This window comes from Nicotiana sylvestris, chromosome 10 (assembly GCF_000393655.2).
Source record: "Nicotiana sylvestris chromosome 10, ASM39365v2, whole genome shotgun sequence".
In the NCBI taxonomy this organism is placed as follows: domain Eukaryota; kingdom Viridiplantae; phylum Streptophyta; class Magnoliopsida; order Solanales; family Solanaceae; genus Nicotiana; species Nicotiana sylvestris.
The window spans coordinates 95844542-95916630 of NC_091066.1; the positions used below are offsets into that span (position 1 = coordinate 95844542).

Genomic DNA, 72089 nt, shown 5'->3' on the forward strand with positions numbered 1-72089 from the left:
TTGGGGATTGATTTCAGACTACCATTATGTGAGCTTGTTTGATTCTTTCTTTGTCTAATTTGGACCTTTTTCTGACTTGGTTCATTATTGATTTCGAATCCTTGATTCCTTGATTTACTATGTACTAGTTGATTTACTTCTTACCTTATTTACCTAACCGTGTATTTTTAAACTTCCCTTATGTATTTACCCTTCATTGCCCAATATGTTACTTGATTTTCTTTCCTTAAATAAAACTCTGCCCTTTTACTGTTCAAATTTGGACTCCTTTATTAAAGGAATCCCCTTCTCTTGATTGATTCTAATTGATACTGAATTATTCTTTGCCTTGCTTACTTGCCTGGTTTTTAAACTATAAATACCCTGCTCTTTTTTCTTTAAACACACGAACAATAGAGTTCAAAAACACACACACACTAAAAGCTCTCTTCTCTTTACCACTATCAGTACTACTGCTGTGTCTAGTCGGCTGAAAGCCAAGGCTAGACTATAGAATCTTGCTTGCTTTTCTCAAGTGTTTGCTGAGGCTTGAGTGGACTCTGTGGCTGTTTTCTTGCTTTGCTTGTTCTGCTGTTTGAAAGTTGCAAATGGTATGTCTCCATAAGTTAAATAACATTCTCTAAAACTATGTGTTTACTTCTCCCTTTCACATGTCCCTCACTATATATTTATATTGTGCTTTCCTGCATTTTGTAGCTATACTTTAGTCTGTTATGTTCTTTCTTCATGTTTCTGCACCTTTAAGTTCTGTTATGCTTCCTTGTCCTTCCTTGATGTTTTTCAATACATGCTTTCCATGTGAACCCTTTCCCTTTGACCCCTTATGTGTGAGTACTTTTCTAGGTTAGGGTAGCATCCCATTGCTATCCATGACCGGGACCAGGTTCTCTTAAACCTTACTTAAACCAGTCCCATTCCCTTCTTCCCCCTTTATGTGCTGAGCCTTGACTAGAGTCTGGTAGTGTCCTAATCACCATCCAGGCTCAAGTCTAACTTTAAAAAGTCTGCTCTTTATTTGTTTGGATCAAGTAAAAGGTCAGGGATGTGCCGGCCTATACTCATGGCTGGGTATGACCACCCTTTGCTCTGATTCCCTCAACTCCCCTCACTTTACACTTACTCCTAGTTCCTTAAGTTCTGGCCCCCTTTGGTAAGCCATGCTTTGGGACCCTTGAGCTCCCTCTGAACTTGGATGTCTGAGGGCTAGCATTTCTACACTGCACTACTCTGTTGCTACTGTAATTACTCAGAGTTTTAAGCATTGCCTGGAGTTCTTAAGACTCCTTGGAACTTTGAAAACATTCTGAGTAAGGAGAAGGCCTTGGAACTGGAATCTAGATTTGATGAAACACATGTGTTGGACATTAAGGTTGCATTGGGCTTCCTCGGATCTGTCTGTAGTTTTGATGTATTTATTTTTAGTCTTTTCCTTCCAGTTCTGTAATACTTTGTAAAAGAAACTCGGGGAAAATATTAGCAAAGGGTGTGGGAGGGGTTTATGTTGCCTGCATAAATCAAAGGGTAGCGATCATGCCTATAGGTGTTTTGTGCTTTAAATTTTACTAGAAATCCTGCCTATAGGTTTGTTTAATGTTCTTAATTGAGTCACCTAGATACCATGCCTATAGGGTTTAACGTTTAATCATATTGCAAATCACTAGAGATCCTGCATGTATGATTCTAACATTCATGTAATCAATTGCATATAGAAACCATGCCTATACGAAATGCATATGCGTTAGGCAAACTATAGGGTAATTAAACATTCATCTATTTACCAACTCTTTAACAGGCCTTAAAATCAAGTATAGATACCATGCCTATAGGGTTTCGTCTCAAACATGTCTGATTCGTTTAAGCAGTAACAATCCGTTAACTGGTCCTTAATGTCTTGATGTAATGCTTTCAATAAAACTCTTGTAAACCAGTATGCTTTTTAAACTCTTCAAATCTGCATCTTTTCCTAAACAGTTCTTTTAAACATTCTGCCTAAATATTTTACTCAGACCCTGAAATTGTCTTTTAAAACAGTTGCAACTTACCCTTTCCTTAGATATTTATATCTTTGAAACTTTTTCACAACCATTTATGTGCTTTATTTTTACTGCAGTCCATACTTTCTTTTCAAAACTCCTCTGCATTGGACTACTTTTTCCTGAAACCAGTACCTTTTAAATCACTCGCTTGAAATACCTTAATCTCTGACAGTTGTATCCGAGTTGCCTAATGCAGACTTTCTGTCTAAATATATGTGTTGAACCAGTCCGCTCGCCGCTTAATTTTTAACTTAAGACCAAATCAGTATATGCTAAGACATGCTAAACTAAGTGTTGTCTGATTTAAGGGGTTTATTTGAGCCTTGTTTGCTTGTTTACTCATCCCTTTATTTGATATTTGTTTTGAATGTCGAAACTAGAATTTTATCCTTTAAACTCCATAAAGGCCCCATCCCTTTCTTCCCTCTTAGGATTAGAAGTCCTAATACCCCGGGACTGATAGGTCGGGACGGGTATTAGCATGCAATAAGTAAACGAGACCATTTCGCGCCTTAGCACCTTAACGGGGTGGGAAGGGTAGATATGGATATGATGACCGATGCGCTAATATCACGTGCGACCCCTCTTCTGAGGAGTGATCGCTGGGTATTGCATTGAAGTGATCCATATTAATTATAAACTTAGGACTCCTCTCCCTTTACTTGCTTTCATCTCTTCTTGTAAAACTGTTCAAATCTTTTTTTCATGAATTTCTGCCTTCTCTACTTATCTTTGAAAATTTTCAACTTGGTCGCAATCTTATGTGCGAATCCTTATTTGAGCCTTGATTGTTTACTTGTAAAGTCACAATTGCAACATGGCCGGGAACCACACTAGTGGATCTTGAGGGGTGCCTAACACCTTCCCCTCGGGATAATTTCTAGCCCTTACCCTAATCTCTGGTCTCTTCATCTCAAACCCTTCTTAAAGTGTCCTAATGCACTATAATCATTAGGTGGCGACTCTTCAACTTCCAAACCCAATTCTCGAAAGGGAATAGAGTTGTCCTCCCAATGTCGTATACCCGATTTCTGACCCCAAGGTTAGAGGAAAAGGGGGCGTCGACAAGGAGAACTCATCAAGTATTCGAGGCTTCTCTTTGATCAAACTCAAATACTGGGGGGCATCGCCTCGGGAGGTCACCTCTTCAAAGAAATCGAACTATGCGTAGGAGAACCTTGATAGGAGAATGTTGTATTAAGCCAAACAGTCAAATGAACTGTGTCCATGTGGAATAATCGAGCCTCCAAAGGCAAAAAACATGTATGCATATATCAAGTAATTGAGGAATCCTCTTTGCTTATCAAAACACTTTGTGCCTCAAAGAAGTTCACTATCTTCTCATAAGACGGCTCGAGGTCCAAAAAACTCTCGAATACTTGGGGATTGTCATCGACAGTTAGCTCATCGAGCCATCGAAAACTCAAATTTGTAAGACCTCAATCCGGCAACCTCGAGCTCGTAAGGCCTCAGTGAGGCAACACCAAATCTGTTAGACCTCAACAAGGCATGCCCAAACTTATAAGACCTCAATGAGGCAATACCGAGCTTCTAAGACCTCAATGAGGCGTACTCAAATTTATAAGACCTTAAAAAGACATAACCCCGATATTAAGGCCAAGGCTATATATAGAACTTGTAAGACCACTAAAAAGGCATATCCTCGATATAGATGCCAAGTTCACTGCACTCGGGACTAAAGGCTACGGCCAAGCATAAAGACTACGATCGAACTAAAAGGCTACGGCCGAATTAACGCAGCTTGGAGATGTCCGAATGCCACCATAAAACTAAAGGCCTTCGAAAAGAACCGGTTAATTAGGCTACCCTCGGCATAAGCAAAGGAGCTTCGATAATATCAACTTCGAACAACAAAAGGCTTCGAAAACAATCAGCCTTCGATGAAAAAGTTTTGAAAACTCAGCCTTTGAGTGAACCTCCAGAGGTACTCAGCTATCGTCATATATCGACTCATAATCGAGGTTCTCGTTTGAGCCGTAAAAGAGTCGGACGAACATAAAACATGCCAAGGCATAATACTTCAAAAGTCTTTATCCAAAATGAGGGAAAACTATAGCCATATTAGAGGTCGCATCGACCCAATCTAAAAGTGCCTCAGGGCCAATGCGTAAGAGCCTAAGGTCCAACCTAAAGAGCCTAAGGGCCAATACGTAAGAGCCTAAGGGCCAGCCTAAAGAGCCTAAGGTCCAATGTGTAAGAGCCTAAGGGCCAGCCTAAAGAGCCTAAGGGTCAATGCATAAGAGCCTAAGGGCCAGCCTAAAGAGCCTAAGGGCCGATCTAAAGAGCCTAAGGGCCAATGTGTTAAAAACTTAAGGGTCGATAGCCCCGGGTCGAAATTTGATTTGAGGGTCAAACCCCAAACGGTCAACCATTATCAATCATTCATCGAGCATGAAAACCTAAGAGGTTTATATTATAAGTCCAACACATCGGGCTAGTTATCGAGAAGCATCAAAGTTTATTCCAAAAAGGCAACAAGAAATGACGAATAACGAAGATCCTTATATATATATATATATATATATATATATAATAAAGGTTCACAAATACATATTTGCAAGGCTCACGCCTGAAGCCCTTACAAAGGGAATAAATAAAAACCTAATCTACCGCCGGTGTCACTTAACCAGACGGAGCTCCCTCAGAAGTTGTGCCTTCAACGGCTTGGCCTTCGACCCTTGGAGCATCGACGACCTCCTCCTCAGGGACTTCACCTTCATCTTCATCATCCTCCGAGCCACTGGCTGAACCACTGGCTAAACCATCATCGGAAGAAATCAGAGCCGCCGATTCTTCCTTTAGGTCCCCCACCCTATCAATTTCAGCAGACAAATCGATGACGTTTGCATGCATCTCTTCGAGAGCCCGCCTTCGAGATTCCCTCTGAGCATGGTCAAGTGCTCGAGGTAGTTTGAGTTTGGCCTCAGCATATGCTATCTTAGATCGAGTATTTGCTGCGGTAGCATCGCCCCTCTTTAAGAAGCCAAGAGACCGACTGTAGATCGTCCACAATTAATGATTTTGGGAATCGTACAAAAAGCAACCCTTCAGTCACTTCAACCACTTACGTCACGATGTTGACGACATGACCTAGGCATCAAGAGTCAGTTTAATTATTAAGAACAATCTACGAGTCGGGTTTGAGTAGACATTCGCTCGACCACTAGGCCCAAGGGCTACCCGAGTTCGAGTAAGTTCTCACTTGGGGACTATCTACAAAGCCTCAGAGCTGTCTTTATTTCGAGTTCGAGCAAATGCTCACTCAACTATTAAGTCCAAGGGCTACCCGAGTTCGAGTAAGTTTTCACTCGGGGACTATTTACAAATCCTCAGGGCTATCTTTATTTCGAGTTCGAGCAAATGCCCACTTGACTATTAAGCCCAAGGGCTACCCGAGTTCGAGTAAGTTCTCACTCGGGGACTATCTATAAAGCCTCAGTGTTGTCTTTATCTCAAATTCAAGCAGATTTTCACCCAATTAACGGCTACCCGAGTTTGAGCAAACTCTCACTCGGGGACTATTTGTAAAAGCCTAAGGGCTATCTTTATTTTCAGATGATCGAGCAAACGCTCACCTGGTTGCTAAGTCTAAAGGCTACATGAGCTCAAGAAAATTCTCACTCGAGGGCTATCAACGAAGCCTAAAAAAGCTAGCTTTATTTCAAAAATTGAGACCCAGCTCTCACTCAACTCGGACTCAGGAGTCCCGGTGACCTAAATTCGCATCAAATCAATCCAAGCTTAGTCCGAGGGACAACAAGGGACTTTGATAAGCATCATATTAATCAATTAAAAACCAAAGGGTTTTTTATGTTCCAGGTCCAGTATTCGGACTAATTGTTAGAATCAGACACTTGGATTTTTCACAAACGGGGGCAGAATGGAGTTCAACACAAATCAAAGGCAAAATGAAAAAATTCTTATATGTTAATAAAAGATGTTTACAAAGCCCACGAAGGGCCCTTACACATAAACAAAGAAGCAAGAAACAACAGCCAAAAGGCCTAATCTTCTTTCGAGGTTATATCCTCAAGAGCAACATCTTCGAGAAACTTTTCCTCTAGGACTCCATTTCGATCTTTAAAGCGGCGTCTTCGAGAACCTCCTCCGAAACAACAATAGATGAAGAAAAGGCTATAGCCTATCAAAGAGCAAAAGCTTTTAACAAGCGAAGAAAATTGTGGCCTGGTGAAAAACTTGGCGAGTATGGGTCTCGTCAGCACTACTATTATGAAGCCACTTCTTGAGATATTGTACCGGTGTGGGATGCAAAAGTTAGTAGATAGTGCCACCTTAAGGAATGAAGCGTCACACCAGGTTGAAGTTAAGAGAGATGAGCAGCGGTATAAGGGCCACATATCTTCTCATACGGAAAGAACTTGGTGCCCTTCTCTCATTATTTCAGGCCAACAACAACAACTCAGTATAATCCCACTCAGTGGGGAAAAGCTTTGAATAAGAGCCATGGCATAACTGGCAAAGTTGCCGCCATATGACCTTGTAATCATAGGGTTGAACCATAAAAATAGGAGTTTAGAAGAGGATACAGAGAAAGGAAAAGGCTAAAGGCTATTGCAGAAAGAATGTGTGAAGTTTTGGTTCAAGCAATCCCTCATTTATAGAAAGACAATGATGCAACCGACAACATAATCAATGCTTTTGTGGAAACGAATCGATGGCACAATCAACGCTTTTGGGAAAATGGACCAGCGGTATATTCAATGCTTCTGGGGAGACGAACCGATAGGATGTCTCAACCACTTTGAACGCTTACGTCACGAGTATGACGTCATCACGAGAGGCTCGAGAAAATTGAGGTCATAGTCATTTCATATCATTCTATTCTAAGAAATGCGGGGACTATCTATATACGACTAAAATTGGAGAGTTCGACTTTGGGGATACTATGGCACTCCACACCCAACCTCGTGAGGCTCGAAGCAGAACGTGAGGTATGACCCCGAGGTATGTCCCTCGAGGGAGCACATCGAAGGCTCACTATGGTCAATCTCGGAGCAGTACAATCGATGATCGTCATGGAAAGGCGGGAAAATTCCCAAATACACGTGGTTAGAGCTGACCAAGTCTGTAAGAATAGTACAAATCCGTACTAAGCCATTATACAGATGTACCGATAACATTTCCTCGTTATTATTAGACATGTACTATGTTGGGATTCCCCCTCCTATATAAAGATGACCCTTGTCATTTTGTAACACACATGAATATTGAATATAATAGAACATTCTCTGTTTTTTTTGCCTAAACGTGCTCAACAATTACTCTACAGCTTTATTGTTCCTCATTCATTATGTTCATCATTTGTTCATTTATTGTTCATCATTTGCTCATTTATTGTTCATTTATTGTTCATTATCAACCATTAAAGGCTGCTAGGTCCTCTATCGCTGAGCTCGAGGCCCTCAACCTTATGACCATACGGGTTTGCTTATCATTTCTTGCTCATTTACACTTAGAAATTATTCACCTAACAACTAGTATTAAGATAAAAGCGAAATACATAAACGACCCCTTCAAGTTATCCTCAACGGTCAGCCAGACACCTCAACTGACCCCATTTTTAGTTGGACACTTCAAGCCTTCAATAAAGTAGGTCAATTAAACACCCGACCTCATCAGGCCACCTCGCATAAAATACACTCTCGAATTCATGTCAAACGAACAACTGAGAAAATGCGATGTGTAATTTTAATTAAAAAATTTGCCACCTATTATGACACACACAAAAAAAAGCAATAATAATAAATAAACCCTAGAGACCTAGACCCCTCCCAGCTACCCCCTCTTCTTCTTCAACCAAGAGCAGACTCTAATCCCCCTAAGAATTCCAATCGTCCAACCTCCTCTCCAAGGTGCCACTTCTTCTGTCCAAATGACCCTTTCCTCCTCGAAGTGTCTTCAGCTATTTCCAAACAGCCACTGACGACGGTAATAGCCATGGACGCCGGTAATAGCCATGACTGCCGGCAACAATCATGAACCACTTCCTATTTATCGTCCATGTTGCTGCAAAATTTCGAATTTCTGGGGTCTGTTGTTTTTGCTTTTGAGTCTGGTTTTAGAAGTAGCCGATGTAACCATGGTAGTAGCGTGGTTGTTCGTTGACCTTATTTGCTAGCCGGATTTTTGCCGGAAAATCTGTTCCGGCGAGCTCCATTAATTGCAGCTGAAGACACCACAATTTCACCACCAATTTTTGCCTCTTGGGATTGGCTGAAGAGGAATGGATGAAAATAACTTGTGTAGTGAATAACTTCTATTGCTTTCAATGGCTTCTACGCGCCGGGGTTTTCAATGGCTTCTGCTACTTTGCACATTCACTATTATGGTAAAGTTGTGGTGTTGAGAATGGTGGGTTACGGTGCAGTGAATACAGAAGAAAATTTTGGAGAAGAAAGATGAGGAAAAGTGGACTCCACCAATTAAATTAAAAAAAGAAAAGAAATAAACACAATTTTGAAAGCTTCACTTGCTGCAACGCCAGTGTAGTACACACATTTTGCCATGTCACTTTGAAGGGTTTAAGAGATGCACTAAAAAATAATTTGAGGTGTCTACTTGATAAATAGGTTGTGGATAATTTGGAGGGGCCATTTATGTATTTCACCTAAGATAAGTCACATATTTTTAGAACCACAAATCAAATATCAAATATAATTATTAATATCATTTTCAAGGTAAACAATAGTATATATAGATATATGTGTAGAATGGCCTATGTTTTACGTAATTAAGTTGCTTTACTGCCACCCTTTTGATGAAAAAGCTAGTGTTCATGTTTTTTCGAAGTCGGGGATATTTTAGTAAATTTATGCACGATATAGTTAAATTAAATAATAAAAGTATTATTTAATAATAATAAATAATATAATATATTCAAATATTGTATTCATAAAACATAATATATTATAAAAAAATGTGTGACAATGATCCAAAAAGAGTGTTATAATCTGACCCGAACTAATCCGGTCCAAATCGCCATCCCATTCTATTCCCCGAACTATCGCCCCCACTCTCCGTACGGCGGCCCTACACTTCCACCGCACTCAACACATTGTTATGGAAGCTGTAGTGCCATTGAGAACCACCTTTACCGCGACGGCAACTGCAGCGTCGACGGCAAGACCTAGGCTATCATTCCAACCCCTTGCCAAGAATTTCGCATTCTCCAGGTTAATTCCAGCCGGAATTTCCATGACTGATCGAGCTCGCTCTTCGCTGCAATGTCCCCCCGTTCGAGTTCAACAGGTAGCTTCTTGAATCGTGCATTCATTGTGTTATGTGTAAGTATTGCGTTATGATTGCCTCTAGAAGATCGAATAATCTTTTCATTTGTCAACTTCTAACGCTTACCAGTTCGCATCGCATCAGAGTATGAGAGGTAAACCATGTAATCTGTCGGTATGCATTGGATAGCGGTTTTTAGTCACTTAGAACAAAATTTTACAAATGTAGAAACTATATGAAAAACACTATGACTCACAATTTTTCTAAATTTAAAATATTGGGATAAGGAGCAGAGAAAATTGGCATAAACAGAACAGGTAGCGGAAATACTAAATATTCTAATTATTCACTGTTATAATATTCAGTAGAGCGTCTCTTTCTATTGATGATGCACCAGCTTGAATTCACTTCAGGAATCAGTTTCTTTCTCCTCTGAGTCAGTGTTTACTCCACAACATAGACAGTTGAGATACAGTGTAGATCACATCGGGTAGGGCCATTCTCCCGGAGCTTGAAGCAAGTGTCAACAACAACAACATATCCAGTGAAATTCCACGAGTGGGGTCTGGGGAGGGGTAGTGTAGGTAGACCTTACCCCTACCTTGTGAAGGTAAAGAGCTTGTTTCCGATAGATTCTCGGCTGAAAATAAATAGTCGTGGAAAAGAAGCAGCAACAACAGCAAGCAAGGGAAAAAAAGAAAAGGAAGTAACAACAACAGAAAAATAGGATAACTGAAGCAAACAAAATGTAATACTAAAAATCTTAGAATAAGAGAGAGTGAGTTTAATACTATTACTACTGAAATGAAATGGAAACCGTGCGTCTACCTACTAACCCTCTACCCTAATTCTTGACCTCCACCCGTTCCTATCAAGAGTCATGTACTCGGTAAGCTGCAGCTGCGCCATGTCCTTCCTAATCACCTCTCCCCAATACTTCTTCGCCCTGCCTCTACTTCTCCTCAGATTTAGACTCTCCATGGGCAACCTCTCACACCTCCTGACTGGTGCATCAGTGCACTTCCTCTTCACATGCTCGTACCATCTCAGCTCACTTCCTGCATTTTGTCCACTATTGAGATCACTCCAACCTTATCCTGAATATCTTCATTCCTAATCTTATCTTCCTAGTATGCCAACACATCCATCTTAGCATTCTCATCTCTGCTACTTTCATCTTCTGGACATGAGAGTTTTTGACTGACCAATACTCCGCCCCATGCAACATAGTCGATCTAACTACCACTCTGTAGAACTTATCTTTAAGACTAGGTGGTACCTTTTTGGCACACAGGACCCCCGATGTGAGCCTCTATTTCATCCATCCCTCTCCAATATGATGTGTGACATCTTCGTCAATTTCCCCATTACCTTGAATTATAAATCCCAGATACTTGAAACTCCATTTCCTCCATCTCCTGGGGATAACTTGAGTATCAAGGCTCACTTCCATGTCGGCCTCATGGGTTGCATTGCTGAACCCAGCAAGGGTCAGATTTTAAAAACAACATAAAAAGATAAAACTGTTTGACTTCCAAATAGTTATAGTGTCACACAAATGGGACAAAGGGAGCATTGTCTATTTTGTAATCAGAACATCTTTGTATAGATCAGAAAATTATGTACGCACACATTGAGCCCTTAGGATCTTGAAGGTGGGCCCGAGAAGATTGCAGGGTGTTTTTTTATAGCGGTGGTGTTAGGGCTAGCTTGCGCGCACTTCAACTAAATCCACCAGATACTTATTACGTCTCACCAGCATTGGTACCAGGTAACTCTGTTCACCAAGGCTTTCACATATGGAAAGATATGCAGGGTTATTATGTCAAGGTTTTCATATTTTGTGGTCCATATCTCTCCCTTAGAATGATATACTTAAACATTTGATGGTCTGACAAATAAAGGTGCTTACTGAAATCCTATAAACTTACGTACATTGTCTGTTTAAAAGCATATCAACTAAGTTTGGTGATAAAATATGATTTTCTATTCATTATGACTGATTTAGAAAGTCTGACTGGTTAGATATAATTATTTGTGTAATCATGTTCATATCAATTGCGCATCGGGTTGTTTGATTTCTTAGAATTTATAAAAATCATGTCTTCTTTTTTATGGGGTGGTGATATCTATGTTCTACAATTCATATCAAATTGTTGTGATTGCACGTGCCTTATTTATTGACTCCTAACCTGAAACGATAAAAGTTTTCGTCTGATACCTGTTAATATTTCATTTCAATTTGAATATTTCCAATTGCCATTTGGCCTTTAGATTGTTTGGTAGCATCATAAGGATACATGAGAAATGCTGCTCTCCTTACGCGTAGTTCTAAGATGCATTGTAATTGGTCTGATTGAAGGATGGATCTGCGGTGGTTTCTGAAGACACCATTTCTGAAGAAGATGCTCTCAAAATAAAGGAGTGGGAAGTGGAGAGGTTGCAAGACGAAATAGCTGCAAGTCAGGGTATAAGAATTAGGAGGAGGCCACCAACAAGACCTCCTTTGCACTATGTTGGCCCTTTTGAATTTCAAGTGGAGAATGAAGGCAATACTCCATGCAATATTCTAGAAGAAATTATATGGTACAAAGACAAGGAAGTTTTGCAGGTACCTATGAGGCTCAAATCCAAAATTCTGCCTGAGAGTTCCTATGATAGTCATTCTTTGTTTCTGATCTATGAATTAAAACTGGAGGTTTGATTGCCAGATGAAAGAGAGGACACCTCTTTCCGCGTTGAAGAAAGCTATTAGCAGTGCTCCACCTACTAGAGATTTTCTAGGAGCTCTCAGAAGATCATATTCGAGAACTGGATTGCCTGGTCTTATTGCTGAAGTGAAGAAGGCTTCTCCAAGTAGAGGACTTCTTCGAGAAGATTTTAATCCTGTAAGTGTGATGTTTACTTTCATGTAAAATTAAACAAAAAGAAATCTTACTTTGTTAGACATGTATTCTTGGTCTACAGTTATTGAAAGTTCCTTTATAATTTTCACTTTTTTTTATGTTTGAAATTAGGTTTGAAAGCTAATCAGAGATTATTGACACACTTGGCATCTTTTTGACATAATTCTGTGCTATAGGATAGGATATCTAGTGACGAAATAACTATTGAATTTTATCTATATCTTCCATAAAGATAAATTGATGAACAAAATTCTCCCTATATATATATATATATATATATATATATATATATATATATATATATAAAGAAAGGAATTTGCTGACTAATCTCACTTAATTGTAAGTCATCTGAACTGTCTGGTGAAATATATTTAAAATTTTGAAAACAACTTTGCGATCTATTTCTTATGTAAATTAGAATATAAACTGACCATTAGGTTACAATGAAATAGATGAAGAATGATCGCTTTTTATCCTTCACTAGATTAGTTTGAGATCAAAATCTAGTTAGATGCATCAGTGTTATCAAAAGCGAAAAGCGCAAAAAAACTTAAGGTCCATTGGGGCTTTAAGAGAAAAGCACAAATAAAGCGTGGCTTTAATGAAGAAAGGCGCAAATGGAGAAAAAAATCCAAATATGTATGTGTAGTCCAAGACTTTGAATTTTAAGCATAAAAAGAGCAGCCCGGTGCACAAGGCATCTCATGTTCATGTAGAGTTCAGGGAATGGCCGTACCCCAAGGGGTGTGATATAGACACCCTATCATAATGCAAGCATTAGTGGTTGCTTCCAGGACTCGAACTCGTGACTTATAGGTCACACAGAGATAACTTTACCATTGCTCCAAGGCTCCCCTTCAAGCATGAATAACAAATATATGGACAAAGAAATGAAAAGAGAATCGACAAAGTGAAATATCAATTGTTTAGTGTGGACTCTTCAGGATTACGCTTAGAGCCTTGATGACGTCACTAAAGCGCCCGCTAAGCCACGCGAAGCGCTCAACATGTTTTGCACCTTGCTTCAAGCGCACCTTTGACAACACTAGAATGTATTTGTAGAGAGGTTTAACTATTTCTAACTCTACTGCCAGATTGATTCACCCATTTCAAGCACTAAAATATTTGACTGATCTAACAGTTCCCAAAACTTTTTAGTTGCAAGCTTGGATTAGGTCAGATGGGTTTCTTTTCCACCTCATTCCAGAAAAAGGAAAAAGGAAATAAAAGAAGGAAACTGATTATTGGTCGCCATGCAGTTCAATGTCAAGGTAAAAGAGATCTTCAATTAGTATTGGTAGCCGCCTGTCGAATCCCCGTTTCTTAGCTTCAGCTGGTTTATAGTTTTCATTTTACATTGGAAGAGCCACATCTATCAGTCAAATATGCCTTATAAAAAATAAGTCCAATATAACTTTATAAAAAAATGGAAAAATAAATAAATTTAGAGAAGTCAAATGCTAAAAATGGCCATCTTTGCTTTCTTGGAAATTCTTCAGATGAGATGGCGGATCTAATGTTTGTCTGCTTTTCCAAACCACACTTCTTTTCTTTGTCAACCCTGTAAGTTGGAAAAAATGCTACATTTATCTAGTCCTGCATCATTAAGCAAATGAAATCTTGCTCGAGCACAAGTTTTCAGTAGTCACGCTGGATGCTTGCAGCCCACAAAATTGCTCCTCCTTGTAAATGTGGTCTTCATCGGGGAATTATATTTATTGGAAGTAAAAGAGCCAGATGCCAAAAAGGCATAGTTTAAGTCATATGCGAGATTACTATTTGTTTCTCATGAACTTACTTGAAAATAAACAACATCTATTCAGGCTTTTATTACCAATATGAAATAGGATTTGCTCGATGAACTCACATGTGAACTCACATATAGCTCATGGTCGTTGACAAAGAAACCTATCCTTTTAGTCAAACCATCGTCAAAGTGAGTTCAATGTTCCAGATGGACCTTTGCTTCAAACTTTTTATGTTTATTTGACAGGTAAAGATTGCCAAAGCTTATGAAAAAGGTGGGGCAGCGTGCCTTAGTGTTTTGACAGACGAGAAGTATTTTCAGGTAAAATTTCATTTTTCAAAACTCTTGAGAAGGTTTGTACTCTTTGTACTATGAATGACTATGGGAAATAGTGAAATCCTCCTGACAAGCTGATTAGGATATATGAAAATGATGATTTTTACATTCTTATTAGTCGTCACTTTTGGAATGGTATTTCAGAGGAATGTCATATTCCATCATAGATTTGCTTGTAGACCATACTGGTGAATCAGGATGTGCTTAGACATGATTTTCTCTTTCATATTGACACATTACTTCATTTGATCAATTAGGGAAGCTTTGAGAATCTCGAGGCCATAAGAAATGCTGGAGTAGAGGTATGCAGGTTAGCTTAGAGTTTGTTATACAAGCTATAATTTATCAACTTCTCCATTAAACTCCACTGTTTGCAGTGTCCTTTGCTGTGTAAAGAATTTGTTGTAGATGCTTGGCAAATCTACTATGCTCGTATTAAAGGTGCCGATGCAATTCTTTTAATTGCTGCTGTTCTACCAGATCTTGACATCATGTATATGACTAAGATCTGCAAATTACTTGGATTGACGGCGCTAGTTGAGGTAAAATTTTAATTTCTTCACTCTTAGTTTTTTATCCTTTGCGCCAAAAGGGGAAAATTTATCTTCGATTCATTGACATGTTGCCAGGCTTTTGTTTTACATTTCGTTAACCAAGAAGCGGAAAAAAGTGAAATTACATTTTCTAAGTTTGGTAAAATGATTCATGATGTATTATGTTTGCTACAAGTTTCTTTCATGTCGAAAGCTCTTCTGTAGCTGCATATGTTTGCTTTGATTTCCCCTGTATTTTCGATGTAATTGGACATTCTTAGCTGATGGATGAGATTCTCATCTTTCTTTGCCTTGATTCTGTTTCCTTTTCAAGAGAAACAACATCTCTTTCTCAGCCTCTATTTGTTTCCTAAATTCTTAGCATATTCAATTGTTTTTCCTGGTTGTTCATCTTCTAGGTGCATGATGAGAGGGAAATGGATCGCGTCCTCGGAATTGATGGGATTGAGCTTATTGGCATCAATAATCGAGATCTTGGTATTTGGTTTATTAATTCTACACTATTCATTGATTATTACTTGGTTGCGTACATGCCGTCAATTACTATCAGGAGACAAATTGTTTGGCTGCCTTTAGGGCAAGTGAAAACTGTACAAGCATAGGAAACCAAGTATAGGCGCATGCGTGTCAACTTAACGAGATCTTGGTATTTGCTTTATTAATTCTACACAATTCATTGATCATTACTTGTTTTGCATACATCTCAATTATTGCCAGGAGACAAATTGTTTGGCTGCCTGTAGGGCTAGTGAAAACTGTACAAGCATAGTAAACCATGTATAGGCACATGCATGTCAACTTTATGCATAAATTGTTGAAGACTTATTGCCTCATAATTTAACTTCTTATGTTATCAGGAACATTCAAGGTGGACATTAGCAATACCAAAAACCTTCTTGAAGGAGAACGTGGGAAAAGGATCCATGAGGAGGGCATAATTGTAAGAACTTCCATGCGTATATTTTATAATTATTATTCTTTTGTAATTTGTTCTCTCAATAAGTTGTGATGTTTCTTGATACTTTAATTCTCTAGGTGGTTGGGGAGTCTGGACTCTTTACACCTGCTGATGTTGCTTATGTACAAGAAGCTGGTGTTAAAGCAGTAAGTTGTCTTAATAATCTTGAAATCCTTACTGCAGACTGCATGTGGTTACTGCACAGTAGATACTAGGATACATAGTCATTGCTATTCTGAAGTTACTTCACTTAGTTCCTTTTGTCTTCATTTGACAAATCGTGTTATCAGTTAGTTGTTTTCATATGCCATTTTTTCAATATTATATGATGCATATATCATAAAGAAAGAATTACAACTTTTGCTTTCACTCTCTCTTCTTCTTGCATCTTCTACATATGCTTCAAGGGGCTGTGTATTTTCTGCTTCTCTCCCTATTTGCATTGTCAGAAAATTGAAGAGTAGAAGTCTACCATTGAAGGTCATTCAAACCTTTGCTTTCGAAAATAGGATTTTTGAGTATGTTAGTTGTTTGGATTTGGCGTTGTTCCAATTGATTGAAAATATCAAAAGGAGTTTAAATTTTAAATTTGAAGTGATTTGGAGTAGATTTGAGCAAGATTGAGTTAAATTTCAGAGAAAACGCAAGGTAGAAGACGAAGTCAGTTTTTTGTATAATTTTGTATAATCTTGTATAATACTCCCTCCGTTTCAATTTATGTGAACCTATTTCCTTTTTGGTTCGTGCCAAAAAGAATGATCTCTTTCCTTATTTGGAAACAATTTACCTTTATGCAATGATTTATAGCCACACAAAATATATGTGCCTCATTTTACACCACAAGTTCAAAAGTTTCTCTCTTTTCTTAAACTTCGTGGCCAGTCAAATGGGTTCACATAAATTGAAACGGAGGGAGTAGTGTATATGAGTGTATAAACACATCTTATACACTATTATACACTTTTATACACCTTTATACAAGCGTCTGTAGACGAACTTCTTCCACGATTTTCAGTTACAATTCTTGTTCAAAACCAGTCCAAATCTCCACTAAATGACTTCAAATTTTATATACAACCTCCTTATACTATTTCTATCAAGTCTAAATTTAAACTCACATATTTTAGCTTGTTAAAAATCTAATTTTTACCACCCAAATAGATTTGGTTTGTTGAACTAATATTTGAGTCACAGTTACTGATTCAAAAATTAACTTAAAAGCTTGAGCAATCTTTTTTAAAAATTATATAGTAATTTCGAGAATCCGTTGGAGTTGAATGTTAAGTATTAGCCTATTATTTTTGGGCTAGTTGGTTGTAAATTGAAATATGAGCTATAAAGTTGAAAGTAGGGAGCCTAGTTGTTCTTATGTGAAATTTTCCCTATCATAAATGTCATTGGATTTTGTAGGTGCTAGTTGGAGAGTCGCTTGTAAAACAGATGGATCCTGCTAAAGGAATAAGTGAACTCTTTGGTAAAGATATTTCTTGAGAATGTCCATCCATTTAACTTCGTAACTCTTTCTTGAAGAGAGTATTGTTGAGATTCTTCGCCACAATCATTCCCTTACAATATGTATCACAGAGGTCTTCAATGGAAAGATGCATAATGTAGACTGCAGTTTCAATGGGAATACCTTTCTCAAGTGCTAGTTGTAGGCTCCATTAGATGTGTATGAATTGTGTATTTGTGTTCTCAGGACAACTTAGAGTATTTTGCAGACGCTCTTGTAAAAACAGATAAATTGGGGCAAGAGATCATCCTTTGACTCCTAATATGAATTATATCCTTTGTGAATATGCCTTACCATCCAAAACCTTTATTTGGCCTGTATTTCATTTTGCATTAACTGGCTTTCTCTTGGACCCGTGCCTCCTTAGAATTCATTTATTTATTATTATTCAAATTTTGGTTTTTATCATAGATACAAGAAGATTGAATTTAAGATCAGCCAGGCATGTCAAGGATTTAGCCATTGTCGTTGGTTTGGATCTGAAAACTGAGTGGAAAACGAGTCTTATTACAGGAATAAATGAGTCTTCAAGCTTAGTGGACTTGATACATTTAGATATTCAGTGAATTAGTCAAGGTGGCACAAGTTGCTGTACACCACCACTATAAGAAAGAATTGCATTTTTTTCGTTTCCAAACTTTTTCGATGTCGTTCTTTCTTGCTTTGGGAACTTTTAATCCTTTGGTTGAGCAACAAGTTAGGTATGAATTAGCGCAGGTATTAGTTATGCAAAATTTATAATGCAAATATTATTTTTTATTGGACATTTTTTTTAAAACTAAAAATGAGATATAAAGGAGATTGATGTTGATTTTGAGGAAAAGATAAAATTATACCAATTGGGTTGTTAACTTAGCTATACAAGCTCAACATACAAACAAACAACCACCCCGACAATCATAATTTAACATAGAGGAGGTAATAAATAGTGAACAGGGCTAAAATACTCCGAACGACCGGCCGGATCATTACATCAATAATTTATATATATATATATATATATATATATATATATATATATAAAATTTAAATTGGGTTATTAAAAAGATTCAATTGAACTCGCGATCGATTATATTCTTTGCCTTACTAACACCTTTATTATTAATCTCTTGGCTAGGGGTGTCAATGATTCGGTTCCATCGGTTACTTTATAAAATTTATACCGTACTAATTTTTCAATTACTTCATTTTATATAACCAAAATTAGACTTTGAAAAACCGTCCCAATTCTCGATTTTTATTCGGTATCGTTACGATTCGGTTAACTTTCAGTATTTTTCTTAAAATGTCATGTCAGAGTCACTAATCAAAGTTAGAACGCGATAAGATACATACTTACTTATGATTTCAACAATACTCTCTATACATTTTTTTATAGTTTAAAAGACGTTGAATCAAGAAAATATGAAAGATAGCCAAAATAGAAATTTATCTCAGTAGTCTGCTATAGCGTATGAGAAATGAAGTAAAGACAAAAAAATATAGATCATACGAGTTGGAATGTATTAATCAAGATTGGACTCAAAATCGAGTCTATTAGAAGATTAAGTATCCAATAAGAAAAATCTAAATCACAGTGAGAGTAAAGATATTTAATACCTTATGGTTTGATACTCAAGATCGCCAAATTACCTGTGGCTGTTCAAGATGCTAGCTAAAACTAATTTAGTTTCAATAGGAGTAGCATGATAGATTTGAGAGTTAGAAACTTTCTCATTTTATACTTGTTAGATGGTAAACGTTTCATTATCATTAGGGCCAAGAAAAAAAATATTTTATTATTTTAAACATAATATATAAAATATATTTTCTATATAAATTATTTGATATTTTTTGATTTATTTTTGTAAAATAAAAATCTGTCGTAATTATTGGTACTATTATAAATTTATTAAAAAAACCTCGATTGTGGATATGATCTTTTTTAAAGATCCATTAATACTCCTACTCCTAGCTTGTCTGGACACCAAACGGCTCTTACAAAATTTAGAGTCCGTTTGGCCATAATTTTTTTTTTTTTTACTTTTTTCTAAATTCTTTATTTTTTTTTCGAAATCAGTAGTTGACCATCAAATTTTCAATTTTCACTCGAAGATAAATTTTGAAAAACTCAAAAAAATTATTTTTCAAAATTTTTACTCAGATCACTCACAAAAATTCAAAAACAATCCAAAATTTATTCATATTCAAATAAGCTCTAATTTTTCAAATATCATTTTCGTTTGAATTTTTTTTTTCCCTAAATTTTACAATTCTTATGCCCAAACGCCCACATAATATAATTGTTTTTCGACCTCCAAATCCCCTTTCCTAGTCCTAGAGGGCAAAAAATCTAAGAAAAATCCCCAACAAAATCTTGGACCATCCGCCGTTTCAAACCTCTGCCTTTCTCCTCAGTCCTCTTCATCTTATCCTCTCTCCCTTCTACTCGAAACCCTTCCGTAGAGAGGCATAGAGAAATGTCGTGTGCAACAAAGCCAATAATCAAGCCTTCATCCATGGCAACGAACAGTTGCCTCATTTCTCTTCCTCCCCTCTTTGCCACCACCACAAAATCCAAATCTTTTGCTTACCCATATCTCTCAAACACATTAAAACCCATTAAACTCCTCCACCTTTCTTGCACTTATTCTCCTTGTATCTTATCCCCAAAAAAGAAAACATCAGTTTCTGCACTGCAAGAAGAAGAAAACACCCTTATCCTTGACGGCCAAGGACAAGAATCTGGAGACTTGTTTAACTTTGAACCTAGTGGTGAAGAAACAGAAGAAGAAGGGTTTGTAGAGGCAGTTGGAGATGCTGGGGAGAGTGATGAGGTTGAAGCAGACGAGGAGGAGGAGGAGTTTCAAGAACCACCTGAAGATGCTAAGTTGTTTGTTGGGAATTTACCTTATGATGTAGACAGTGAAGGGCTGGCTCGGCTTTTTGAGCAGGCTGGTGTTGTTGAGATTGCTGAGGTAACTATTGACACAATTTCACTGAGAAGTTCGCATCTTTCTTTTAATTTTATTTCAGAGGTTCTTGAAATTGAACGTAGGAGAAAATTATTTATTTATTTATGAGGAGATACATGTAGAGCTTGAGTCTTGTAGACACTGTCCTAAGAAACTATTTCAGCAGTCTAAGAGGATTAAAAATTTAAGCAAACAAACCAGCAAGTCAATATTGAGCTGATATTTTGTTTTTACAGGTTATTTACAATAGGGACACTGATCAAAGTCGTGGATTTGGTTTTGTGACAATGAGTACGGTGGAAGAAGCTGAGAAAGCTGTGGAAATGTACAATCGTTATGTGAGTTTATGTTAGCCCTTTTTTGTACTAAATCTTTGTGTGAGAAGCTTATTCTTGCATGCCGCGTGCTAATGTGTTTATTTGGAAAAAAATATGGAGAAAGAAGAATTATACAGAGATAACAGTTAGATGGGATTTGAATATGATGTTTACTGTTTTGTATGGCTTTGAGCTGTTTCTTGTGAAGAGACCAGTATAACAATTCAGTCATTTTGTGGTTACAATAGATGAAGCATAAAAACATGGGACGCAAGCATGGAACAAAAGAAATGTAAGGGGTGGTGAAGAAGTTTAAAAAATTTGTATAATTTAGGAGCTTATTGCTTGTGTGATTTATTCTTCTGGTGTACGCGATAAAATGTGAAGGATTTATACATGTGTGTGTATCTATATATTGCTTAATTAAAAATTTGAATAGATTCTTGTGAAAATTCGATATATGAAGCACAAATACTTTGATATGTTTCCAGACTACTTCAGTAGTGTTTTGATTTTTCATTTTCTCTATGAGTAGGATGTCAATGGAAGACTCTTGACAGTCAACAAAGCTGCTCGTAGAGGAGAGCGACCTGAGCGTCCGCCTCGGACATTTGAACAGTCTTACAGGATCTACGTAGGCAATATCCCATGGGGCATTGATGATGCACGCCTTGAGCAACTGTTCAGTGAACATGGTAAAGTAGTAAGTGCTCGGGTAGTTTATGACAGAGAAACTGGCCGGTCGCGAGGTTTTGGTTTTGTTACGATGGCAAGTGAAGCTGAAATGAGTGATGCAATTGCAAACCTTGATGGACAGGTAATACACACACAGATTTCTCACACACAATCAAAGTCATGCTCATTTGTTAATTCATATTGTCTTTGAAGAGTTAACCAGAAAAGGAAGCATGTCAATTCTCTCAATCGCCTTTCATATTTTCCATTGTCTAAATTTTCATTTTTCTTTTCCGGCAGATCAGTTTTCTAATTAAGCTATTTTATTTGGGTTTCTTTGATAAAATCCAAACTGAATGCTGGAAACTAAGGGCAAAATTACGATAGTGCGAAATTGTAACAGCTATATTATAGAGTATAATTATTCTTTTCACAACGATAAGCAAGTCGACATTAAAGATTGTTGTTTCTTTTACCTATAGTTTGTTCATCATACTTATTCACTCAAAAAACCCCTTTTTGTCATTACCTGAGTTCTTACTGCACTAATTTAATTATGGCATTAGCAATGCATATGTGATGTTAAATGTTTAAGATTAAAACAAAACTCCGATATGATAGAGTAAGTGCATGAGTTGTTGGAGAGTCAGATAAGCTAATTTTTCAAATAAGGTATTGTTGTTTATTCAACTGTGTTTATACGTTAGAGCCTAGAGGTGCATTACAATGATATTTAATTGGTACATAAACGATGAATTTATTCAGTGGTAAGAAACATGTGAAGCTTAGAATATCCGACAGTATGAAATATTATTGTTGTTCTGAAGGTTATCTTACATCTACAGCCTAAATCAGATTTATCCATTACTACTTTATCTCTTAATAAAGCTGGTGGGTTTTGATATTTTCGTGTGGATTTCATAGTTAGGATATATTTGTTTGACAGTGTTGACTTGAAGCTAACAATTCTCTCCACTGCTGGTATATTACAGAGTTTGGATGGGAGGACAATCAGGGTAAATGTTGCTGAAGATAGATCCAGGCGCAACACGTTTTGATTTGATCAAAGGTTCATTTGTTCTATAATCATAGCGGTCACAATTCTGCAGCTAAGAGTGTTTTTTCTTATTTTTTTTTTTCCGGAATTTTGGTTAGGCGTTTTCCATTTTAGCACTTGCTTGTAAGCTTTGAATTCCAAGTTTTGAACCCTGAATTAGCAATTGCTTTTATATAGATAATGCGTCTACTACTATTTTTTTTCTTTGTTTTGCTTTCTGGGAACTTCAAATTGGTGGATGAATGTTTGTGGGTGGACAAAATTAGACGTAGAGATGTGAGAATTGGAGTGAGTTGTTACTAGATATAGCATGTAGCAAACGTTCTTGTATGGACAGCATGGCTTGCTTTGCCAAAGAATTTGCAGGTTACTTAACACTGCATATGTTAATTTGTAAATGTAATCCCTCAAAATAGTAGCTATATGTCACGTCCTTAGTCTTAAACTTAAGCGCACGTGCGGCACTTGGCAACTCGCTCACAATCTTGCACTCCTTGCTCACGTTCTTGTTATGCCAAGTCAACCATACTATACTCAAGATCGCTAAGAAATGTTAGAACACATGAGAATTGCCAAAGGAATAACCCCTATTTATACTAATCACCTAGGGGCTAATATGTAAATAATAATTATTTTACAAGTCCTTCCATATTTACAACTAAGTCCCTTCTTTAGAATATTCTAGATAGCTAGATTCTTCTAAAGACTTTTCTAACAATTCTATAGGGTTCTAGGTCTTCCTAAGGAAACCTCTATATTTTTCTGGAACCTTCCTACAAATGCAGAAATATCTAGAATTTTTCTAAAGAAATTCTCCATAGTTCTAGAATATTCCACCAAGATCTTTTCCCTAACTTATGTAACCCTTCCATATAACAAAAATATATGCCAAGTGTCACCTATGTGGCATGATGGTGTGGCGGATCATGACATATAAACCCATAACTTTGAAAATATAATGAATTTCATGCTAAAAAACTCGTATATTGAACTCATGAAATTTAAATTCTGAACCACCTTTGCTCCCAGATCGGCTAATCTCAAATATTTCGCACTTCCATTTTAGGTTCCTCGGGCAGCAACATATTGAAGGGATGTTCCTGAAATGTTACCCTGTATTTTTATGTTTGCATTTTCACGCCAAGTAACCAAGGGGATTTTCGATTCACCACCACCATATGAAATATTGTATGCACAAGACTCTCTTAGTATGAGAAATCTAAATAGAAACTAAAACAGTACCATTTCATACATTGATTCATCATTCTAAGAGTTCGTAGAGCTAGCTGTAGAAAAGAAAGCAGAAAAAAGAAGAATTAGTTATACACAGTAAACTACGACTGTTACCATCACAAACCAACAGCTGAATTTACAGGCCCTCTAACTGTGAATGCCGACTAGTGAGAGGAACATAACGGACACAAGTCTCACTTCGACTGCTGATCGAACCATCTGAATTCTTGTTTATAACCTGTAGGTCTTGAAAAAAAGTTCCCACTGGAATCACCATCCTTCCTCCGGGCTTCAACTGGTCTATGAGATCTTGTGGAATATCTCCTGCTGCTGCTCCTACGTGAATAGTCGTAGGGTGCATGCTCTGGCCAACCCTTCCTCCCATCTGTTATAATACACATAAATCCCATCGACTGATCCAGGGAAAATAGTCAAAGTAGAAACTAAGAAACAAGGTTAAGAAACATCTAAAACTTCTCAGTACATGTAAGAATAAATATTGACTATTGACAGTTGTTAAGTTGTGATCCATAAAGAGAGACAACATTCTTTAAGTAGTGGTATATTTCTGAATTCTTACGCTTCGTGCTGGAAATACAAAGCTATAAACCATACCACCAACATGCAGTGAGAGGGAGCCGTCTTTGATTAAGGGAGCTGCTGCACTTTGTTCGACATTCTTCATTGACCATGCAACTAACTCCGGGATATGTTCAACACCAACAACTCGACCTTTTGGTCCAACCATTAGTGCAAAACATGCTGTGAGATAACCAGTTCCTACAGAAAACAAGCTATTCAGAAGCCAGTCCAAGTGCCAAGTAAAATCAGCATCCGCACACTCATAATAAGTAGATTTACTGGAGAACGGAATTTTTAAGATGGTCAACGGCTGTGAAACAGTTCAATCAAGGTACAAAGCACTCAAACCATTGGTTGATTGATGAAAAACAAGGTAATTTCACCCTTAGCCAAGCCAACCTATCCTTTTAGCAGGCAAAACTAGCTAAAAGCTTTTAAATAATAGCTTAAGACTTCACTAACTGGATGGTCCATAGATTCAAAAAATCTAGTTGGTCAGGATGTTTAAGTATATTATTCAACAAGCTTTCTACTGATCCCACTTTGTTGGTTTAACTACTCTGAATCCAACATAACATAGATAATTTGGGGAAATAAGAGGAAAAAATTTGAAGATGGTTCATTCTCAATCCAACTACGGGTGATCTCCCAGAGTCATGGAATCAACCAAGTCTAGAAAACTCAGAATCAATAAGCAGCGACTATTTGCCATATCAACTGCATCCGATGGTGTCACTTCTGTCACCCACCATGTGAAAACCATGCTACTTATGGTAATAAACCCCATGCTTCTAGAGCTTGTAAATAGCGGTTTCTTATTCCTCATAAAGCAAATTACAATAATAACTTAGCAGTTGAATATGAAAGACACACATTTAGCCACATATACAGCGACATCCCTCTTAATACCTTCCCCCCAATAGTGAAAGAAACAGTATCAATTTGCTAAGAGATTGCAGGAATAGCGATGTCGAAAATCACCTTAACCGACATCAAGAGCATGCATGCCAGGCTGCAACTTGTCCTCCAATAATTGAAGACACATAGCATGCATATGAGGTGCTGAAATAGTGGCATTGTAACCTATACTCGCGGGGCTATCAACATAAGCAGGGGTTCCCTCAGGTACAAATAAAGCCCTGTCGATAGTTTTCATTACTTCCACTACTTTCTCAGATCTGATCCCTCCATATCTCTGCAACTGCTCAATCATTCCCTTGTTTCTGCTAATTGCAGTTCCACTCCAATATTGCTGTCGACAAACATAAAACAAGAGTGAGATGAGAGAGACATTGGCCCATCTCCTGACTTGTTCAAGGTTGAATGGGAAGGAGAAAGAATGCACATTAAATAAGACATAGTAAATAAGACATCATAACTACTGTCTCAAGATATAAGAACATTTGATGTGAGATGCATTAAGAAGATCTGCTTCCCAAATAGGTCCTATACATAGCCAACGTCCATTACTATTCAAGTACATCCTACACAAATTAACAGCCATATTATCATCATCTCTGTATTTTTTTCCATATTAGGAAAGAAATTCAAAAAGAACCTAGATCAGTGGCAATAACAGCTTATGACTTCACGGTGGGGTAGGAATTTAAGAAAATTATCAGGTCACATAGTCAGAGAAGAAGAAGTCTGCTTTAACCTTATTTGCTAATCAAGTACTTGGGTTAGAAATGGTAGAGTGATTGAAATGAGGTAAAATCCAGTTACTGAATTAGAATTAGTGAAGTTAAGGACATAATTTCAAGGGAAGAACCCTTAAACCATACAAGCAAAAGTGATTATGAAGTCATACAAATAACTCATTACTCTTAGTGGCCAGAGACTTAAGGTAAAACTGTGATGGCAGCTCATAGCAACGCAGATCAGGCAACATCAAGCATGACAACCGAATTTTGTCCGTTATCATTTCATAAAGCAGCCTCAAGACAAACTCTCGTTTAAAGCTACTTGTATTGGCGTTATGTGAAGAAAAAAAATATATGCAAATTATAAATGTTAAAACTTCATTGGATTCTAAAACTGAAATTAAGTTAAAGTTCTAATCAGTTTAATATGCATGAACTCTAAATACATTAATAATCTAGAAATAATTCCAATTAAACTCTGACGACTTTTTATAATTCTTCAGTAACTAAGAACAGAACAAATGATTAATAACCCAAGAATTAAACAAACAATTCTTTAGTAAACACAAAAAATACATACATCAAATCTACCAGCTAAAACTACAAATCCACAACTAAGAACTAAATAAAAGAGTAAATACTTCAAGATTTACTAATTGTTTCAATGCTAAAGGGCAAAAATCAAATTAACCAATAAGGTTTCATTGGAAAGATGGTTTATCACAATATCGCATATCAAATTGGGGTCCAATAGTCACGCGAGAGAATAGAATAACCATGATATTCACATTCTGTGATTTTTATTTCCCAAAACACAAATAACCTCTTCTTTTCGGAAAAGAATTTTGACAGCAAAGGTTGCACATTCAAGAGATTTCTTGGTTTGCTTGACACTGCTCCATAGTTTGGCTTGTGCCAATATAATGGGATTCACCCCCTTAGTACATGTACCAGTATTTTATTTTATTTTTTTAAAAAAAGCGCTACTTCATTAATAGTATAATTTCTCATGGAAGGAAGCTTGGACCATCCCCCTTGGAATTAGCTCACTAAAATATGATCTCAAATAGATAAAACGAAAGTTAAACACTGCAGGCTTGATAAGAGACAGAAACTAGTACCCAACTTAACTTACTAAATGTACGTAAATAACTCGACACCAACATAACCTCAATATACTAAATAGGAGTATGAATTTTTTAACAGTATCTTCAGGTAATGCAAACAACTATGATAACATTTTTAATTTAAAAATTCCTTAAACATAGATATTAACCAAATGCTGTACCAGCACAAACGAGTGTCAATATTTTTAGACAAATAGAAGAAAGAGTCCAATATATGTGAGGGTGTTTGACAGTGCAAAGAGACTTTAGAAACGTCTAATCTAAAAACAAAATATAGTCATTTGTGGTGTTAAACGAGAATTTTAAAGTTAAATTATTTTTAAATATATAAACGTGTCCCACAGATTAAAAAAAGAAAAATAAATTGAGACGAAATAAGACATGAAAAGAGGAGAGAGAGGGAAGGTGTGTACCTCCATCGAGGAGAAGAGAGGGAAGATTTTAGGATTAGGGAGACGATAGAAGGAAGAGGAAGCGAGGAGGAGAAGAGGAGATTGTAGTTGAAGGTGGCGAGTGAAGGTAATGGAATTACATGCCATTGCAACAACACTAAATTAAAGACGGCATCTTCACTCTCACCTTAATTAATTTAGCTTCGTGTAAGCTCTTTCGCACCAACACCTGATGAACAGGTTTATCGCACCAACACCTGTTACACCTCTGTCCCATCTTTACAAATTACTACTATAAAATAGGACTCATCGGATAAGTGTTGCCTATCAGATAGGAATTCAAGGCAATTCAATTAAATTGGAAGAGCCATGGATAACTATAGTTCATGGGTAATATATACGTGTTGCCTCTTCGTTATAATAATATTAGGGCAATTGACCAAGATAAGTTTCTAAGCTACATTCAACACAATCCAAAATAAGACAACCATTTCACCAAAAAATAAATAAATAAGACAACCATAAAATTGGCTGGCATGTCTACATATTTTTTACTAGTTTTTGGGATACGCATTTTCCACGTCTCATGTTAATGAGTAAACAATGTTAAAAAATAGCAAAACATGATTGTTAGTGGCGGAAGTATATTTTTCAAAAAATAAAATAAAATAGTAATTAATTAAAATTGACACATATACAATATTTTCTATATCTATCTATCTATCTATCTATCTATCTATCTATCTATCTATCTATATCAATATCAATATCTATACTATATTAAAAATACGAATCCCTTTAACAAAATATCGTTTGTCTTTTTTACCCTTTAAAAATTAATTTCACACTAGATAAAATAATCAATTAATTATTTTCTAATTTTTGACAATAAATATTTAATTATTTTTTAATATTTATGATTTCAAAATAACTAAAATTTGTGTGTTAAATTTTTTCTTATTTAAACTATGTAATGAAACTAATTTATAAAAAGGAAATAACTCGAAAAATAACATTATTTTTGGTAAAATCTTCGCCACTTTCAATTTATTTTAGGTATACAGTCAGACCTCTCTATAACAGTATTCCCATATAACAACCATTCACTATAAAAGTCAAGTTTTTCTCAGAACGGATTTTTAAATTATATTTTACCTCTCTATAACAACTTTTTACCTATAACAGTAACAAACATATTTATAGCAGAACACTCTTAAATTACCCCTCTATAACAGCCATATAGAATCTTTAAGTTTACTAATAGTGATTCTAAAGATATGCACACAATCTTTTCTATTGAACAAAGTTTTATTTTGCATAAGACATAAGATTTCAAGATTTGCACATGATATCTTTTCCATTGGACAAATGTCAAAAATTATTTAGATAGAACATTTAATTGTTAAGCTCTTAGATTGTCTTCAAGAGAAATCTATCGGATACCTTCTTGCCGAAAATTTGGATAGTAAGATAATGAAATATACGGATCAAGCTACAATTACAAAGTTCTTCCATTAGTTTTGAAAGAATTTATTTTCCTAAAGCTTTTAAATGTCTGCCTTAGGGTTGAAATATTTATACATTTAGTTATGAATTTATTAATAATATATTGGATTTCTTCAATATTTAACAAGAGACATATGCACACCTTTTGAGATTTTAAATTTGAATAATTTTTTTTATCTTTTATATAACAATATTGGAAAAGGAAAAATACTTGATTTTTGGATATAGTTTTTATCAATAGCGACCAAAAAATTATTTAAAACTCAAATGTTGTTACAGGTGTATAACGGTCCTTCACTAAAAAAAAAAAAGGTCAAAAAATATCGGAATGTTTTTCCTGTCTTATTTCAGCATGCTTACATTTTGAGCACTTTCCATTTCTTTAGGTGTACGAGTCCTTCTTTTCCTGTTAGATCCCACAGTTAAGTCCTTTGTATATTAACAACGAAATTTGACCAATTTGAAATATGATTGTAGCTATAAATTTATTTTGTCAAAATTCAGTATTTATTTATATTAAAGGTCAATCAAATAAATGAGTTTTAAGAATCTTTATTATGCATTTATTTTAAGAATGGTTAACGTAAATATAAATAAGGTAAAGGAGCTTAAAAAAATACATTGTAGCTAAAGAATACTTCAAAGTGCATTGTGACATTTGTAATATATTTAAAAATTATAATTAAAGTCGATAGTATCAGTCGATATTTCTTTGATTTTTCTTATTCATAAATAAATTTATAGCCGATCATAAAATTAAGATCAATTACTCTATATAATTTAATTATCTTAATAAAATTAAAAAGAAGAATAAAGAAAGATATTTTAAAAAAATTTATGTTTGATTCTCTAAGTGTACAATAATATGTCTATTACCCTTTATGTAACGATCCAACCGGTCGTTTTAAGAATTAATGTCCTGATCCCCTATTAACTGCTTTTCCGTGTTTATTTCTACTATTGTGAGTTGCCGAGAGGATTCGTTTTGAGTCTCGAAGTGTTTTGAGACACTTAGTCCCTAAATGAGAGCTTAAGCTTTAGAATTTAGACCGTAGTCGGAGCAGTGTGAAGACTGCCTCGGAATGGAATTCCGTCGATTCCGTCAGCTCCGTTGAGTGATTTCGGGCTTAGGGGCGTATTCGGATTGTGTTTTGGAGGTCCGTAACTTATTTAGACTTGAAATGCCAAAAGTTGAATTTTTGAAGTTTCCGGATCAATAGTGAGATTTTGATATCGGGGTCAAAATCCGATTCTGAAAGTTGGAATAGCTCTATGGTGTTGAATATGACTTGTTTGCAAAATTTGGGATCAATCGGACTTGGTTTGGTTGGTTTCGGCATCAGTTGTAGGATTCTTGAAATTTCAAGTTCTTTAGGTTTGAATTGGAGGGTGATTAGTGATTTCAGCATTGTTTGATGTGATTCGAGGATTGGACTAAATTCTTATGATGTTTTAGGATTGATTGGCATGTTTGGTCGAGGTCTCGGGGGTCTCGGGTGAGTTTCGGATGCCTAACGAATTGAAATTTGGACTTAGGCAAAATCTGAGGTTGCTGGACCTGTCATAACCGCACCTGCATGTGTGGGACCGCAGGTGCGGCACCGCAAAAGCGGTTTGGGAACCGCATGTGCGATCTGAGGCACCAGTGAGGCTGGTCGCAGATGCGGCTGGTCGCAGATGCGGCTCAAGGACTGCAGAAGCGGACCGGATCTGCGAGTATAGGGTCGCAGGTGCGGTTTCTGGCCGTTTAATGAAAATCCGCAGGTGCGGACTAGGAGACGCAGGAGCGGGACCGCAGATGCGGTCAACCCCTCGCAGAAGCGGGAATCGCTGGGTAAAAAAAGAGAAAAACGAGGGTTTGAGTTCATAAGTTGAAAAAATCGAATTGGAGCTCGGTAGAGGGTGATTTCTGGAGAGATTTTGAAAGAGGAAGATTGGGTAATGAATCCTAACTCTATTTTGGTCCTAATACATTAATCTATTGTTAGTTTTATCTTTTAATTTCAGGATTTGGATGAAAAATTGGGGAAAAGTTGAGAAAAGTTCTTAGGCCTAATTTTGGGATTTTGATAGAGGATTTGGTATTGGATTTGAGTGATTTTGGTATGGTTAGACTCGTGAGTGAATGTGGTTCATAATCCGTAACTTTTACTCGATTCCGAGATGTAGGCCCGGGGAGGATTTTTGGGCATTTTTTCTATTTTCTTACCTTAGCTTCAATTTCTTTGGCTAAATTAGTTGTTTATAGTTGTATTTACGTTATAGTATTTATTTGATTAGATTTAGGCTACTCGGAGTTGGATACTCGTGGCAAGAGCTTGGTTTCGGGTTGATTTTGAGCTGGTTTGAGGTAAGTGACTTGCCTAACCTTGTGTGGGGGAAATCCTTTTAGGATTTTGTACTGTTGTTATATGAGTGCCGTGTACGTGAGGTGACGAGTGCATACATGTGCTAATTATTGAGAAACCCATTTTCATTACGTAAATATCTGTATTTTCCTTGTAACTAAGCAATACGTGTACTTGAAAACTCCTGTTTAGCTTAGGAAAAGCATGCTTATGTGATTTAATTATCTTACCTACTTTCACTACTTACCTGTATTCTGTGCAACATGTTTAGAGTAGAATTCATGTTTATTTTTGAATAGAACTGTAGATTCTTTTTCTTGAGACTGTTGTGTGTTTACTTTGGGACTACGAAACGATATCACGGGAGATCCCCCTGCATGTTTACTTTTGGACTACGGATTGATATTATAGGAGATCCCCCTGCATGTTTACTTTTGGGATTACGGGACTGTACCCGGGAGATTCCCCTGTACTTGATATTTGCTTTTGGGACTACGGAACTGCACCAGAGAGATTTCATTGTACTAGATATTTACTTTGGGACTACGGATTGGTATTCTGGGAGTTTTCCCTGCATATTTATTATTCGGACTACGGGACGATATCCCGGGAGATCCTCTGTACATTTACGTTTGGGATTACGGGACGATATCCTAGGAGATCCCCTGTTGCTATCTCTGTGTACTGAGCTATAATATTTCTGTGCTTTTATTCTTTATCGACTGTTAGTGCTTTAGTCATACTTCTTACCTTGTTTTATATATATAACTAGTAGGGCCCTGGCCTTCCTTGTCACTACTCGACCGAGGTTAGACTTGGCACTTACTAGGTACCGTTGTGGTGTACTCATGCCCTTTCCTGCACATGTTTTTCATGTGCAGATCCAGGTTCTTCGGCTCAGCCGTACTGTCAGTGAGGTGAGGCGATCTTCAAAGACTTCGAGGTATATCTACCGCGTCCGTAGACCGAGGAGTCCCTCTTTATTCTCTCTTTTACCTATAGACCTTCTGTACTTTATTTGATTAGACATTCTGGAGTTAGAATACTATGTAGTATCCACAGCTTGTGATTTTCATGAGATTCCGGGTTATGGGAGTGCTATGTTCAGTTTTGAGGGAGTGTTATTGTATATGCCGAGCGGCATTTTAAAATCTTCATTCTTATTTACCTGTTAGTTGCTAGCTACGTATCTTTATTTTATTTTTCGCAAATTGTTAGGCTTACCTCGTAGAGACTAGGTACCGTTACGATAGTTCACAGAGGGGGAACTTTGGTCGTGACACTTTACTCAAACACTCCTTTCATAAAATTTATGTACTAAAATGAAAATTCATATCTAATAAATACTATAATTAGATATAATTTATTTTAACATCCACAATTATTATGTTTTTTGTAACGACTCAACTAGTCGTTTTGAGAATTAGCATCTCGTTTGGTGGCTTAAGGTCTTGAGTAGCTTCGTATTGTGTATTATGACTTGCTTTTGTAGTTAAGTTCGATTTTGGAGGATTCAGGATTGAGTTGGATGAATAATTCTTGTTTTAGAAGCTTAATTTAAAGAATTGATCGGGATTTGACTTTTGAGAATATGACTCCGGAATGGTGTTAATAGTTTTGCATGATGATTGTGGACTTAGGTATATATCCGGATTTAGATTTGAAGGTGCGTAGGTTGATTTGATGCATTATGACAAAAGTTGGAAAGTTGAAGGTTTGAAAGGTTGAGAGATTTGACCAGGAGTTGACCTTATTGATATCGGGTTCAGATTTCAATTTCGGGAATTGGTATAGCTCCATTGTGTTATTTGGGACTTGCATGCAAATTTGATGTCATTCCGAGTTGATTTGATATGATTCGGCGTGAGTTGTAGAAGTTGAAAGTTCATAAGTTTATTAAGTTCGATTTGAGATGTAATTCGTAGTTTTGAAGTTGTTCTATGTGATTTGAGGCCTCAAGCAGGTCCGTGTTATGTTATGGAACTGGTTGGTATGATTAGACGGGGTCCCGGTGGCCTCGGGTGTGTTCCGGATGGGTTGCGGGCCATTTTCTTCTATTTTTGGACTGCTGATTTTTATTACTTGGTGTTCTTCATTGCATTCACGCATGTTCCTTCGCGTTCGCGTAGTGTTATGATGGACTCATGTATTTTGTTCTTCACGGTTGTGAAGAGGCGACCGTATTCGCGAAACTTGAGGGACTTATGTTGTCGTGTTCACCATCTGAGTTACGCGATCGCGTATAACGAAAGCTGGAAGGGGCATCAAGCCTTTGTTGTCCGCGATCGTGTGGGTGCAACCACCTTCGCATAGTGAGCTGGAGGCTGTGTGTCGCATTCACGACTTCTTTTACGCGTTCGCGAAGAAGGTTTGGTCAGCTATTATCATTTTTGTCTTCGAGATCATGAGTGATGTTTCACGATTACGATGAGTAAATCACTGGGTAGAACATAAAGTACTCTATTTCGAGAGCTTTTGATATTTTATCATTTTTTGGGTTAGAGAGATCGGATTAGGGTGATTTTGGATGGAATTTTCACACTTTGGATTGGGGTAAGTGTTCTTTACTCGTATTTAATTATATTTCATGATTCTATCTTTGTTTTTATCATCAAAGTAGTGATTTGAATTGGTGAAAATGAGAATTTTTGTGAAAACTTTCAAAAATATTAAACGAGGATTTGAAGGACAATTTGATGTCAGAATTGGATAATTTTTCTATGGTTGGACTCGTATCAAAATGGGTGTTCAGATATTGTAAATTTTGTAGGGTTTCGAGGTGCGGGCCTGGGGTTGACTTTTTAGTTTTCATTAAAGATCGAAGCTTTATTATCCGGAATTATTTTCTATGATTTTTATTTATGATATTAAGTTATTTTGGATAGATTTGAGCCTTAGCCTTTTGCACTGCCAATTCTGGCATGTCAATAATGTGCTCCCTAGACGGGTTCACTTCTTCTCGAGTCTCCTCCATACTATTATCAATGCCAATCCGAACCCCATCACTTTCTTGAACATCATTGTTTGGGATTTCCTCCTCTTGGATCACTTGGTCTGTAACACTCCGTAAATTTAGATTATTTGTGGATGCATTAAAAGAGTATTAATGTAACCTTTTAGGCATGTGAAGGCCTATAGGGATTAGTATGGGTGGAAACAATTATTTTAGAATCAAGACCGAGAGTGAGGTGCATAAAATCCAATAGAATCGACTAAGTTGTGGGAGGTTCGTCTTATGGTCATAGACAGTGCAAGGCCATGAAAACTCACAGCCTAGACAGTGTAAGGCAATAAAAACTCATGGCCATAGACAGTGCAATGTACTGTCCAAGGCATTAACCTCAATGCCCTTGACAGTGCAACCCCTGGCAGTGCCTTGCACTGTCAGGGCATCAACCTTAGCGCCCTTAACAGTGCAAGGCACTATCCAGGGCATCAACCTCAGCGAGACAGTGCAAGGCATTGTAGTTTTGGCGCCTTGCATAGTTATTTTGGCGCCCCTGACGATGCCCCGCACCGACGATATTTATTCGAGCTACTTTTATTTCCTCCTCATTTTTTGGGACGCATACACTTATTTAAATCCTACCTCGCTCCATATAACCCCAAACACGTACATTTGCTCTAGAAAGGGGAGCTCTCAAGAACCCAACTTCCCCAAGGTTCCTCCATCATCCAAGATAAGTTCTAGAGATGATTCTAAGTTAAGTTTAATTCTCCAATACCTTATTAACATAGATAAATCTTTCAAATCATTAGATATTCGATCGAGACACCATTGTTGAGAAAAGAAATCCTAGAACTCGAATTAAAGAGGATTGAACCTCAAAAAGAAAATGTCTACTCCCTAATTATTTATAGCTGTGAATTGATGAGTTCTTGGGAGAATAGTAAATGGGTTTGATAAAGAGAACCATATGAACTATGCTAAGGTTTTGGGTTGTTGAATTATGATTGTTGTAAACATTAGGTGATGAGAAATGGTGTTAGTTACATCTATTTGGGATTGTAGAATTATCTAGAAGTAGTAGAATGATAAATTGGTGAAGAAAAGACCAATTACTAAGGGCTATGAGGCTTTACGCCCATAAGCTGATTAATAAAATACCTAAGTGACTAAAACATGAGAATTAGTGCTAATATTGGTTCCTCTTGATATATGTTGCCATAGATTATCGTTGAAAGAGGTGATGAACATTGTGATACGCTTAAAAGGACCACAGTCAAGGTATGTGAGACTAACTCTCTATGTTTGGGAATGTTAATAGTTCTCCCTACACTACGTTTCCTTTACGACATTACTAATTGCCTTAGAAATATAGTTAAGCCTAGTTCCTTGAATAGTTGCAGAACTCTTATTCTCTAGATTCATAACTCGTTTATGGCTTTCATTCTGAACGTTGTGACCTTAATGTGTATTCAATATAGACTTGGGTTTGATGCTCCCTAGTCTCAGTATATATTACTCAGTATGTCATAAACAATTGAAGTTTCAGTATTCATAATCAGTTCAAGAATACAAGTCTCAATCTAATCCTAATCAATATTCTAGTATTATGTAACTCAGTGTGATTTGGTATTTCAGTATCATGTATTGCAGTATGATTCTCAGTTTCTGATTTTAAATCCCTGAATGTTGAACACATGTATTTGGGCTCGAGGCCGCAGTTTATGCCTTTTGCATCTTTAGGACTGAGGCCGTAGTTATGTACACGTATACTTGGGCCCTAGGCTACAGTTTGTGCACATATATATAATTTATTTACTCAGATAAACAAGTGGTTTATCATTCATAAGAGGGAGTATTCATATTCTTACTTCCTTTGTTCAATTATCGGTTATCATTTCGGTTATCAGTTATCAGCTCAATTTCAGTTTCAGTATTTATAGTTCTTTATTTCAGTTGCTTTACATACCAATGCAATTCAAATGTACTAACATCTTTTTTTCACGGGGCCTGCATCTCATGATACAGGTAATGATTTACAGGTTGACAAGCCAGAATGCTAGGATTCCCGTACCAGCTATTGGGTAAGGACCAGTTCTTTCAGGGCATTTTCATTACCTTACAGTCTTTAGTATATTCAGATAGTCAATGTTTTTAGTACTTCATTAGAGGGTTCATAGACTAGAGTAAGAGTTAGAAAGAGTCATATACTTTTCATGTTAATTAATGTTGACTACAAATATGTTTCAAACTTGTATTAATGTTTCCACACTTTGATTTATATCATTCAGACTTTTATTATAGCAACATGTGTTAGTTTATCTTTCGCATTAAGTATATTATGATATCACATGATGATTTAGTCAGCCAGTTGGTTCGCTCGGTCACATGTAGTCAGGCACTAGGTGTCGTGTTACGTCTAGGCCCAGATTCGGGGTGTGACATGATCATCATTTACAAGTCGCCTTTGATTTGAGGCTGGTGCATTCCCACTTCATCCACTTTTTGTGATAACCTCCATAGCATGCCCAGTTTTATTACCACCCTTTTGAATTTACTACTATTTCACTTGGTAGTGCACCCTTAGGATGAGTATTACAAGTTTGAGAGATTTGCCCCATTTAAACTTCAAGATTCGGATTGAGGTGGTATGTGAGGCAAGTTGGACATCCGAATCTGCATTCTTCTCCATCATTTGCTTAAACTTGTTCTCAATATGTCCCATTTTATTATTTCAAGAACTTGAACCAGGGGAAGGATAAGGAGGTGGGTTACTAGGTTGTTGATACATCTGGGGCCTTTGAAAACCCGACCCTCAATTGCCTTGATTGTTGTTGTTTTCCCAACTTCCTTGATTATTGCCTTTCCAATTTCCTTGGTTGTTGTTTTTGAGTTAATTTCCTTGATTGTTTAGACCCCAATTTGTAAGGCCCCGTGAAATTTCTACTCAAAAACACGAAATCTCATAGTGCCAAGTTAGGAATATGTGTTAGAAACTTGTAAGCTCGCCGCGGTTCGGACCCTTTGGATTGATCTGTGCATTAAAAAGTTAAGGAATAATGTTTTTCAGAAAAGTGCATCTCTACGGTCCATTATGCGATCGCATAATAGCTATGCGGACCGCATAGTTGCCGCAGAGTCAGACAGTGTGCTAGTTAGTTTTGAAGTCAACTATGCAGCCAATTATGTGATCGCATAATCAATATGCGGGCCGCATAGTCATCGTATAGTCTCCTTGGAATTTTGCGAGGGGCAGTTCTGTGGTGCATTATGCGACCGTAGAGCAGGTATGCAGATCACATTATTGTCGCATACCCGGGCAGTTTGTTCAGGTTTTGGGGGCCATTTTGCGGTCCCTTTTGCGGGCCGCATGTCCATTATGCGATCGCAAATTGTGTCGGGCTTGTATTTTCTAATTTTAAAACTCGGCCCCATTCCGTTAAAACACCCATATTAGGCCATTTTGAGCATATTTTTTTGATAGTTTAGAGTGAGGGAAGGATCTTAGAGAGAAAGTGGTCTTCATCAATTGTTCTTCAATTCTTGCTTAACCTCCTTGAAGATTAACAAGAGAGGCACCTAGGTCTCCTTCCCAAGAGTTAAGCTTCTATCACCCAAGCACTTAATTCCAAAAGGCAACTAAAATAGGTAATTAGCAAGATGGTTCATGGACTTGAGGGTTGTTTGTTTTGCATGCAAGGGTGGTGAAAGAATGTAGGAAGATGATGGGCTAAACATGATAAACGAGGGGTTTTGGAATGATGGAATCTTACACAAAAAGAGTCTTAAAACATAATGCATACATAGTGTTTGATAGAATGTATTAGTGAGCTAGAATCTTGACTATCCCTCTAATTCTTGATTAAACTTGTAATTTTCATAAAATAGATCGAATTTGCTAGGAGTTCCAGAGTTATTCTTGTTGTGAGAATTTAAGGAAAGCTTTATCGAGGTATGCATGGCTAAAACCCCCTATTCTTAGAAATTGAGCTCCCATGATGTCCATGTAAAGTTGTAAGTCCGGAATTTGATTGATGTAGTATTTGTTATTTCAAAGGAATTAGTGTTGCAAGAATATATGTGAAAAGTGTGTCTCAATATGTTTAATATGCTATTCTTGGTAAATTGGTGATATGTGAAGAATGTGGACTATATGCTAAATTGCCTAGATTTTAAGTCAAGTTTAAATTGTGATTATTATGCTGAATCATGTGAATCTCTCTCTATGCTTATAACTTGAATTGCTCTTGTATGTGCTCATTATCTTAAATTGCAAGTTTGATGTTGAAAGTAAAGTGATGTGGAATGTAAGTTATGAAATGTGGCCTAGTGCCAAGTATGATGTGAAAATTGTGGCCCCAAGTGCCGACGAACTAATATATGTAAAATAAAGATTGAAATGAGATGATTGATGGGAAAAGGGAAAATGTCTTGATAAGACGGCCTAGCCGATCGGATCGTGATCGGACGCCATGATACACACATGGTGGTATTGTGCTGATATTAAAACCAAAAAGTGAGAATGGAATTGTGACTGTGGTACATGTCTCAAATGAGACAACCTAGCCGATCGGGTCGTGATCAGACTCCACGCAAGAAAGTGGTGGTATTGTGAATGATGATGCAACAATATGGAATGCTCTAACCTAAAGTTATGGAAATTGTGTGAAAGCTATGTGATCTCTTATTTGTATTTGATGATGTGCTGATTGTTAAAGCTTTGTTGATCCTTATGATTTCTTTATTTTTGTATGGTTGTTCTTTCTAATGAGATGGTATTTAGTTATACATACGAGTGCTATTCGACGGCACTAACGTCCCTTTTGCCGGGGCGCTACGTCTTTAAATGGATGTAGGTGGTTCCATAGCAGGCAGTGTTGGTCGCAGCTAGTGACACATCTTCCTTTCAGCTGACTTGGTGAGCCCCACTTCATTTCGAGGTCCTGTACCGTTGTGTATCATGTACTTTGTATTTTGAGGTATAGTCAGAGCCTTGTTGCCAGCATTTCCATATTACTCTTCAGTTGTATTTAGAGTCTCCGTAGACAGGTTGTGGGTGGTGTTTGGTATCGAAAATTAAATTAGAAATATTGGTATTCGGCAAATATGTTTTCCTTCATATATATAAAAATTGTAATATTTTGGACATTATGGTTGAAATTGCTAATGGAAATAAAATGAATTTGTTAATGAAATATTTACAAGTATGATTAATGGAGTCCATCTCCTCTTTATTCATGAATTAGTTTGGGGTAGAATGAAACCTAATAGGCTTGCTCAATCGGGTTTACTCGGTTGAACGCCGGTCGCGCTCCTCGGTGTTTGGGGCATGACACAATTGCATTGGTTATTTTGAGAATGCCATTGTTGTTGGTTGGAGCCTTAGAATTATTCTGTTCCCTTGGTAATTGTTCACAAATTATACCTCTTCTTCTTGCTCATGATAAGAATCATCTTGATCAAAACTACCATCGTCTTGTGCATAATTTTCCACTCGGGATTGAAATTGTGGACCCTTGGTCCTTTTATTGTTGACGAACACATTTACCCCTTCCATAGCATGAACTTGCTTAGGAGCTTGCACTTGATTAAGTTGGGCCTTAGCGAGTTGGGTCATAGCTATTGTCATTTCGGCAATGGCTTGCCCCTGGTCCTGTAACTCTTTATGTAGATGAATTATGTTGGGATCACTTTGGAGAACATTATATCGGGATTGCCAAGACAAAGAATTTTTCACCATCTCATCAAAAATCTCAAATGCCTCCTCATAAGGTGTTGTCATAAAGTTCCTCCGGCTAATTGATTGACCACGCAATGATTCGTAGTATTAATACCACGGTAGAAAGTTTGATGGATCATATTGTTGGTCACATCATTATTTGGGTACTCCTTTACTATTGTCCGATACCGCTCCCAAATTTCATACAAAGGTTCATTAGGATCTTATTCTAAAGCCAATATTTCATCCCGAAGAGTAGCCATGTGCCAGGGAGAGAAAAACTTTGAAATAAATTTTGCCACCAATTCATTCCAAGTATGGATAGAATAATTAGTCAAGCATTCCAACCAATCCAAAGGCTTACCCCTTTAGTGAGAAAGGGAAAAGCCTTAGCCTCAAATCATCTTCCGAAACATTTCTTTGTTTGCTCCCCCAACACATATCCACAAAGCTCTTCAAATGTTTATAAGAAATTTGACCCGCGCCGCAGTGAAATAACCACGTAGCTCAAGCAAAGTGAGCATCACATTGGTAATTTAAAAGTTTTCAGCCCAAATGTGAGTGAGGGACTATGGAACTTGCATCACCTTCATTGTGCAAAATCCGATGTTGCGCCACTTATGGCTATGGTGGTGGTGGACGAGGGGGAGGGGGAGGAAATTGTCTTGTTGAACACTGCCGCGGTGATTTTATTGTGAAGCTTGAGGCATTTCATCAAGTTTCTCCTCTTCACCGTCCACCTCTCCCAATGACATGTCTCTAAGTTCGTTGCTCGCCATTTGGTACCTTCAATCACTTCAAAAAATTAGAATCACGAAAGTAAAAGAAGATATTCCAAGAAATAAACTTAGGTATATATCTAATACTGTAAAAAATCCCCGACAACGGTGCCAAAAATTGATCACATCAAATCCACACTAAGTAATAAGTGGGAAACAATCATTGCAATTATAATACCCAACGTGAGTCGGAGTCGAATTCTTCAGGGAGTTTACAAGCGTTATTAAGGTAAATACTTGATGAGAGAACATGAAATAACCAAATTATACTTCCAAACAAGAGGGATGATTGTTAACTAATTTTAGCACTAAGCATTTAGACTAAGTAAAAGCAATTATAGAGTAAATTGTTTTTTGTGTTCTTATCAATCGAGGAAAAGCCTAGGGAAATAACCTCTACCTAGGTGTAAACCTAATGGGTATGCTAAGTTAATGATTGTTTGGTAGATCAGGGTGTATTATGATTCTCAATTCTCAAGTACCCACTCAATACCTCTCGGCCATAAAGTGGTTTTGCCTAATTTTAATTTTTTCAAGACCAAATGGATAGCAATCTAAGAAATTGATATGAATCAATGTCGGGTTTACCCTATCTCTAGTTTGAACCCTTTAATCAAACTAGCCAAAATCTTAACTAGCTCAATTTATTGTTAGCCAAGTTTTCCTAGACTAGGTTCCTCTTTCTCAAGAAAGAACTAAGTCAAATAGACATAGATCAATGTTTGAAACTATTAATTTTAAATATAAAGCATAAACAAGGCTAAATAATATACATCCAATCATAAACAAGCATTATCATTAAAAACCTTTATAAAACAACACACTAGGGTTGGGTCACAACCCTAGATAAAATCTAGCTACTCATACTTGAAGTCATAGCAAATAAAGTAGAAGAAGTAATTAAAGACATAAACTACAATTAAAAGATAAAAGTAGTTGGTCTTCTCCAATTTTGATCATAACTTTCCCAAAAAAGTAAAATATAACCGTTACAGCTGCTAGGAATACGAAAGTTGCCGTAAAAAGTATTTTTCGTCTATTTATAGTGTCCAAAAATTCGTTGACAAAAAAGCCCTTCGGGAGGTACTGCAGCCGCATAATTCCATGTGCGGACCACACTTTTCTTCTTCTATTACAATAGGAGGAACTCTTCGGCTGCATAATTATTTCTGCGGCCACACAATTTGGTTGCCGACCGCATTTTCAAGAGGCTTCACACTTGGTCTTTTGCACCTTATCTGAACTTGTCAAACATTTTTAGTGCAACCAGCTTTTGCGGCCGCACAATTTGGTGTACGAATCGCGCTTCTACAGAACTCCATAGAGGTTTCAGGGCTTCATCTGCATCCGCACTTCTATTTTTGTGGACCACATAATTGCTTCTGTGAACCACACTTATGCTTGCATCTCTTCTTTTTGCCTTGTTGAACTGGAATACTCCTTTTTGAGTTAGATTTCTTCGTTAAGCTCTAATCCTCCAACATGCCTACAATTCATACAATTTTATTAGATTTAGAAACAAAAATCATTACTTTAACACTAAAACTAAAGTAAGAAGATACTAATAAGTGGTTAAAATCCACTCTTATCACTTGTGCAAGGGGAATTAATCCCGCCTGAGCTAGAGTGCCGAACATGCTCAAAAACTATGCTAGGGTTTCTTGAAATCCAGGGGAAACAATAGGCATCTCGGATGCCTGTCCCCCAATCGGAGCTATTGGTGGCTACTCAACCGCTACTCGGGCAGGTGCCCTGGCTAGAGCACATGCCCCTCCTCGGCCTTGGCCTTTGCCCCGGCCCCGGCTCTGCCTCGCGCGGCTCTAGCAGGGAGCGTGGGTGTATGATCATCAAATCATATCGTGTGTGTCCTCACCATCTGTGAGAGAATAGAAAGACAAAGACCCAAATTTTGAAATCAAAAAATTCGCACGATAAGGAATCAAACAAGTGAAAATTTTCTAATAGTTTTGTAGCTTCTTGAATATAAGTACACAAGTCTCCGTACCGATCTGTAAGACTCTACTAAAATTGCTTATGACTTGTAACACCAATAATGTCACAACCCAACCCAATGGGCCGCGACGGGTGCCTGAGTCCTACCTATCAAACACCCCAAAGCAAGCTTTTATGATATGAACCTGAATAACATATGCTGAATTACAAAAATAACATACATGAAGGGAACCTGCCAAAAAGGCATATGTATGTACACATGCAGAATATAGTGGGCGAGCCAGCAAGGCAACTATAGACAACTCTACATCCAAAACTGAAAGCGACAAGGCCACGTACAGCCCAACTAGACATACTGACTACAGACCTCTACTAGGAATATAGGTGTACAAAGACGGGACTAAGCCACGTCATACCCATATATATATATATACGAATATATCGCACCAAAATCAAAAGCAGCTCCGGATCAAGTGGAGCACGACAACTCTCGCTGATTAGGGATCCTAAGAAGGAGGACCGTCAGCTTGCCGACCTGCACCCGCGTGCATGAAACACAGGCCCCTTGAAATAGGGCGTCAATACGAATAATGTACTGAGTATGTAAGGCATGAAAATCTGTACGAAGAAGGCATAGATGAAACATGGAATAAAGAAATCCATCTGTAAATCTGAATAACTTTGTAAATTCTGAAACATTTATAACGTTATGCACATGTATATAAATTTCATGTCATGCATGGGTATAGGTGTACATAACATCATCGAGCCACTAAGGGCATCCCATCATATCATCTCGGCCACTGTGGGCAACATCATCAACATATACCAGCTGATCAGGTGGTGGTGCGTATATAATGCCGTAACCTTTTCCCATATCCCATATACATATACTTACATATATACGCGTATATAACGTCATCCGGTCATGGGTCAATGCACATGTATAAATGGGTGAAATGCATGAAAAATATGTAATAATCTCAGTATTCCTTCCAGATAAACTTTTTCAACTGCGTACTATTTTAAGACCCATGAACAGAAGATAATAATAATTCTCGTGGGGAATCAAAAATATAGACACCCCTAGTCTTATTATGAATAGAGTAATTTATGGAAACTGGGCGTTTGCTAGTTTCTTTTGTATAATTTGGACCATGCTAAAAGAAATAAGGGATGACCTTAACATACCTGGAGTAGGGAAAACTCCGTATAATATTCTTGGCGAAGATTGCACCGTATTCTTACTTTTTAATTAAGAACATATTTTTTTGCATAACTCCAGTTTTCTTTGTAATGATGAAGTTGAGTTTTGAATGACTGCTTTGGCTTCTAATAGATCGGATGAACTAGTAAAGATAGATGCAGATTGTAAGAACTATCCACCACTGGAGGGAGTTCATCATGTGGACCAAACTGAAGAGTGAAATAATTATTGATTCCTTCTTTCTGTGTGTAATGTGCTTTGGATAATAAATATTGCTACTTAGTAAAATGGATCTCTTTCCCGAATTTGTCATTATTGTCAAAAAGTAAGTAGTAAGATACTTATTAAATGTCAATTAACCCTTAGGTAGCCACCTACTCCAAACGTGACCATGAGTCATTATTTGAAAAGTGGTTGGCTGCCACGTTCCTTTTAGGGTATAATTTTATTAATTTTTATCCACTTATTAGTTAACTGGGTAATGTTTCGTTACCCAGTGATTAACCAATTACCCGTATAATTTTAAAATTGCCACAAATTACTTAAAATTCTACATATTTTTAATATACTTCATATATACTTTATACATTATACTACCATAGTCATATGATACCTTGCATGGTACTACTCAATAATTATCGGGTATTTTTGCTTGACCCGTATTTTATCCCAAATTGGCCACTTTCAACAAAACTCGTTTTCTTTAATTTGTGTACCCTTTATACTTCATTACACATCTTTAACGCTTGTTATAAATAGCAGAAATACGTTAACGTCAAGATGATCTCATCCCTGAGTCTACGTCAATTAACTGAAGATGAAACTTTTAACGTATGAATTTGCGAGATGTAACATCCTTCCCCTCTTAGAAACATTCGTCCTCGAATGTTTAACTTTTTGGGATCTATATAACCTTGGCAGAGTCGCCCTTGGTAACAATACTACAACCAACTCTTCCTATAGAAACTTAATAATTCAACGCCACATAGGACAACGACCATCAATAACGACAATGACCTCACATGACCAATGACAATAACTAACACTAGAATCAATATACGTACCTTAAGGTTATGGCGTCTCAGTCAGATCCTTCTCTTGAGGAGTAAATAAGTAGGAATATCTAGACTTCATGTCTTCCCCGGCCTCCTAAGTCACTTCTTCCACATTGTTGTTTCTTCAAAGTACTTTCACCGAAGCTATGTCTTTAGTTCTCAATCTCCGAATCTGTCCGTTTAATATAGCAATGGGAGTTTCTTCATGTGATAGCTGCTCTGTAAGCTGAATGTTGTCAACTAACACAATTCTAGAAGGATCTTTAATACATTTGCAGAGCATAGACACATGAAAGATTGGATGTACAGACTCCAAGTTTGAAGACAAGTCTAACTCATATACTACCTGACTTGCTTTGCGTATGATCCTCTATGGTCCCATGTACTGAGGGCTAAGTTTTTCTTTCTTTCCGAACCTCATGATACCTTTCATCGGTGATACCTTTTTGGAATACCCAATCATCCACCTAAAATTCTAGGTCTCGTCATCGATTATCCGTATAAGATTTGCTGCTAATAGCCTTTCCTGTATAAACTTAATTTTTTTGATTGCCTGTTGTACCAATTCTGGTCCTACTAATGTAGTTTCCCCAACATCGAACCACCCTATATGCGACCTACATTTCCATCCATAAGGAGCTTTGTATGGAGCTATCTGAATACCGGAATGGTAGCTATTATTATATGCAAATTCAATAAGCGACAAATGGTCATCCCAGATACCTTTGAAGTCAATCACACAAGTTCGTAACATATCCTCCAGTGTCTGAATAGTACGCTCAGCCTGTCCGTCTGTCTGGGGATGAAATGTTGTACTAAGACTTACTTGAGTCCCTAATACTTTTTGGAAAGATCTCCAGAAGTTAGCTGTAAATTGATCTACTCTATCCGAGATAATAGATAGAAGGACACCATGCGGTCGTACTATATACTTAATATAAAGCCGTGTATAATCCTCTGCGGAATAGGTAGTCCTAACGGGCCGAAAATGGGCTGACTTTGTAAGCCTATCAACAATCACCCATATCGAATCGGACTACGCTGGGTACGAGGTAAGCCCACGATGAAATCCACATTAATTACTTCCCATTTCCAAGTCGGAATCTCCATGGCCTGCAATAATCTATCGAGCTTTTGATGCTCAATCTTAACCTGCTGATATTTAGGGCACTAAGCAACAAACTCCGTTATATCCTTGTTCATTCTATCCCACCAATATACCTCCTTGATATCATGATACATCTTTGTTTCTCCTGGATGGATAGAATAACGAGAATAGTGAGTTTCTCCCATAACTTGCCGACGCAGCCCTGCAACATTAGGGACACATAATTGTCCTCAATATCTGAGGACCGCATCTTATATAATTTCAAACGGTATCTTCTCCTTCTGAGGGGTGGTATCCCTATAATGAACTAACACAGGATCCTCGTACTGGCGTTCCTTTACTTCAATTACTAACGAGGATGTTACAGTATCCTGAATAGAATTCCAATATGACCTGAGTCTAGTAACCGAACTCCAAGACTAGCTAACCGGTGAACCTCATGGGCTACTCTCCCCTCTTTTTTTTCTAGTTATAAATATGATAGGTTACCCATAGATTTATGGCTGAGGGCGTTGGCTACTATGTTCGCTTTCCCCGGATGGCATGAAATATCAACGTCTTAATCTTTAAGTAGCTCCAACTGACATAAATTCAATTCCTTTTTCTTGAAGATATACTGGAGGCTCTTATGATCCGCATAGATATCAACATGAATCCTATACAAGTAGTGCCTCCACATCTTTAGTGCATGAATTACCAAGGCTAACTCTAAATCGTGGGTCGGGTAGTTCTTCTCGTGCTTTCTTAGTTGTCTAGAAGCATAAGCTACAGCCTTACCATGCTGTATCAACATACAACCCAATCCAATGCCTGAAGCATCACAATAGATAACATAACCATCGGTTCCTTCTGGGAGCATTAGGACCGGTGTTGAAGTTAATCTATCCTTCAATGCCTGGGAATTCCGTTCGCAAGCATCGATCCATTAAAACTTGGCTTTATTTTGAGTTCACTTATATGGGTATTCTAATCCTTCACAATTCATGAAATTCCCCTCTTCAAAGGCCCAAACTTCACCCTTTATTTATCACTATTACACCCTTATTCCACTACCAGGGCAACATTTCATCTATTCCAAATGTTACTAGTCTTAGATTCATTTGAGTTCATTCAGACTATACTGATCCTTTTATAATTTAGAGAAACCATCAACTCTCTTATGAGCTTATCCCCAAGGACTTATTCATTCTCGTTACCTTTTCACTCATCTTTTCTTATCCTTCCTCATGTCTTTCTAAAACCTTGTCACTCTACCATACATTAGCTTGCGACCTAAATATATCTATTTATACTTATTCGCAACTTTGATTCAACTTACTTGTATCATAGATTTCCTTATGTTATTCCGGAACATTAATCAAGACACCACATACCACTTTGGTCGAAGGTGCTTAGAAGAGAAGAAAATTTCGTTATAAGTTTCCTATAATAACCTGCTAAATGGAGAAACTACGAACCTCCGTCGGTGTTGTGGGTCTAGGACAAGTCTTCACTGCCTCAATCTTCTGTGTATCCACCCGGATGCCTTCACCTGAAATGATATGCCCAAGGAAAGCTACAGAGTTCAACCAGAATTCATAATTAGAGAATTTTGCATACAACTTCCCTTTTAGTAGAACTTTGAGCACAGTACGCAAGTGATCTGCATGCTCATCCTCTGAACGAGAATATACCAATATATATCGTCGATAAATATGATTACTAACTGTGATGACCCGGCCAGTCGTCTCATGAGTTACCGCTCCATTTCCCCCATTTCAGCTTCTTCACGCTTCGTTAGCCGTGTGTTATGGGATCGAGATGATTGGTTCAAGTTCGGAGAGGATTTGATAAGAAATGAGACACTTAGTCTCTTTTAAGAAGGCTTAAGTTGGAAAAGTCAACCAGATGTTGACTTATGTGTTAGAGGGTTCAGATGTGAGTTCCGATGGTTCGGTTAGCTTCGGGAGGTGATTTGTGACTTAGGAGAGTGATCGGAAGTGGTTTTGGAGGTACGGTGTAGAATTAGGCTTGAATTGGCGAAGTTAGTATTTTGGCGAATTCCGGTTGATAGGTGAGATTTTGATCCGAAGGTTGGAATGGAATTTCGAGAGTTTCTGTAGCTTTGTTATGTCATTTTGGACTTGTCTGCAAAATTTGAGGTCATTCGGACGTGGTTTGGTTGGGTTTTTGATCAAAAATGGAATTTGGAAGTTCTTGAGATTCATAGGCTTGAATTAGATGTGATTTGATGATTTTGGTGGTTGTCGAGGTGTTTTGATGATTGGAACGAGGTTAAATAATGTTTAGGATGCGTTGGTGCTTTTGGTTGAGGTACCGGGGGCCTCGGGTGTGTTTCGGGTGAGTTTTGAGCGAGTACGGACACCCCGAAACTTAGAAAAATGGAGGGAGCAGCAGTTTTGGTGCGGACCGCGCTCCTTTTCGCGCTGGGTGTGCTGGCCTAGTGCTGGCCGCGTCAAAGTGGCCGCGGCCGCGGTCGTGAAGACTGCAGGTTGCTGGTCCTACTTCAGAAGCTCACATCTTTTGATCCACAAGGAATGATGAGGTGATTAAAAAATAAAAGTTGTAGCCCTTCGTGTCTAGTTTCCAGAAAGGTACAGATATCGCAATTTTGACATCTGTAGCGAAAGTTATGGCCAAAAAACTAAAGCATGTCCCTGCAGAGAAAGACCTACATGGCTGCAATCGTTTTTGCGCGGACCCCACTGGTTTTGCACGGACCGCGGTCATTTTTGTGCGGTCAGCGGTGTCGGAATCCGAGGGGAACTCTATAAATACGAGGTTTTGGATTTTATTTGATATTTTGACCTAGAGAGCTCAGATTTTGGCGATTTTTCGAAGGTTTTTCAAGAAATTGGTCGGGGTAAGTGATTCTAACTCAGATTTGGTTAGAGTACATGAGAATATCACTAAATTCATCATTTAATTCGTGATTTGAGATGAAATTTGGGAAGAAAATTGTAGAACCTTTCAAAAAATGTAAAATGATGATTTGAAGGACCAAATGGTATCGGAATTGGATAATTTTGGTATGGTTAGACTCGTGAGGGTATGAGGATTCTGAAAATGTAAATTTTACCCGATTCCTAGACATGGGCCCGGGGCTCAGGTTTTGCTAATTTTGAGATTTTTGATATTTTTCGAATGTTTTCGCTTGGGCTTTGTTCCCTTAGCATATTGTGACGTATTCATTATGATTTTGGATAGATTCGACGTGCGTGGAGGCCAATTCAAATGGCAAAGGCATCGTGAGCTAGAGATTTAGCCAATTCGAGGTGAGTAATGGTTGTAAATGATGTCCTGAGGGTTTGAAACCCCGAATTGCACATCATAGTGCTATATTGAGGCAAGATACGCGCTGGATGATGAGCGTGGGGTCTTTCACTACTGGGGATTGTGACTTAGTCCATCCCGATTGATGACTTTACTGAATATTTGACTGAAATTCATTTGTTATCATCATGATTTGGGCTGATTGTCATATTTGGGCTTCGTGCCAACTATTTGAACCCTTCGGGGATTTTTATCACTGTTTCCTTACTGCTTGACTTATTATTTGAACTCAGTCCTGTTGATATTTACTATTTTACAAACTCAGTCACTTTTACTCAGATTTGAAACTTAAATGATATTTCTACATCATGTTTTGGGCTGAGAACTACTGTTTTACTAATGCCCAAGGGGCTTATGATGATTTCTGGACTGAGTGAGGCCGAGGGCCATATGTGAGGATATGCTGAGTGATATGAGGCCGAGGGCCTGAGATACTATTTATGCCATGCGGTGGCTTGAGTGATGTGAGGATATGCTGAGTGATGATGCCACGAGGTGGCTTGATATAGCGCTTGGGCCGTAAGGGGCCCCTCCGGAGTCTGCACACCCACAGTGAGCGCGGGTACCCATGTGATTTGAAACAGTGGTAACAATGACACTGTATGAAGCAATTTGGTCAGGTAACAATGGTTGACCATTATGCGGAGTGATTGATACTATGCCCGAGGGGATAATATGAGTGATTATGAGGTTACAGTGGTAACAATGACACTGTATGATGCAATTTGGTCAGGTAACAATGACTGGCCAGGAATAACACCGTGCGGTCAGGTAACAATGGCTGACCAGGAATTAATTTGTGCCCGAGAGGCTGGTACTATTCTATATGATTACCCGAGGGGCGAGGTTTATGTGTTCATCTTGCATACTTAGTTGTCTTTTACTTGTTTAAATGTGGTATTTGTGCCTGAGGGGCGGATTTTTGTGCATAGCGGCACTAATTGTTTTGAAATTATTTCACAACTATTGAAAAGATCATTTTCAAAAGAGGTTTAGAACCGAGCCAAGGTATTTTCTAAGAATGCACAGTTTCACTGATTTTTCTCAAGGAGTTTTACACTGCTTCTATATAGCATGTTGGTTGCTTTACATGATTTCATGCTGCTCAGTTATTATTTACCTTTATTACTCACTGAGTTGGAGTACTCACTTTACTCCCTGCACCTCGCGTGTAGTTGTAGGTATTTATTCACCCAGTAGCGGGTATTGGCTGTGTGGAGGCAGAGTTGTAGAGGTTTTAGCGAGGTGAGTGCCGGCGTTCACAACACCACTGTCTTTCTATGTTATTCATTATTCTTGTTCAGTGTATTCTAGACTGTAAAGTGGAAATTTCATTCTTATAGATGCTCGTGACTTGTGACACCCCGATTTGGGCTGTGTTGGGATGATTCCTGCTGTTGTCAACATTAAAATTTCCGCAATTTATGAATATCATATTACATGTTATTACTGTTATGATGATTAACTGTTTAAAAGAGGTGTTCTGTTTTGGTCTGGCTGGCCTTGTTTTCACGAGAGGTGCCATCACGATCGGGTTCGGGGATTGGGTCATGACAAGTTGGTATTAGAGCCTAGGTTACTTAGGTCTCACGAGTCATGAGCAGGTTTAGTAGAGTCTTGCGGATCAGTACGGAGACGTCTGTATTTATCCTCGAGAGGCTGCAGAACCTTTAGAAAAAATTTCATAATCTTGAAACTCTTATCGTGCGTCCTTGATTCAGCTTGAAAATTAACTCTTGAAATTCCTTCCACGTGTTCGTATGTGCGTATGAGCACTTAGTATCAGATGTGCATCAACGGCTTGTGATTCCCCGATCGAGGGGCGAGATGTGATATCTATGAGTTGATGTTGGGCCGGTCTGGAGGACTTGAGGTCGGATCTTTGCCTATGGCTTGAGCACCGAGGTGTTGATTGTGTGAGCAAGTGTTTTGAACTTATATGTTCGGTATTGCCCCTATTGGTTTGAATGACGGCTGAATAGCTACGTGATGAGTATGTCAGTACTACGAGATGTATCTATATGACTCGGAAGTGGCGAGGAAGGTCTGCTGGATGATAGATGACCATTAAGTGTTTGATTTCCATTGTAATTGGATGTGTAGCCCCGAGTTATGGGCGCGTGAATAATCTTTTCATGTCTCCTATCTGGAGTGAAGTAAATTTCATGTTACAGTATGAGTTTGGACTCAGGAAGATTAAGTGATTGTGTAATATGTATGGCAGTGGAAGGTATACAAAATGTTAATTGGAGGCAAAACAGGTGGGTTATCTCCTGCGGAGTGTTCTAAGGTGGCGGGATCCTTATGTTGTCTATTAGAAGATCTCATTTACAAGTGAAGAATATGCGTTGAAATCTAAATTGTGCTGCCTAGAGAGTGGGCTTAATTGTTGTGTGAGTGAATACAAGAATTGCAGAAGAGTTAAAAATTCCAGATGATTTGTGTTTCCACACTCTTATGAAGGAGTGAGTTCAATCTCACTATGGTATTACAACAACAATAGAGTATGTGCGTTATGATTTATTGAGTGCATTTTGTTATATGGCTTTGATCCAAGTTGGGGAGTTTGCTATTAATTAAGTTGATTGCACGGTTAAGAGCTATATTGTTCCAGTCTGCCACAGAGATGCCTCGGTTTTATTCGATCCCAGTTCCACCTATTCTTGTGTGTCCTCATATTTTGCTCATTATTTGGGTACGCCCCGAGAGTTTCTTTCTTTACCTATTCAGGTATCTACCCCGGTGGGAGATACTGTTGTTGTGGACCGTGTGTACCGGTCATGTGTTATGATTATTGGGGGTCTGGAGACCCGAGTTGATTTATTGCTATTGAGCATGGTGGACTTTGATGTTATTTTAGGCATGGATTGGCTATCTCCGTGTCGTGCTATTCTAGACTGTCATGCTAAGACAGTCACTTTGGCTATGCCGGGTGTACCGTGGATCGAGTGGCGTGGTGTGACTGATTATATCCCTAGTAGAGTGATCTCTTTCTTGAAGGCCCAACGTATGGTTGAGAAGGGTTGCCTTTCATATCTAGCATTTGTGAGGGATGTTGGAGGTGAGACTCCTAGTATTGATTCTGTCCTAGTTGTGAGGGATTTTCCCAATGTTTTTCCAGTAGACCTGTCGGGCATGCCACCGGACAGAGATTTTGATTTTGGTATTGACCTGGTGCCGGGCACTTAGCCTATTTCTATTCCTCCATATCATATGGCACCAGCAGAGTTGAAGGAATTGAAAGAACAGCTCCAGGAACTCCTAGATAAGGGGTTCATATGGCCTAGTGTGTCCCCTTAGGGTGCACAGGTTTTGTTTGTGAAGAAGAAGGATGGCACGATGAGAATGTGCATTGATTATAGGCAATTGAACAAAGTAACAATTAAGAACAAGTATCCTTTACCTCGCATTGATGATTTATTTGATCAGCTTCAGGGAGCGAGGGTGTTCTCCAAGATTAATCTCCGTTCAGGTTATCACCAGTTGAAGATAAGGGATTCATATATTCTTAAGACTGCTTTCAGGACCAGATATGGTCACTATGAGTTTCTTGTTATGTCCTTCGGGCTAACCAATGCCCCAACAGCATTCATGCATTTGATGAACAGTGTATTTCGGCCTTATCTGGATTCGTTCGTTATTGTATTCATTGATGATATCCTGGTGTACTCGCGTAGACAGGAGGAGCACGCGGAGCATTTGAGAGTTGTGTTATAGAGACTGAGGGAGGAGAATCTTTATGCAAAATTCTCCAAGTGTGAGTTTTGGCTCAGTTCAGTCGCTTTCTTGGGGCACGTGGTGTCCATCGAGGGTATACAGGTTGATCCGAAGAAGATAGAGGCGGTTCAGAGTTGGCCCAGACCGTCCTCAGCCATAGAGATTCGTAGCTTTCTTGGGTTAGCAGGCTATTATCGCCGGTTTGTTCCAGGATTTTCCTCCATTGCATCGCCTTTGACCAAGTTGACTCAAAAGGGTGCTCCATTCGTATGGTCGGGCGAGTGTGAGGAGAGCTTTTAGAAGCTCAAGACAGCCTTGACCACAACTCCAGTGCTGGGTTTACCATCAGCTTTAGGTTCATATACTGTGTATTGTGATGCTTCAAGAGTTGGGATTGGTTGTGTGTTGATGCAGGAGGGTAGAGTTATTGCTTATGCTTCTCGGCAGTTGAAGCCCCATGAGAAGGACTACCCCGTTCATGATTTGGAGTTAGCTTCCATAGTTCACGCATTGAATATTTGGAGGCATTACTTGTATGGCGTATCTTGTGAGGTGTTCACTGATCATCGCAGTCTTCAGCATTTGTTCAAGCAAAAGGATCTTAATTTGAGGCAGCGGAGATGGTTGGAGTTTCTTAAGGATTATGATATCACTATATTGTACCATCCGGGAAAGGCCAATGTGGTGGCCGATGCTTTAACCGAAAGGCAGTGAGTATGGGGAGTTTGGCATATATTCCAGTTGGGGAAAGACCTCTTACGGTTGATGTTCAGGCCCTGGCCAATCGGTTTGTGAGGTTGGATATTTCGTAGCCTAGTCGGGTGTTGGCTTGTGTGGTTTCTCGATCTTCTTTATATGATCGCATCAGAGAGCGCTAGTATGACGATCCGCATTTGCTTGTCCTTAGGGACAGAGTTCAGCATGATGATGCCAGAGATGTGACCGTCGGTGATGATGGTGTGTTGAGGATGCAGGGCCGGGTCTATGTGCCCAACGTGGATGGGCTTAGAGAGCTGATTCTGGAGGAGGCCCATAGCTCGTGGTATTCCATTCATCCGGGTGCCGCGAAGATGTATCAGGATTTGAGGCAGCACTATTGGTGGAGAAGAATGAAGAAAGATATTGTGGGATGTGTAACTCGGTGTCTCAACTGTCAGTAGGTGAAGTATGAGCATCAGAGACCGGGTGGCTTATTTCAGCAGATGGTTATTCCCGAGTGGAAGTGGGAGAGAATCACGATGGACTTTATGGTTGGACTTCCTCGGACTTTGAAGAAGTTCGATGCTATTTGGGTGATTGTGGATCGGCTGACCAAGTCTGCGCACTTCATTCCTGTGTGTACTACCTATTCTTCAGAGCGGTTGGCAGGGATTTATATCCGGGAGATTGTTCGGTTGCATTGCATTCCTGTTTCCATCATCTCAGATAGAGGTACTCAGTTTACTTCGCAGTTTTGGAGAGCCGTGCAGAGAGAGTTGGGTACTTAGGTAGAGTTGAGCATAACGTTTCACCCTCAGACGGACGGACAGTCCGAGCGTACTATTCAAATATTGGAGGACATGTTGCATGCTTGTGTTATTGACTTTGGAGGTTCATGGGATAAGTTTCTACCACTTGCAGAGTTTGCTTACAACAATAGCTACCAGTCGACTATTCAGATGGCTCCATATGAGGCTTTGTATGGGAGGCGGTGTAGATCTCCAGTTGGTTGGTTCGATCCCGGCGAGGTTAGACTATTGGGGACAGATTTGGTTCAGTATGACTTAGAGAAGGTGAAGGTGATTTAGGAGAGGCTTCGTACAACGCAGTCACGTCAGAAGAGTTATGCTGACCGGAAGGTTCGAGATGTGTCCTACATGGTCGGTGAGAAGGTCCTGCTGAAGGTTTCGCCCATGAAGGGTGTTATGAGATTTGGGAAGAAAGGCACGTTGAGTCCTCGGTTCATTGGGCCTTTTGAGGTGCTTTAGAGGATTGGGGAGGTGGCTTATGAGCTTGCTTTACCACCCAGCCTGTCAAGTGTGCATCCGGTATTTCATGTTTCTATGCTCCAGAAGTATATTGGGGATACGTTTCATGTTTTGGACTTCAGCACGGTTCAGTTGGATGACGATTTGACCTTTGATGTGGAGCCAGTAGCTATTTTGGATCGCCAGGTACGGAAGTTGAGATCAAAGGATATAGCTTCAGTGAAGGTGCAGTAGAGGGGTCGGCCCGTGGAGGAGGCTACCTGGGAGACCAAGCGGGAGATACGGAACAGATACCCTCATCTGTTTGAGGCTTCAAGTATGTTTCTTGACTCGTTCGAGGATGCGTTTGTTTAAGTTGGGGAGGATGTGACGACCCGGCCAGTCGTCTCATGAGTTACCGCTCCATTTCTCCTATTTCAGCTTCTTTACGTTTCGTTATCTGTGTTTTATGGGATCGAGATGATTAGTTCGAGTTCGGAGAGCATTTGGTAAGAAATGAGACACTTAGTCTCTTTTAAGAAGGCTTAAGTTGGAAAAGACAACCGGATGTTGACTTATATATTAGAGGGTTCGGATGTGAGTTCCGATGGTTCGATTAGCTTCGGGAGGTGATTTGTGACTTAGGAGAGTGATCGGAAGTGGTTTTGGAGGTACGGTGTAGAATTAGGCTTGAATTGGCGAAGTTAGTATTTTGGCGAATTCCGGTTGATAGGTGAGATTTTGATCCGAGGGTCGGAATGGAATTTCGAGAGTTTCTGTAGCTTCGTTATGTCATTTTGGACTTGTCTACAAAATTTGAGGTCATTCGGACGTGGTTTGGTTGGGTTTTTGATCAAAAATGGAATTTGGAAGTTCTTGAGATTCATATGCTTGAATTCGATGTGATTTGATGATTTTGGTGTTAGTCGAGGTGTTTTGATGATTGGAACGAGGTTGAATAATGTTTAGGATGCGTTGGTGCTTTTGGTTGAGGTACCGGGGGCCTCGGGTGTGTTTCGGGTGAGTTTTGAGCGAGTACGGACACCCCAGAACTTATAAAAATGGAGGGAGCAGTAGTTTTGGCGCGGACCGCGCTCCTTTTCGCGCTGGGCGCGCTGGCCTAGTGCTGGCCGCGTCAAAGTGGCCGCGGCCTCGGTCGTGAAGACTGCAGGTTGCTGGTCCTACTTCAGAAGCTCATATCTTTTGATCCACAAAGAATATTGAGGTGATTCAAAAACGAAAGTTGTATCCCTTCGTGTCTAGTTTCCATAAAGGTAAAGATATCACAATTTGGACATATGTAGCGAAATTTATGGCCAAAATACTAAAGCCTGTCCCTGAAGAGCATGACCTGCATGGCCGCGGTCGTTTTTGCACGGACCCCGCTGGTTTTGCGCGGGCCGCGGTCATTTTTTGCGGTCAGCAGTGTCGGAATCCGAGGGGAACTCTATAAATATGAGGTTTTGGGTTTTATTTGGTATTTTGACCTAGAGAGCTCGAATTTTGGCGATTTTTCGAAGGTTTTTCAAGAAATTGGTCGGGGTAAGTGATTCTAACTCAGATTTTGTTAGAGTACATGAATCTATCACTGAATTCATCATTTAATTCGTGATTTGAGATGGAATTTAGGACGAAAATTGTGGAACCTTTCAAAAAATGTAAAATGATGATTTGAAGGACCAAATGGTATCAGAATTGGATAATTTTGGTATGGTTAGACTCGTGAGGGTATGAGGATTCTGTAAATGTAAATTTTACCCGATTCCAAGACGTGGGCTCGGGGCTCGAGTTTTGCTAATTTCGAGAATTTTGATATTTTTCGAATGTTTTCGCTTGGGCTTTGTTCCCTTAGCATATTGTGACGTATTCGTTCTGATTTTGGATAGATTCGACGCGCGTGGAGGCCAATTCAAGGGGCAAAGGCGTCGTGAGCTAGAGAATTAGCCAGTTCGAGGTGAGTAATGGTTGCAAATGATGTCCTGAGTGTTTGAAACCTCGGATAGCACATCGTAGTGGTATATTGAGGCAAGATACGCGCTGGATGATGAGCGTAGGATCTTTCACTACTGGGGATTGTGACTTGGTCCATCCCGATTGATGACTTTACTGAATATTTGACTGAAATTCATTTTTTATCATCATGATTTGGGCTGATTGCCATATTTGGGCTTCGTGCCAACTATTTGAACCCTTCGGGGATTTTTATCACTGTTTCCTTACTGCTTGACTTATTATTTGAACTCAGTCCTGTTGATATTTACTGTTTTACAAACTCAGCCACTTTTACTCAGATTTGAAACTTAAATGATATTTCTAAATGATGTTTTGGCTGAGAACTACTGTTTTACTAATGCCCGAGGGGATTGTGATGATTTTCGAACTGAGTGAGGCCGAGAGCCATATGTGAGGATATGCTGAGTGATATGAGGCCAAGGGCCTGAGATACTTTATATGCCACGGGGTGGCTTGAGTGATGTGAGGATATGCTGAGTGATGATTGCACGAGGTGGCTTGATATAGCGCTTGGGCCGTAAGGGGCCCCTCCGGAGTCTGCACACCCACAGTGAGCGCGGGTACCCATGTGATTTGAAATAGTGGTAACAATGACACTGTATGATGCAATTTGGTCAGGTAACAATGGCTGACCATTATGCTGAGTGATTGATACTATGCCCGAGGGGCTAATATGAGTGATTGTGAGGTTACAGTGATAACAATGACACTGTATAATGCAATTTGGTCTGGTAACAATGACTGACCAGGAATAACACCGTGCGGTTAGGTAACAATGGCTAACCAGGAATTAATTTGTGCCCGAGAGGCTGGTACTATTCTATATGATTGCCCGAGGGGCGAGGTTTATGTGTTCATCTTGCATACTTAGTTGTCTTTTACTTGTTTAACTGTGATATTTGTGCCTGAGGGGCGGATTTTTGTGCATAGCGGCACTAATTGTTTTGAAATTATTTCACAACTATTGAAAAGATCATTTTCAAAAGAGGTTTAGAACCGAGCCAAGGTATTTTCTAAGAATGCACAGTTTCACTGATTTTTCTCAAGGAGTTTTACACTGCTTCTATATAACATGTTGGTTGCTTTACGTGATTTCATGCTGCTCAGTTATTATTTACCTTTATTACTCACTGAGTTGGAGTACTCACTTTACTCCCTGCACCTCGCGTGCAGTTGTAGGTATTTATTCACCCAGTAGCGGGTATTGGCTGTGTGGAGGCAGAGTTGTAGAGGTTTTAGCGAGGTGACTGCCGGCGTTCACAACACCACTGTCTTTCTATGTTATTCATTATTCTTGTTTAGTGTATTCTAGACTGTAAAGTGGAAATTTCATTCTTATAGATGCTCGTGACTTGTGACACCACGATTTGGGCTGTGTTGGGATGATTCCTGCTGTTGTCAACATTAAAATTTCCGCAATTTATGAATATCATATTACATGTTATTACTGTTATGATGATTAACTGTTTAAAAGAGGTGTTCCGTTTTGGTCTGGCTGGCCTTGTCTTCACGAGAGGCGCCATCACGGCTGGGTTGGGGAATTGGGTCGTGACACTAACAGGTCTAAAAAGGGCTTGAACACACGGTTTATCAAATCCATGAATATTGCTGGGCATTGGTCCAACTGAATGTCATAACATGAAACTTGAAGTGCCCGTATCTGGTCCTGTATGTTGTCTTCGGAATATCTTCCTCCTTAACCCTTACCTGATGGTACCCGGACCTCAAGTTTATCTTTGAAAAACACTTGGCACCTTGTAATTGATCAAATAAATCATCAATCCTCGGGAGCGGGTACTTATTCTTGATCGTCACCTTATTCAACTGCTTATAATCAATACACATTCGTAAGGAACCATCTTTATTTCTCACAAACAACGCCGATGCTCCCCACGGTGGTGTACTAGGTTTGATAAAGTCTTTTTCAAGCAAACTATTTAATTGTTCCTTCAACTTTTTTAGTTTTTGCGAGGGCCATTCTATATGGAGGAACATATATTGAATGTGTATCTGGTAGTAGGTCAATAGCAACTCAATTTCTCGCTCTAGTGGAAGACCCTAAAATTCATCAGGAAAAACATCGGGAAACTCATTAACTATAGGAAAGGAGGAATGGTCGGTAACTCTATTTCCACATTCCAAACCCAAACTCAGTGATAAATATAATCCTTTCTGATTATCTTCCTTGCCTTGAGATAAGAGATAAATTTACCTTTTGGCGATGCTGTATTACCTTTTCATTCTAAAACAGGCTCTCCTGGAAACTGAAATCAAACCATCTTTGATCTACACTTGATGTTAGCATAACAAAAGTCCAACCAATCCATACCTATTATGATATCAAGTTCTACCCAACCAAACACCGCGTATCTTATCCTTGTTTATTGTCAAATCTATCACGGGCCATTCGGGCCACATCCATATATATAGGTAACAATATTAAAACATAACTTGCATGACTAATTTACAAAAAGGTTTATATACATAGGGGTCGACTAGGCTGTAGACATGTCATACCCAAAACTATATACATGATAATGTCTGCAAAACCTCTAAGTTGGCATAACCATAATATATATACAAGTCGGTATGGGGCTTCTTACGTCCTTATAAAACAACCTAACACCTATAGAACCCTGACTTGGTAACATTCCAAGAGAACTCACCAACCAAAAACTAACACTTGGAGGAAGTCTACAGCAGAGGGTCCTTGCCTCGTCCTATATAAGAACCTCGATCGGACACACTTCGAAGCGGAATCTTCATGTGCTTATCAGTTACCTTCTTCCTCTTGGCCCGACTAATATCTTCTTCCTTTGTGTATCCCATAACATACACCGACGAACCTTGATTGATGGACTCCCAAGACTGTGGACTATCCGGAACCTCAGAAGAGCTGGTGTCCGCAAATACCTTGACATAGTTTTGAGCTTGAGGGAATCCTGACTGTGCCAATCCATGCACTACTCTCCTCATACCCTGATCAACGGGCTATGAAACTAAGGGCCTTGGTGAGGTCGGAACTCCTCTCACCCCATCTACTGCCGGAGTGGTCGAAACAGCTCGAACGGATGACTCATATGGATCCTCTGATGGATCCTCCTCAATAGAATCCATGATCTCCGATGGGTTTGAATCCATACTATAACTTATATCTCTTTCCAACACCTTCGTAGCCTTCTGACCCATGCTAGTGGCTGTAGTCTTCGGAGGCATCGCTAAAAATGTAACACATCGTTAGGAACATGAATCCTTATATCGCACGATCTAAGATAAATAGAAAGGATAAAATCCTATATGTCCCATAGCCTCATGTATATAAGTGTGGTGCACAGCACACCCATAAACAAGACTCTACTAGACACGGTCTGCAGACAACCCTAGGACAGAACTGCTCTGATACGACTTTTGTCACGACCCAACCCGATAGGCCGCGACGGGTGCCTGAGTCCTACCTGTCAAACACCCCTAAGCAAGCGTTTATGATATAAACCTGAATAACATCTGCTGAATTAAAAAATAACATATATGAAGACAACCTGCCAAAAAGGCATATGTACGTACACATGCAGAATACAGTGGGCGAGCTGGCAAGGCTGCTATAGACAACTCTACATCCAAAACGGAAAGCCGACAAGGCCACATACAACCCAACTAGACATACTGACTACAGACCTATAATAGAAATATAATTGTAGAAAGACGGGACTGAGCCACGTCATACCCATATATATATATACGAACATATCGTACCAAAATCAAAAGCAGCTCCAGATCAAGTGGAGCACGCCAACTCTCGCTGATCAGGGATCCTAAGAAAGGGGACCGTCAGCTTGCCTATCTGCACCTGCGGGCATGAAATGCAGGCCCCGTGAAATAGGGCGTTAGTACGAATAATGTACTGAATATGTAAGGTATGAAAATCTGTACGAAGAAGGCATAAATGAAACATGGAATAAAGAAATCCATCTGTAAATCTGAATAACTTTGTAAATTCTGAAACATTTATAATGTTATGCACGTGTATATAAATGTCATGTAATGCATGAGTATAGGTGTACATAACATCATCGAGCCACTGAGGGCATCCCATCATATCATCTCGTCCACTGTGGGCAATATCATCAACATATACCAACTGATCAGGTGGTGGTGCATGTATAACGCCGTAATCTTTTCCCATATCCCATACATATACTTACATATATACGCGTATATAACGCCATCTGGTCATGGGTCAATGGATATGTATAAATGGGTGAAATACATGAAAAATATGTAATAATCTCAATATTCCTTCCGGATAAACTTTTTCAACTGCGTACTATTTTAAGACCCATGAATAGAAGATAATAATAATTCTCGTGGGGAATCAAGAATATAGACACCCCTAGTATTTCTATGAATAGAGTAATTTATGGAAACTATGTATTTTCTCATTTCTTCTGTATAATTTTGACCATGCCAAAAGAAAGAAAGGATGGCCTTAACATACATGGAGTAGGGAAAACTTCATATAATATTCTTGGCGAAGATTGCACCGTATTCTTACTTTTTAATTAAGAACATCTTTTTTGCATAACTCCATTTTTCTTTTAAATGATGAAGTTGAGTTTTGAATGACTGCTCGGCTTCTAATAGAGCGGCTGAACTAGCAAAGATAGATGAAGATTGTAAGAACTATCCACCACTGGAGGGAGTTCTTCATGTGGAACAAACTGAAGAGTGAAATAATTATTGATTCCTTCTTTGTGTAATGTGCTTTGGATAATAAACATTGCTACTTAATAAAATGGTTCTCTTTCCCGAATTTGTCATTATTGTCAAAAAGAAAGTAGTAAGCTACTTATTAAATGTCAATTGACCCTTAGGTAGCCACCTACTCCAAGCGTGACCATGAGTCATTGTTTGGAAAGTGGTTGACTGTCATGTTCCTTTTGGGGTGTAATTTTATTAATTTTTATCTACTTATTAGTTAACTAGGTAATGTTCCGTTACCCGGTAATTAACCAATTACCCCTATAATTTAAATTACCACAAATTACTTAAAATTATACTTATTTTTAATATTCTTCATATATACTTTATACATTATAGTACCGTGGTCATATGGTACCTTGCATGGTACTACTCAATAATCGGGTATTTTCGCTTGACCCGTATTTTATCCCAAATTGGCCACTTTCAACGAAACTCATTTTCTTTAATTCGTGTACTTTATCCTTCATGACACTTCTTTATTTCTTGTTATAAATAGCTTAAGTACGTTAACGTCAAGATGATCTCATCCCTGAGTCTACATCAATTAACTGAAGATGAAACTTTTAATGTACGAAATCGCGAGATGTAACATGTAAACCTAGAGCTCTAATACCAACTTGTCACGGCCCCAAATTCCCATCTTAGGATGTCGTGATGGCACCTAATCTCTAAGATAAGGTAAGCCTAACAAACGAGAGAAATAATGACTAAAAACATGAAATAAAGCTGTTAAGTCTCATAAAAATCTCAATATTGAATCATAGTGACAATATTCCCAAAACCTGGTGAAACTGAGTCATAAGCCCTTCAGAGTGTTCTAAAATCTCTAATACAACACTGTTTGATAATAGGATAAACATTAGTGAAGAAGTAACAGAAGATGACTTTAAGGCCTGCGAGCATCGAGCATGTATACCTTAAAGTCTCCAAAAATAACCGATCGATCACTGGCTCCGACACGAGCAGATGTACTTGGATCAACACAAAAATGTGCAGAAGTATAACATGAGTACACCACAATGGTACCTAGTAAGTATTAAGCCTAACCTCGGTAGAGTAGTGACGAGGATAAGTCAAGACACCTACTAGGACAAGAAAACTGAATAAGTATAATATAGCTAATAATGGAATGCGATGAATGAATGATAAATAACAGTGCAATAATTAAGGCTAACAACAGATTTTAAGGCAATAAAGACAATAAAGAATGAACACCTGATAAGAACAACAAGAAATCAGTACAGACAAATACAAGCAAGCAAATGAAGAGATAAAAAAACTGTCAACCAACAAGCCTCTTTAACATAGAATATACGACAAGAATCACAACCGATGTGCCACACCTCATATTCACATTTCACGATCTCTATCACAATCTTTCGCTATATCGTTGTGTGAACCTTACATTTAGATATTTTTGTAAATATTTTTTTCGAAGTAGCTACATGCATTTTAGCCCCCTTATATCGCCGTGATGCTTCAGCTAATTCCCTTACTAGCAACACATACATAAACCCACCTTATGTCACCGCATACATATCATCCCCTATCATTATACTGTTGCATGCACATAAATATCACAATACAATAACAACTCACACCACATGTGCCCATATGCCACAACTTGCCAAAATCAACGATATCAATGTTACCATAACATATAGCACATGGATCAACCACAAGGTATACAAGAATCTCAATAATAATAAGATGAATTGAGAAATACTCAACAAAGAAAGATTTCTCAACAGTCAACAACTTCAACCTCAATGTAGTAATAGCTTTCACAACTTCAACATCAATAACCCAACAAGAAGATATTCCCATAAGTAACAACTTCAAGTAAGAGTAATTCAACAATAAGAGAGGTAACAAGACAATAAAAAAGGTAACAACTTCAACCAAAGCATGTAAGAACAAGCATAACAATAAATGATAGAACAAGTGCTAACAACGTCAAATAGAGCATGTGAGAGTAAATTTAACAATGAAAGGTATAACATGTTATGAATTGGATTAAATGCATGGATGTGGACTAAAAGCCTAAAACGGTAAAAATACCACATATAGCCTGTGTACATGCTCATCACCTCGTGTGCACGTCTTCCACATAATACAAATAATACAATCAACCCAAATTCTAAGGGGTAGTTCTCCCTCACAACGTTAGACAAGATACTTACCTCTACTAGGCCAAATCAACCCTTGAAAATTGATGTTTCCCTAAAATTCGCCTTTATCCGGCTCAAATCTAACCAAAAATGACTTAATATCATCAAATAATGCAAGGGAAACCAATTACAATAGATAAAGCTATGATCTTTATACTGTCACGACGCCGGTTCGCCCTCCGTGAACTATCGTGATGGCACCTAGTCTCTACGACTAGGTGAGCCTAACAATGCTGAAAAATAATCCAATTTGCGGAAGAAATAATTTAAAACCAAAGTAGTGAAATAAAATAGTAATTTAAAGTGCCGCTTGGCATACACAATAATAACTCTCGAAAGCTAAACACATTTTCCCAAAACCCGGAATCTCTTGATCACAAGCCTTTGAAAGTCTAAAAATGTCTAACTCTAGAATATCTAACAAGGATACAAAGTACGGAAGGGCTAATACAAAAGGGGGAGTAGAAAAGGGACTCTTCGGTCTGCAGACGCGGCAGATATACCTTGGAGTCTCTACGAACGCCTCGTCTCAAGCGTGGAAAGTCTGCGTGATACCTTGATCTGCACATGAAAAACATGCATAGAAAGGGCATGAGTACACCACATCGGTACTCAGTAAGTGCCAAGCCTAACCTCGGTCGGGTAGTGACGAGGAAGGTTAGGGCCCTACTGAGATTAAATAAAATATAAGGGATGACAGAATAAGATAAGTAATATAGCTGAAAACAGACAGTAAGAATTTAATACAGGATAATACGGAATACAATAACTGGAACAGAGATAAAGACAATCACAAAGAAATACCACTCTTCACAAGGATAATAACCGGGGATCTCTTAGTATCCTCAATATATGCTAGGGATCTCTTGGTATCCCGAGGATCTCTTGGTATCCTCAATATATGCTAGGGATCTCTTGGTATCCCGAAGATCTCTTGGTATCCTCAATATACATGCTAGGAATCTCTTGGTATCCCGCACCTCAGCTCAAATCATAAATACGTGTGGGGGATCTCCCGGGATGACGTCCCATAGTCCCAAAGTAAAACACACAGCAGCAACACAAAGAATACTCAATTAAACTCAATTTCGTACTAAGTAAATAAGTAATTCTAACCTAACATGCTCCACATAATACATTTAAGGCATTTTAAGCAGATAAGCAATCAAGTCAATTAAACATGCTTTTTCTAAGCTAACAGCACGCTTAAATTGCAAGTAGTATAAAACAGGAAAAAAGAACACAATTGAAATTACTTAAAGAAAATCAGATTTTCAACAATTAACTCAAGTATGCACTCGTCACCTCATGTACAAGGCATTTCAATTATCAAATATACCAAATCCTAAGGGGAAGGTCCCCCCTACAAGGTTAGGCAAGCCACTTACCTCGAACCAGCTCAAATCAACCCGAAACCACGCTCTTGCCATGAGTACTCGACTCCAAATGGTCCAAATCTATTCAATTCAATTGCATAATGTAAATAACACTTTAAGTAACTGATTCTACAATTAAATTCTAAGCTAATGCATGAAATTAGGTAAAATGACCAAAATGCCCCTCGGGCCCACATCTCGGAATCGGGTGTAATTTACATTCCAGAATCCTCACACTCTCACGAGTTTAGTCATATCAAAAGTACCAAAACCGAACCTCAAATGGTCCCTCAAATCATCACTCAAAGATCTCTAATTAGTCAAGCCCTAACCCCCAAATTACAACTGATTTTCCTTAAATTTTCATGCTTATAATGATAAAAATCACCTCAATAACGAGTTTAAGGACCAAAGACCTTACCCCGATGAATTCCTCTGAAAATCTCTCTTGAAAATGCTCCCAAGGCTTCTTCCCGCTTGATAATAGGTGAAAATAACTCAAATTCACGAAGGCAAGTATTTATATGTTCTGCCCAGTTAAACCGCATATGCGGCCGTGGGACCACACCTGCGGTCCTGCTTCTATGGAGCCAAGGTCACATCTGCAACTTCTCATTAAATCAACTTTCCGCTTCTGCGACAGACTTTCCGCACCTGCGGTCTCGCAGGTGCGTCACCCTTCTCGCACCTGCGGCTCGTGGAGCTGGACCAAATTTCCGCTCTTGCTGTCCAACAGTCGCTTCTGCAGCGCCGCATCTGCGGTCCCACACACGCAGGTGCGGTTATGATAGGTTTAGCAATGAAAAATCTTCCTAAGTCCAAATTCAACTTCCGCCAAGCACCCGAAACTCACCCGAGGCCCTCGGGACCTAAACCAAACATGTCAATCAATCCTAAAACATCATTCAAACTTGTTCCAACCTTCGGAATGCTCAAAACGACATCAAAACACCAATTTAACATCAGATTCAAGCCTAAGAACTTTGAAAACTCATAAATTACGCTTTTAATTAAAAAGTCTGTCAAAACTCGTCCGAATGACATGAAATTTTGCACACATGTCACATTTAACACTACAGAGCTGCCCCAAACTTTCGGAATTCTATTCGGACCCTCGGATCAAAATCTCACTATCGAACCGAAAACTTCAAAAATTCGACTTTCGGCATTTCAAGCCTAAATCAGCTACGGACCTCCAAAACACAATCTGATCACGCTCCTAAACCCGAAATCACCCAACAAAGCTAATGGAACCATCAGAATTCCATTCTGAGGCTGTCTTCACATTATTCCAACTACGGTCAAATTACCCAAACTTAAGCTCTCATTTAGGGACTAAGTGTCCCAAAACTCTCCGAAACTCAAAACCAAACATCCCGACAAATCAAAATAGCAGAAATAAACATGGGGACAGTAGTTAATAGGGGATCGGGGCGTTAATTCTTAAGACGAGCGGCCAGGTCATCACATCCTCCTACACTTAAACATTTGTTCATCCTCGAACGAGCATAGAGACATACTTGAAGTAGTGAAAAGATGAGGGTAATGGTTGCGCATATCCTGCTTGGTCTCCCAGGTCGCCTCATCGACCGGCTGACCCCGCCACTAAACCTTCACTGATGCAATGTTCTTTGACCTCAGCTTTCTAACCTGCCTGACCAATATTGCCACTGGCTCCTCAACATAGGATAGATAGTTGTCCAACTGGGCTGAACTGAAATCCAACATGTGCGACGGATCACCGTGATACCTCTGGAGCATTGAAACATGAAATATAGGATGAACTCCTACCAAGCTGGGAGGTAAAGCAAGCTCATAAGCAACCTCCTCAACACCTCAAAAGGACCAATAAACCTCGGGCTCAACTTTCCTTTCTTCCCGAATCTCATAACGCCTTTCATAGGCGATACCCGAAGCAGAATCCACTCTCCAACCATATAGGAAACATCACAAACCTTCTGGTCTGCGTAACTCTTTTGTCTGGGCTGTATGGAGTCTATCCTGAATCACTTTAACCTTCTCCAAAGCATCCTGAACCAAGTCTTTGTCCAATAATCTAGCCTCACCTAGCTCAAACCAACCTACTGGGGATCTACACTGCCTACCATATAAAGCCTTATAACGGTACCATATGAATGCTGGACTGATAGCTGTTGTTGTAGGCAAACTCTGCCAATGGCAAGAACTAATCCCAAGAGCCTCCAAACTCAATCACACACACACGAAGCATATCCTCAAGAATCTGAATAGTGCGTTCGGACTGTCCGTCGTCTGAAGGTGAAATGTTGTATTCAACTCCACCAGAGTACCCAACTCATGCTGAACGACCCTCCAGAATCGTGATGTGAACTGGGTACCTCTATCTGAAATGGTGGAAACTGGAATACCATGCAGACGAACAATCTCCCGGATATAAATCTCTGCTAGTTGCTATGAAGAATAGGTAGTACACACAGGAATGAAGTGAGCGGACTTGGTCAGCCGATATACAATTACCCAAATAGCATCAAACTTTCTCAAAGTCTGTGGGAGCCAACTACGAAGTCTATGGTGATCCGCTCCCACTTCCACTCCGGATATACCATGCAGATGAACAATCTGCCGGATATAAATCTCCGCTAGGCACTCCGAAGAATAGGTAGTACACATAGGAATGAAGTGAGCGAACTTGGTCAGCCGATCTACAATCACCCAAATAGCATCAAACTTTCTCAAAGTCCGTGGGAGCCTAACTACGAAGTCCATGGTGATCTGCTCCCACTTCCACTCCAGAATCTCTATCTGCTGAAGCAACCCACCTGGTCTCTGGTGCTCATACTTCACCTGCTGACAGTCGAGGCACCGATCTACAAATCCAACTATATCTTTCTTCATCCGCCTCTACCAATAGTGCTGCCTCAAATCCTGATACATCTTTGCGGACACCCGGATGAATGGAATACCGCGAACTATGGGTCTCCTCCAGAATCAACTCCCGAAGTCCATCAATATTGGGCACACAAATTCGACCCTGTATCCTCAATACCCCATCATCACCAATAGTCACATCTCTGGCATCACCATGCTGAACCTTGTCCTTGAGGACAAGCAAATGAGGGTCATTATACTGACGCTCCCTGATACGATCAAATAAGGAAGACCAAGAAACCATGCAAGCTAAAACCCGACTGGGCTCCGAAAGATCTAATCCCACAAACTGGCTGGCTAAGGCCTGAACATCCATCACCATAGGTCTCTTCGATGCTGGTAAATAAGACAAACTCCCCAAACTCTCTACTCGGCGACTCAAGGTATCGGCCACCACATTGGCCTTGCCTAGATGGTACAAAATAGTGATATCATAGTCCTTCAGCAACTCTAACCATATCCTCTGGCACATATTTAGATCCTTTTGCTTGAATAGGTGTTGCAAGCTCTGATGATCAGTATAAATCTCATAAGGAACCCCGCAAAATAATGATGTCAGATCTTTAGGGCGTGAACAATGGCAGTTAACTCAAGGTCGTGGATATGATAATTGTTCTTGTGAACCTTCAATTGTCTGGACGCGTAGGCAATCACCCTACCGTCCTGCATCAATACCGCTCCAAGGCCAATCCTCGAGGCATCACAATAGACAATGTAAGATCCCGAACCTAGATCTGCATATGAAAAACATGCACATAAAGGGCATGAGTACACTATAGCGGTACTTAGTAAGTTCCAAGCCTAACCTCGGTCGGGTAGTGAAGAGGAAGGTCAGGGCCCTACTGAGATTAAATAAAATATAAGGGATGACAAAATAAGATAAGCAATACAGTTGAAAGCTGACAGTAAGAATTTAATATAGGATAATAAGGAATACAATAACCGGAACAGAGATAAAGACAATCACAAGGAAATACCACTCTTCACAAGGATAATAACCAGGGATCTCTCAGTATCCTCAATATATGCCGGGGATCTCTCAGTATCCTCAATATATGCTAGGGATCTCTTGGTATCCTCAATATACGTGCCAGGGATCTCTTGGTATCCCGCACCTCAGCTCAAATCATAAATACGTGCGGGGGATCTCCCGAGATGACGTTCCATAGTCCCAAAGTAAAACACACAACATCAACACAAATAATACTCAATTAAGCTCTTCATACTAAGGTAAACAGGTAATTCTAACCTAACATGCTCCACATAATACAATTAAGGCAGTTTAAGCAGATAAGCAATCAAATCAATTAAACATGCTTTTTCTAAGCTAACAACAGGCTTAAATTGCAAGTAGTATAAAACAGGAAAAAGGAACACAATTGAAATTACTTAAAGAAAACCAGATTTTCAATAATTAGCTCAAGTACGCACTCGTCACCTCGGGTACAAGGCATTTCAATTATCAAATATACCAAATCCTAAGGGGAAGGTCCCCCACACAAGGTTAGACAAGCCACTTACCTCGAACCAGCTCAAATCAACCGGAAACCACACTCTTGCCACGAGTACTCGACTCCAAATGGCCCAAATCTATTCAATTCAATTGCATAATGTAAATAACACTTCAAGTAACTGATTCTACAATTAAATTCTAAGCTAATGCGCGAAATTAGGTAATATAACCAAAACGCCCCTCGGGCCCACATCTCGGAATCGGGTGAAATTTACATTTCTAGAATCCTCACACTCTCACGAGTCCATTCATACAAAAAGTACCAAAATTGGACCTCAAATGGTCCCTCAAATCATCACTTAAAGTTCTCTAACTAGTCAAGCCCTAACCCCCAAATTACCACTGAGTTTCCTTAAATATTCATGTTTATAATGATAAAAATCACCTCAATAATGAATTTAGGGACCAAATACCTTACCCCAGTGAATTCCTCTGAAAATCTCTCTTAAAAATGCTCCCAAGGCTTCTTCCCGTTTGAAAAGAGGTGAAAATAACTCAAATTCGCGAAGGCAAGTATTTATATGTTCTGCCCAGTTTAACCGCATCTGCGGCTCTAGGACCGCACCCTGTGGTCCCTCTTCTGCGGAGCCAAGGTCGCATCTACGACTTATCATTAAATCAACTAAGTCGTAGATGCGACCTTGGCTCCGCACCTACGATCTCGCAGGTGCGTCACCCTTCTCGCACCTGCGGCTCCTGGAGCTGGACCAAATTTCCGCTTCTGCGGTCCAATAGTCGTTTTTATGGCACCGCACGTGCGGTCCCACATACGCAGGTGCGGTTATGACATGTTCAGCAATGAAAAAGCTTCCTAGATCCAAATTCAACTTCCGCCAAGTACCCGAAACTCACTCGAGGCCCCTGGGACCTAAACCAAACATGCCAACCAATCCTAATGATCACAACAAACTCAACCTCACACAACGGTAGGAAGAGCGGGCGCTAAGACTTTTACCTGAATAGTGGTATCGGGGTCAATTTCCACAGGGAGCTTGGAATGGAGTTGCATATTTGTTCAGACTAGGAATGCGTGCTTTCTCCTAATTGTACTTCTAAAATTTTTTGGGGTTTTTGTTTAATAACTACTATTATCAACTACAAATTTAAGCTAATTTATGCTAAAGGGATATGTTCTAAGTTGTGATTAATATAGAGAAAGGCACTAGGGTCGTGGCATCACCTAGGTGGTTAACTAACGGGTAGAAACTACTAATAATAGATTGACATATTTGGGATCAATGTTATAACCGTTGCACAATTGTACACACTCTCACACCTCTCAGTAGGGAGAGGGAATTTGCCCAATTGACTCTCTCGAGACCAATTGGGTAGGCCAATTAGACCAAGCAACTAGGGTTCAAGTAGGGTGATTACTCTCTCGAGGTTTAACCCGTTAATTGGGACTACCATTTCTCATGGGTCCACCCCAATTCCTTGTTGGGTCAATTTTGGGGTCATAGACTCTCTTTCTCAAGAAGAGTCAAGACCCACTAAGCTAGAATCAATGTTTGCAACCATCAATCCTTAATTAAACCATAAAATTAACCCAAATAACAAACACCCAATATCAATCTATCATTAAGAAGTAGCACCCATTAATTACCCACACTAGGGTTGAGCCACAACCCTAGCTAATGGGTTTAGCTAGACATAATTAAAGAAGAAACTGAAGAAATAGAAGATGAAGCAACCATATTAATTAATTACTAATGTCAAACTACAATAATCTATGATGAAACCAAGCTATAAATGCCCAAAATCGGCCAAAACATAAGACTCGCGAGTGCAGCAGCTATCAGATGTACCAAAATTCCCCTAAAAATGGTAAAATATTCTATTTATAGTGGGTTAGAAAAACTGGACAAAAATGCCCCTGCGGGGTTAGTGCGGACCGCACAAAGTTGGCACGCGGCCGCACTGGGTTGCTTGACCTCTGAATCTTTCTCTCTGAAGATGGTGATGCGGTCCGCACAAAGTTGGAATGCGGCCGCATGAAGACTGGCGTAGACCGCACAAAGTTGTTGTGTGGCTGCATGAATAGTTTTGACAGCTTCTCTGAACTTCTTGGACGCGGACTGCGTGACCATAGAGTGCGGAGGAGAGGGACGCGGGCTGAATGAAGTGGGACGCGGCCGCGTGGTTTGCTTCTGGAATATGACACTCTGTGAACTTTTTGAATGCGACCGCATAGCAAGATTGTGCAGCCGCATGAGTGAGACGCGGGTCGCATGAAGTGGGACGCGGCCGCATGATGTTTGACTTGTAGTTTCACAGTCTTTGAACCCCTATGGTGCGGCCGCATGACATGATGGTGCGGTCCGCACCAAGTTCTGAATGTCTTTACTTTAATGATCTTTGGCACTTGAGCAGGTTTCACTCAGATTTGAGTCTATCTTTGACGATTTGTCACTTTATAGCTCAAACCTGCAAT

The 72089-nt window shown here is 38.9% G+C and overlaps 2 protein-coding genes and 1 pseudogene across 2 annotated transcripts; 2 read left to right on the top strand and 1 right to left on the bottom strand.

Moving 5' to 3' along the window:
• The first annotated feature begins 9012 nt into the window (after positions 1 to 9012).
• LOC104227038 (indole-3-glycerol phosphate synthase, chloroplastic-like) lies at positions 9013 to 17605 on the top strand. Its single transcript, XM_009779166.2, has 10 exons — positions 9013 to 9326; positions 11668 to 11916; positions 12017 to 12193; positions 14205 to 14279; positions 14552 to 14596; positions 14672 to 14836; positions 15247 to 15325; positions 15706 to 15788; positions 15884 to 15952; positions 17217 to 17605. The coding sequence occupies exons 1-10, from the start codon at positions 9138 to 9140 to the stop codon at positions 17295 to 17297; spliced, it is 1212 nt and encodes a 403-aa protein (XP_009777468.1). The 5' UTR covers positions 9013 to 9137; the 3' UTR covers positions 17298 to 17605.
• A 2057-nt stretch (positions 17606 to 19662) lies between these two features.
• On the top strand, positions 19663 to 22460 carry LOC104227036 (31 kDa ribonucleoprotein, chloroplastic). Its single transcript, NM_001425493.1, has 4 exons — positions 19663 to 20276; positions 20510 to 20611; positions 21126 to 21407; positions 22258 to 22460. The coding sequence occupies exons 1-4, from the start codon at positions 19779 to 19781 to the stop codon at positions 22321 to 22323; spliced, it is 948 nt and encodes a 315-aa protein (NP_001412422.1). The 5' UTR covers positions 19663 to 19778; the 3' UTR covers positions 22324 to 22460.
• A 1106-nt stretch (positions 22461 to 23566) lies between these two features.
• On the bottom strand, positions 23567 to 27718 carry LOC104227035 (protein-L-isoaspartate O-methyltransferase 1-like; annotated as a pseudogene).
• Between the last annotated feature and the right edge of the window lie 44371 nt (positions 27719 to 72089).

Excerpts from the sequence above, each read along its gene's own strand:
- LOC104227038 (XM_009779166.2), top strand. The coding sequence starts at position 9,138 with ATGGAAGCTGTAGTGCCATTGAGAACCACCTTTACCGCGACGGCAACT. Across the intron at positions 12,194-14,204 it reads TTCGAGAAGATTTTAATCCT|GTAAAGATTGCCAAAGCTTA; the intron begins GTAAGTGTGATG and ends TTTATTTGACAG. Across the intron at positions 15,326-15,705 it reads CATCAATAATCGAGATCTTG|GAACATTCAAGGTGGACATT; the intron begins GTATTTGGTTTA and ends TTATGTTATCAG.
- LOC104227036 (NM_001425493.1), top strand. The coding sequence starts at position 19,779 with ATGTCGTGTGCAACAAAGCCAATAATCAAGCCTTCATCCATGGCAACG. Across the intron at positions 20,277-20,509 it reads GTGTTGTTGAGATTGCTGAG|GTTATTTACAATAGGGACAC; the intron begins GTAACTATTGAC and ends TTGTTTTTACAG. Across the intron at positions 20,612-21,125 it reads TGGAAATGTACAATCGTTAT|GATGTCAATGGAAGACTCTT; the intron begins GTGAGTTTATGT and ends CTCTATGAGTAG.